Below are 72,089 nucleotides of genomic sequence, written 5' to 3'. Positions count from 1 at the left end.
AGTGATATAGAAGGTACATTTCTGTGGAAGGCCATTTGTCCTGAACCTTGTTATTGTGTAGGTGAGCTCCCCAGCATATTAGGGAGACGTGTCCCAGGGTGGTAAATGTGGTAGTGAGAGGAGCACTCTCGCTTGTACTGCATCAGGTTGGTGCTGATAAAGTCCAGTCACTGTACCAGGGTTTGTATGCCACAACAATGAAGTGAACCTTGGAGACTACCCTGTGTGGAGCAGTCTGTACCTATAATGATCCCTCCCCAAAGATAAGCAGTAGGAAATCTCTTGTATGATGGTTGTATTGAGATATGGAAAGTAGGCACCCTGTAAGTTCAGGGCTAGAAATCCAATCTCTTTGCTCTAGAGCTAGTCCTAACAGCTGTGAAGTAAGGTAAGGTGACAGGTGTGTAGATGGCAGCTGATGCTGTAAGGTATCATTGTTCAGGACCCCGACCAGCTCATCAAAGTGCTTATAAGAGGCAGTTTGAGAGGTCATGACTGGGGTGCAGACTGTTCTCACTTTTGAGCCCTGGGCCTCTTACACTGTGGCTCATAACAGCACAGAGATGGTGAGTATTGAGAAGATTGTGATCTGTGGTGTGGTTGAAAGGTATATCTTCTCTTCTGTTCCACAGTGTAGATTCCTAAGGAGTGTAGTGTGGTCAAGAAGCCTTCAGGATGTGGAGAGAAAATCTGTCTTCTCTGCAAAGAGTTTGGTCCTTCAAATTGGATTGCTCTTTGGGCAATCTAGAGAGGTGTAGATGAAGTGAGCTGTAGCTCACGAAAGCTTATGCTCAAATAAATTTGTTAGTCTCTAAGGTGCCACAGGTACTCCTTTTCTTTTTGCAAATACAGACTAACACGGCTGCTATTCTCAAAAAACAAAAAAACAATCCCACAACCCATCTCAGTACCACTGTGATGGAGACTGGGCGGGCAGCTGTAACAACTACATCCAGTGGTGTCTCTAGGACTGGTCTGGCTATTAACTGACCTTCTCTAAGAATGGTCTGAATCTGTTCTTTTTGTGTTTCCAGTAATGTTCAGAAACATCCTGGGTTTCTCAAGATTAACAAAATTGTTTTGGCCATGACAGTTTGGTAATTTATTACTCTAAACAGTAATGTTGTTGATGAATACACCATCTTGCGAAGCCTGATCATATGGAGTTGACTTGGCATTATATTGCCTGCTTCATGCATTACCACATCCAGTATGATGGAGTTGGATTGCGGATGATGAAAACAAAGTCTGCCTCTTTGGGTAGAGATGTAGGATGTTTTTGTTTACACTCTGTTGCTGGTTGGTGCGATGGAGGCTGGCTCTGCCAGATGATTTTGGTAGGATCTAGAATCAGTTCATTAATTGGGAGGACAGTTCTAGATGAGAAAGTAGTGTGCAGAATTTCCACCAACTGTGATGTGTATCTGCCACCTCCTGTAAGGGAATCTGCAGCTTTTCTGCCACCCCTCTTGTAAGATCCAGAAAGTTCTTAAATCTTCACCTAGTGTGAGGGGTGGGCAACCAGTCCTCATCTGGGAGATATGGAAAAAATGTGCTGATAGAGGTAGCTTCCTCTACAGGTGGTTTTATTTTTTTTTCCCCCTTCCCCCCCCTCTCTTCCTGTTCTGAAAAACCTTTCGCCGTCCTGTTGCCTCCGCTACGCGTACCGGTGCCAGGCTGTAGCAAACCATCTGGTGGACTCTTCCTGAAGACACCGGAGATGTCGTGCCATGTGTGGTATATACCCCAAGAGTTCAATATGGCCTTGGGAGGAGAGGCAGCACAGCGGTTGGCGTGAGGGAATTGGGATGACCCTTGAGGGCCAGGGAATTATCTCCTCCTGGCCAGTGTCAGATTTGTTAGTGGGTAAGGGTGCCACTGACTGGGATACTGGCAGTATACAGCCCAGTGCTAAGAGCAATTCTGGGTGCCAGGATGTGCTCAATACCGGGGTCCTGGTACCAAGTAATGAGGATTGTGGTTCTTCCCCAATCATCGGTCTCAGGGTACCAGAGCTCATGCAGTTCCATGGGTTCATTTGGTACCACAGAGGAGGTCCATGGTACATTGTCAGTACCGATAGTTGGACAGAGCACTCCTAAATGAGTTTTGCCCAGTACAAAAAGTTTATTGGTACCACTTTTTAGAGACAGTATGGTAATTGTCTCTCCCTGGGTACTGAGGCCACAGGCCTCCAAAGTATCAGAGCACCTGTGATACCACGGGCTCATGTGGAACCCCAGAGGAGTGTCTGTACTCGGTATCAATGGTTGGGAAGGTGCGGAACACTTCCTAGATGGGAGTTTTGTTGCATCTGGTACCAAAGGGTTTCTCTATTCTCTTTTAGAGATGGTACGGTAACTGTCCCCTCTCCTTAGGTACCCGTTTCCTCAGAGCATGACTGTGGAAGCTTCTGGTGTCTGGGTGCGGAAGCGGAGCAGACAGCAGGGCTTCTCTGTGTCGCTCTTTTAGAGATGGTACGGTAACTGTGCCCTCTCAGTGCAGTAGTTGCCCAGGCTTGAATAGAGACTGGGAGTGGATGTGTCATAACACAAAGTAAAACTATTTCCCCATGTTGTTTCTCCCTCCCCCCCAACCCCCTGTTCCTCAGATGTTCTTGTCAACTGCTGGAATGGCCCACCTTGATTATCACCACAAAAGGTTCCCCCACCCCACTCTCCTGCTGGTAATAGCTCATCTTAAGTGATCACTCTGGTTACAGGTTTCAGAGTAGCAGCCGTGTTAGTCTGTATTCGCAAAGAAGAAAGGAGGAATTGTGGCACCTTAGAGACTAACAAATTTATTTGAGCATAAGCTTTCGTGAGCTACAGCTCACTTCATCGGATGTGTGTGTGGTAACACCCATTGTTTCGTGTTCTCTGTGTATATAAATCTCCCCACTGTATTTTCCACCGAATGCATCCGATGAAGTGAGCTGTAGCTCACGAAAGCTTATGCTCAAATAAATTTGGTAGTCTCTAAGGTGCCATAAGTACTCCTTTTCTTTTTAAAACAAATACTACTTATGCTAATGCAGATAAGGAAGGGCAACTGCTCATTCCCTGGGAGGCCAAAGGTGGTAGAGAAGGAAGTGGGGGAGGGTTCCCCTGTGCTGTGCTAAATAGCCTTGAGGGAGGGAGAGCACATGCCTGGGCTCAACAGGAAACTGCTACCAAAAATCTCTGATTAGAGGTGCAGGGGCACACAGACACCTAAAGTGGAGCACCCCTAGGGACACTAGTCGAAGAAGAACTGATATTCTGTATATTTCCACTAATAAATGATACCACTTTTCAATAGATAAGAATTCTAGTAACAAAGGGAGACAACCAAAATGTAACCAATTACTTTATTGAGGAATTTAATTATTATTTTTTTAAAAGCTAGTACCCCATAATACAAACCTACTGAGAACAGAATTTTGAAATGGCTGAGTTTGAAAAGGACTGATTGTGTTGTGATGTACATGTTGTAATATGCTATAGGCCATAAGGGCCTAGTATAAATGCTGTGTGCTTGACATGAGTATATTAGGTGTATGCTGGCAGCTGAAGCAAGGATTTAAGGTTATGAGGGTCAAGAATTATCTGTGCAAAACAAACTTTATCATGTCCATAAGAGGAAATGGAATATCTTGGATTATGATGGCCTGCCCGGAACTGCTCTTCTGGAGTTATGAATGAAAGGCTTAGTAAACGGACAAAGAGCTAATGACATGATGGACTGGTCTATAAAAAAGGTTGTTTGCTATCGCTGAAGTTGGAGTCAGACACCAACCCAGAATCATGGAAAAGAAGAGGCATGTAACGTGGGGCTCCCCACGCCTTATGATTGGACTGAATTTCAACTGGCCATCGGGATTTCCTTTGGATCTTTAGATTCTGGTGTAGTATGAAAGGAGTGTGAATGTGGAGTGAGTGGGGTTTGTATTGTAATCAATAAAAACATTTAGAGTATTGTATACCAACACTGGGTCCGGTATCTGCTCCCCCATCCTGTAGGGAAGCCTCTATCAGAGACTAACATTTGGAGGAGAATTGAGATGGGGGAGAGATGTAAGGAGTGCTGGATTGCTAGACGGGGTCTGACCGTGTTGGGGGAGTCTAAAGGGTGACTCTTTATTTGTGGGATTTGTCAGATTAAAAGTATGTGTGGGGAGATACTGCGTGGAGTTTTGGGAACGTGCTACATTAAGTATAAGTGAGTGAGAGCGTGCAGGGAGAAACTGCACGGGGTTATTGAGATAATGTTTAAAAAGAGTAAAGGGGTAGAAGAGGAATCCCAATGGATTAAAGTTAAAGCCCCTTTTATTTTAGAGAAGGAGATTATGCATTTGGGACCTGCCCTTGGATGGAGGGTGCACTGGAAACTGATGTGATGATTGATACATTGGAAAACATGTTTGAGAAGTATGTACAGCTATACACACCTAATGCCAGCAAGAAACAGGCAGCTGTGGATATGGTGGTTGTGGTGGGCTACGAAAAAGGTAGTTGAATACAAGGGGGAGGCGTGTGCAGGGCTACATATCCTGCAAGGAAGTCTTAAAATTTACCAGGAAAGTTTAGAGAAGGAAGTAAGACAAGCACAAGTAATGCAGACTCAGTTGGAACAGATGGGAAAACAAAATAGAGAACTGGAAAAGAAAAGGATGGAATGGGGACACAGACAAGACTCTGCAGCATCAGAGCTGGGAACGGAATGCTGGGGAACAGATTCTGCCAGCATGTAGAGCTGTAAATATGGCACCTTAGAGACTAACAATTTATTAGAGCATAAGCTTTCGTGAGCTACAGCTCACTTCATCGGATGCATTTGGTGGAAAAAACAGAGGAGAGATTTATATACACACACAGAGAACATGAAACAATGGGTTTATCATATACACTGTAAGGAGAGTGATCACTTAAGATAAGCCATCACCAGCAGCAGGGGGGGGAAAGGAGGAAAACCTTTCATGGTGACAAGCAAGGTAGGCTAATTCCAGCAGTTAACAAGAATATCAGAGGAACAGTGGGGGCGGGGTGAGGGAGAAATACCATGGGGAAATAGTTTTACTTTGTGTAATGACTCATCCATTCCCAGTCTCTATTCAAGCCTAAGTTAATTGTATCCAGTTTGCAAATTAATTCCAATTCAGCAGTCTCTCGTTGGAGTCTGTTTTTGAAGCTTTTTTGTTGAAGGATAGCCACTCTTAGGTCTGTGATCGAGTGACCAGAGAGATTGAAGTGTTCTCCAACTGGTTTTTGAATGTTATAATTCTTCACGTCTGATTTGTGTCCATTCATTCTTTTACGTAGAGACTGTCCAGTTTGGCCAATGTACATGGCAGAGGGGCATTGCTGGCACATGATGGCATATATCACATTGGTAGATGTGCAGGTGAACGAGCCTCTGATAGTGTGGCTGATGTGATTAGGCCCTATGATGGTATCCCCTGAATAGATATGTGGACAGAGTTGGCAACGGGCTTTGTTGCAAGGATAGGTTCCTGGGTTAGTGGTTCTGTTGTGTGGTGTGTGGTTGCTGGTGAGTATTTGCTTCAGATTGGGGGGCTGTCTGTAAGCAAGGACTGGTCTGTCTCCCAAGATCTGTGAGAGTGATGGGTCGTCCTTCAGGATAGGTTGTAGATCCTTGATGATGCGTTGGAGAGGTTTTAGTTGGGGGCTGAAGGTGATGCTCAAGAAACTCCCTGAAAAAGCACAAGAACAAATCCGCACAGACACACCCCTGGAGCCCCGACCTGGGGTATTCTATCTGCTACCCAAGATCCATAAACCTGGAAATCCTGGACGCCCCATCATCTCAGGCATTGGCACCCTGACAGCAGGATTGTCTGGCTATGTAGACTCCCTCCTCAGGCCCTTCGTTACCAGCACTCCCAGCTATCTTCGAGACACCACTGACTTCCTGAGGAAACTACAGTCCATTGGTGATCTTCCTAAAAACACCATTCTAGCCACTATGGATGTAGAAGCCCTCTACACCACCATTCCACACAAAGATGGACTACAAGCCGTCAGGAACAGTATCCCCGATACTGTCACGGCTAACCTGGTGGCTGAACTTTGTGACTTTGTCCTGACCCATAACTATTTCACATTTGGTGACAATGTATACCTTCAAATCAGCGGCACTGCGATCGGTACCCGCATGGCCCCACAGTATGCCAACATTTTTATGGCTGACTTAGAACAACGTTTCCTCAGCTCTCGTCCCCTAATGCCCCTACTCTACTTGCGCTACATTGATGACATCTTCATCATCTGGACCCATGGAAAAGAAGCTCTTGAGGAATTCCACCATGATTTCAACAATTTCCATCCCACCATCAACCTCAGCCTGGACCAGTCCACACAAGAGATCCACTTCCTGGACACTACAGTGCTAATAAGCGATGGTCACATAAACACCACCCTATATCGGAAACCTACTGACCGCTATTCCTATCTACAAACCTCTAGCTTTCATCCAGATCATACCACTCGATCCATTGTCTACAGCCAAGCGCTACGATATAACCGCATTTGCTCCAACCCCTCAGACAGAGACAAACACCTACAAGATCTCTCTCATGCATTCCTACAACTACAATACCCACCTGCTGAAGTGAAGAAACAGATTGACAGAGCCAGAAGAGTACTCAGAAGTCACCTACTACAGGACAGGCCCAACAAAGAAAACAACAGAACGCCACTAGCCATCACCTTCAGCCCCCAACTAAAAGCTCTCCAACGCATCATCAAGGATCTACAACCTATCCTGAAGGACGACTCATCACTCTCACAGATCTTGGGAGACAGACCAGTCCTTGCTTACAGACAGCCCCCCAATCTGAAGCAAATACTCACCAGCAACCACACACCACACAACAGAACCACTAACCCAGGAACCTATCCTTGCAACAAAGCCCGTTGCCAACTCTGTCCACATATCTATTCAGGGGATACCATCATAGGGCCTAATCACATCAGCCACACTATCAGAGGCTCGTTCACCTGCGCATCTACCAATGTGATATATGCCATCATGAGCCAGCAATGCCCCTCTGCCATGTACATTGGCCAAACTGGACAGTCTCTACGTAAAAGAATGAATGGACACAAATCAGACGTCAAGAATTATCACATTCAAAAACCAGTTGGAGAACACTTCAATCTCTCTGGTCACTCGATCACAGACCTAAGAGTGGCTATCCTTCAACAAAAAAGCTTCAAAAACAGACTCCAACGAGAGACTGCTGAATTGGAATTAATTTGCAAACTGGATACAATTAACTTAGGCTTGAATAGAGACTGGGAATGGATGAGTCATTACACAAAGTAAAACTATTTCCCCGTGGTATTTCTCCCTCCCACCCCACCCCCCACTGTTCCTCTGATATTCTTGTTAACTGCTGGAATTAGCCTACCTTGCTTGTCACCATGAAAGGTTTTCCTCCTTTCCCCCCCCCCGCTGCTGGTGATGGCTTATCTTAAGTGATCACTCTCCTTACAGTGTGTATGATAAACCCATTGTTTCATGTTCTCTGTGTGTATGTATATAAATCTCTCCTCTGTTTTTTCCACCAAATGCATCCGATGAAGTGAGCTGTAGCTCACGAAAGCTTATGCTCTAATAAAATTGTTAGTCTCTAAGGTGCCACAAGTACTCCTTTTCTTTTTGCGAATACAGACTAACACGGCTGCTACTCTGAAACCTGATTTAAAGTAAGTGAAGAGTTACAAGTAGCTTTTGCAAAAATTAATACTACAAACTTTGTAGGGAAGTAACACTTAGGAGTTGTGAAAATGTTACTTTTTAACAGTTGTGGTTTTATAAAAAGGGAATTCTTAGTTTAATAATAAAACCCAGTTATGTAAATATAAATAGATGTGCAATTCGGTACAGTCACATTGAGTGGAATCGTGGTAGTTAAACAAATTATACAAGGGGGTCAGGTAGAGTGGCTACTGCTACCACTATGTGTTATCCCCAGAAGTCTTTACAACTATTCTGAGGGAAATGGACCCTTTTCCTACAGGAATAGTTTTAATCAAAATCACTAGGGGTGTGTGTGTCTTGTATATATAAAAAATAGGTGTGTGTGTGTGAAGGGTTTTTATTGGAACTTAACTTGACTGCCTTCCATTATACAAAATGGGAAAGTAATCTGGATACAGTATTATGAAAAAACTAATTAGAGCAGTGCAAGGGATATTAGACAAAAAATAATTTGTGTGTAAAATGTTTGTGTAATTATGCAAGGTTTTAAGGACCTAAACCAACACTCATGGTTTGTAAAATTCTGTTTGTAGGTTTAAGATAAATTGGGTTTCTTTATTTTTTTTTAAATAAAAAAATAATGCCACTAAAACTCCATTTGAATCTCGCATCCAAAGTTGCAACATTAACAGACTCTTTAGACAGACATGGCCAGCTAGTGTGATGTGGCTTTGGTATTTAATATTTAACCCTTTGGGTACTTCCATGTGTTTTATAAAGTTTAATATCTTTTTAAATGAGGACCGAAGAATGTGGCCATGGCAGAAGCAGCCACAACTGGGAAAATGGAGAGAGATTCTGGATCCTTTTTTATTATTTTATTAAATATTATTTTATTATTATAAATAGCAGCTAAGTACTGCAGGAGGGGCACAAACAGTTAAAAGAGAGTATACCTCTGAAGCAAAAGCAGGGTGAAATGTACAAAAGAAGCAATGTCAGAAACACCAAGCCTTGAAGTGGCTCTGAGTAATTAGACTGTCACAATGTTAAACCTTGAAATAAATGCTAGTGAGTAACCTTGTAACAATGTATAATGTGTGTGATTTTTGAGGAAAAATTTTAAGCATGCTAAAAATGATAATTGAAAATAATCTCATGTTCAGAGATCTCGTAGTAATACTCTCAGCTATTACCGGTGAATAAACTTAAATCTTGGCACAGCAGAGAAGCCATTACAGACCTGGTCTGCTGTACAAGAAGGGAAACTGAAGTATACCACCTCATGAATTTCACAAATGAACAGTGGGATAATTCACCCTTTTCTTTTTGGGTAGAAGTCATTGAAATCTGGCCTGTCTATAGAACAAATCACAGGAAAGTATAGAGGTTATTCTTCTGTTTTTCTTGCAACCAGCAAGGAGATTTGTAAAAGAGAGATATTTTTAAGCAATAATCTGTCCCCGTGGGGGGGGGAGGAGAGCTAGGAAAAGTTTCTTTTATTTTTCAGACACTCTACAGGCAAGCTGGTGCCAGCAGAGCAACCTAGAAAACAAAAATTGTTGTGTGTTTTGTGCTTATGTCTTGTCATTACCCTTATTTTGATGGATATTGTACAAAAAGGGTTAACACCTATAGCAGCAAAAGTCAATGTATGGTATGATTTGCCTAGAAAGCATGGGCTACTTAAGGTGGGAGTTTAAGGGATATACCACATTCCAGGTGAACACCTTCTATTCCCAGCCTACTGCTATTGGGAACAGAGAATGGAGAGCGGAAATAGGTTCACTGTACGCAGTGACCAAAAAGACAGGAGAGGTAAAGTGGGTACCCCCCGCCCCCGAAAAAAAATGCAAAGGGAAGAAATTATTAATGTCAGCCACTCCATGGCACATTGAGGAATAGAGAATACACTTTTTAAGGTAAAACCAATTGGAATTTGGCCTAAAGTATGGGAAGATTTGTTAAAAATTGCATAAAATGCATGGCAGACAGCAATAGAACATCTAGTGCAGGGCTGTTGTTACATCAGAGAATTTTAGGGCCAGGGAGTAGGATACAAATGGACTATATTGATAAATTGTCGAAAACTTCCAGAGGAAATCAGTATTTGCTGGTGATGGTGGATTTTTTTTCCTGATCGGTGGAGGCGATTCCTACTCGGAACCATACTGCAGAGACAACCGCTAAGAAACTATGGGATATTGTTTTTAGCAGGTATGGAACTTCGAGAGTAATTGATTTGGATAATGGACCACATTTTGTGGGGAAGTAGTGAAAAGCTTATTGGAAGTTTTAGGAATAAAGCAGCAGTTACACATTCCTTATCATCCTCAATCATCAGGATCAGTCAAGAGAATGAATCAAATGATTAAGGAAACTCTATGAAAGGTGGTACAGGAGACTTTTAAAGATTGGGATCCATGGTAGTCTGGGTTGCTCTTCAGTTGGTACCAGCTTTTCCGAAAGACAAGAAGACATGTTTCTACTCCTTTTGGGGTGGCAGATTATTGCTTAAAATATCCCTTCCTTTTACAAATATCCTTTTTGATTGCAGGCAAAATAGAGGAATTACCCCATACTTTTCTGTTTTTTTTGTTCTATAGGCAGGCCAGGTTTCAATGGCTCCTACCTTTTAAGGGTTTAGGGGAAATTATCCCACTGTTCAGTTATAAATTTATGAGGTAGTGTACCTCAGTTTTTCTTCTAATACAGCAGACCAAGTTTGTAATATTTTTTCTGCTGTGCTATGCTTTTAAGTTTATTCACGGGTAATAGTTGAGAAGGATCATTACCATATGACCTTAAAGGTATGGGGTTTTTTTTTTCAAAAATCATACACACTATACATTGTTACAGGGTACTTATTAACATTAAGTTTATCCCAGTGTTTAATATTAACATCAAATGTATTAAAACTATCTTGTTATACCATGCCTTTTATTTAGACAATTTGTTTTTGAGGCCAGTGTGTTCAATGTTCTCTTGAAATCTTTGCCTAGGCTTTTTAATTTAATTATATCCTTGGGGTTTTGGGGAATTAAAAGGTAGGGGTGTCATGCATATAAGCAGACCCCTCTTGTACCTGTCTTCAGATTTCAGCACTGCATACACAAAAAAAGTATATTTTTCTTTATTTAGGGTTCACCTGGCTTTCTTATTCTTAGGTTTGACTTTTTTCCACCTTCCTCTGGAGGGTCATAATTTGAGCCTTTTGGTTTAAGGTAGTTTGTTTGCTGACCAAGTATGTCCTTTATCTGCAGCTCCTTTGTGTTGGCATTTATGGACAGTTCTCTCCTTCCTCTATCAGTTAGGTAATTTGCATTAACCCAGACGCTTTCTGGCCTGCTTTTGGATCCAAAGCTCAGAGACTCTGTCTTAAAGGGGACACAATTAACTTCCACCCGAGTTTTGATTTCTTTTCACTTGTAACTCCTGCTTCCAAAACACAGTGATCTGAAAAAGAAAGCATAACCTATTGTGGCTCCCTTTAGAGCTCTAATAGGATTTTAATTAAGGAGTATGTTTTTGTTTGCATTTCTTTTACCCCTTCTACAATATACACTGCACATGTCCTGGGAAAAATGCACATTCCTTTCATAGTTTAACTTCTATAACACCATATTAGCCATCTCAATTTTTACATAAAGTATAACTGTTTCTTTTGTGCTCACAGAGTTTTCATGTACCTTTATCAAAGTGACAGTCTGATTACTCAGAGCCACGTTAAGGCTCTGTGTTTCTAACATTGCTTTTTTTTTGTTGCACCACACCCCTACTGTTGCTCCAGAGGGTGTATTTTTAAAATTTCTTATTCTTTTACTACAGCTTTTATCTGTTATATTGTCCTCCCCTCCTACCCCCCGCCAAAAGAAAAAAAGGATCCAGAATTTCTCCCCATTCTCCTGGGTTTGACAGCCCTGCTGCAGCCACAACTTTGGTCTTCAAAAGATTTTGAACTTTATAAAGCATTGAGGTAATTTAAGGGTTAAATACCAAAGCCAAACAACACTAGTTACCTGTGTCTGGCAAAAAGTGTCTGTCATTTTTGCAACTTTGAATGAAAGATTCAAATGGATTTTTAGTAGTAGTATTTAAAAAAAAAAAAACAAAACCAATTTATTTTAAACCTACAAAACAGAGTTTTACAAGCCAGGAGTGTTGGTTTAGATCCTAAACACTCCACATATTTACACAATATACTTACACACACACACACAGATAAATACATATTCTTTTGCTTAACATCTCTTTCACTGCTTTAATTTTTACACAGCTGTACATAGATTACATTTGTACACATTTGGGGGCAGTTAAGTTCCAATAGAAACCCCTTATGTTCTTTTAGTGAATTTGACTAAATTATGTAGTCAAATGATTTCAATCAGATTCTCTTTTTGCCTGGCTTATTTTCAAACATTCCTTTGGAAAAGGGCCCATTTTCCCTTCAGAATGGCTGCAAAGAAACCAAGAATTCTTTTTCTATAACACTTTTTTGGTTAACATTTTTATAAGGTTCAACTGCTTAATTCCCTCCAGCCTCTGCAGAGTTAACTTCTTACTCTTTTCCTTAAATCACTTGCTTATTTCCCAAAATGACACCTTCATCAACTTAGATTTTATCATTCCAAGTATTGACCCAGGGATCTGAAATCCCCATGCCTGTACTTATTTACTTCTTTCCTTACTCCTGCCTCAGGGCTCCCAACCGTTTTCCAATCTCTTTATCTGTTGCCTGCCTGCTTGTCTGGGCCCGATCTTGCTTTCCTTGCTGAACCATCCCTTCCCATGGGGCACAAGCTTTGTTACCATTTAGCAAGGAGGGTGGGCTCCTCAACTAGCCCCTACCCCTTCTGGTCCCTTTTCTTTGTTCCCTTTCTCTCTTGTTGCTCTGGGGAGGTCACTCTGCCAGATAGGTAGCAACTCTTTCTGACAGAAGGCACAGGTACTTTGCTATTGTTTACTGTGCTAAACTCTATCAGTTCAGTCCAAAAGACCTTAGGCTGCCTGCATTCTCTCCACCAAATTTGTTACCTGCACACATTAGGGCACCCACCTTTATGCAGTTCCTAGGGCTCAAGGCATAACCCTCTTAATTTAGACACCCCCACACTTTCCCAGTTCCTAGGGCTCCAGGCAAAAGGCACCTAACTTTACCCCTCCGTGGGCTCTGGGCTCTACTCCTCCATGTGCTCTGGGCAAACACCCTTTCCCTGTGAACTCAGAGCAAACACCCTTTCCCCGTGTACTCGGGGCTTAATATTTTGTGGGTTTATGGGGTCTTTTACCAGTGAAAGAGCCCTAGACAGTAATATCCTGCATAACCTCTGTTTATTAACAATCACCAAAACCAGAATTCATATGCTACATACAGTGCTCACCACTCCCAATAAGACAGATGAACTTTTCTTGATGGCCAGTCAGAATCGGGGTCATCTGGGGGACTCCAGTTTCTGCACGGTGTCATTGGCAGAGTGTTAAGGTCAGGCAGCTCTGATCTTTAGGGCTGTGTCCTGGAGTTGGTTCCCTGTCACTGGATGTAATTTCTCCACTCGAGCAGGCAATCAGCCTGAGTTCTGAGCCCAGTAATGGAATGTATCCGTAAATTAACTCGTGAACTGCGACACGGGAACTCGTAGGGAGCAACCCTACTCCGCTGTCTTTTACCTCCTATTGCAGTACTACAAACTGTTTATACCATCCGTCTCCTTCCTCTCTACCATCCTCGCTGGGGCCTCCAAATTCTGTTACCCGGGTTCTTTCAACCCAAAGCTCTTGGTAACTTTACTCTGTGCAAGGTGGTGTCAGGAAATAAATCAGGGAGACATGGCTGTCCGACCAATAGATGGCTGGCACAGGACAACACGAGTGCTTTCACTTAAAGCTGAACTTTACTTAGCCTCAAGCACTTACACATGTTCACAACAGGTTAGTAAAACACCCCTCAACCCTCAATAATTACTGAAGCTGAGTGTGGCCTTCTAGTGGCACCATGACAGGCTTCTGCTGGCCAAGCTTCCATCTGCTGGTGGGGACCCCAAGATGCATCCCTGAAGAGCCCCTTCTGAGAAGTCCAGTTACCTCAAACTTCCCACCTTATTTATACATTAGTAACATAATGACATATCTCTTAAAGAAACTTGCTAAGCAAGCAGTTTTTAAAGATCAAGCAAGAGATTTCCTTATGGTCATAAATTTACCAGATTTTTTTTTTTTTTCAGAGGCCCTTGAAGCCCTGACAATATTCCCGTGGGCGCATCTAGGAAGACTTCCTGTTTTTCTAAAATACATGCATCAGCAATTTCAACATTCTTAGAAGCATTCTTAGCAGGAAGGACACTGGGTCTAGCTTCCCTGTCAGTGGCACCCCAAACCCCCTCCCCTCCTGCGTTGGTTATGCTGAGGCCGCTACATGACAAATTTACGACCTGCTGGCTTGGCTACTTTTAGCAATAAGCAAGAATGGCTCAATATGGCCTGCTAACTTGATTACTATTAGCAATAAGTCATAGTGGTTTTATGCACTTTACTGGTTTGCCAAAATCTCCCCATTCAGGATGAGAAATTACCATTGGTGTTGGCGGCATTTCGAAGTAGTGATCGGATAAGTACAGGGTACCAGCCATACCAAATTCTCTTTGGAAGGCCTATGAGACTGTGGAGCCCTCTACTGTATCCAGGAGAAGGAGAAGTAGAGAAAGTATCAGTTACCCAATGGGTTAAAGAGTTACCGACTGAACTTAAGAAAATGGAATTTAGATTCACAGATGCAATTGAGAAAGCAAGAGAATATGTGAACTCACAGGCCATTCAAGATACGAAATTGTGGAACATAGGAGATAAGGGGATGTATCTGAGGCTGACACCAAAAGATCATGTCTTGGAATCAAAATGGGTTGGACCATTTTCAATTATGAATAAAATTTCCACCACTGCAGTGCAAATTAATCGGGGAAAAAAGCGGAAATGGGTACATACATCTCAAAGTTATGGGGCAAAGTTTGTTTCACAGAAGTAAAAGGGGAATGTCCAACTGCATCGGAGGATATCCCGAACAGATCCTGGATTGGGAATGTGGATACGATGCTATGACTTTTGCAATTGGCTTGCTGCTTATGCTCACTTTGCTTTGCATTATTTGTCTAGGGGAAAGATTGTGTTATGCAAATTACATTTTAGGAAGAAGAATACCAGAGCTCGAGTGAAGACAGAAGAGTTTAGCAAAGGCTTAACAAAAGCGCTTGGGTCTGGTCAGAGGCACTGGACGTTATTCTTACGGAATAACAACCATGACTGCAACACAAGAGGGGTGCAAAAGTGGAACCAGAAAAAGGAAAAGTTTGCAGGGAATGAAAATTGATTTTAAATAAAAGTTCTAACACTGTCAGCAATGATTTGGGAAAAACGGGAAAGTCACTGGCACCCTGAAGGGTGAGGATATGGCTTCTGTTTTTTTGTTTTGTGAGTATCTGAGGAAGTTTAGGGGTACAAGGATATACACATAGGAGCACCTCTAAAATGGAGGTCTGAATTAAAGGGGATAATACTTTCAACTATCTATAGGACACAATGGAGAAAACAGGAACAAACAAAGACAGATAGATGTGAGGGGAAACCTTTTGAGGGGAAATTTGAAATATGGTGAGAAAATGGTAAGAATTTAACATGGGAATATTTAAAACCAGAGGATTTGGAGAAGCAATGGAAGTATTTTTATAGTATAAAAGGGAAGGGCTGGTTTATGTTTAAATGTAGTTATAATGAAAATAACCTGAATATAAGCACCCTGAACTGCACTTTTTGGAGTTTGGGATTTAATGTGACTAACTGGGATGTGAATTATGAAAAAGAATTGGCTAATGTCCATGTGGGATGGAATGAGTCAGTGGCTCTCAAAGTGTGGATATATGATGCTATGGTAAATTCTTCCATAATGGTGAAATTAAGCTGTTGCAAGAAAATCAATAGGGGAATATACTTTTGGGGATATGGTAGGTATTTCGTGTTTCTTAATCAATGTACATAAAATGTTTCTTAATCAATGTACATTTCTTACACCAGTACATAAAACCGCACCAAGAATCATGGCAGATAAACATCCATATAGAAGGGGGGAAGTAATCAAAGCCCCATCTATTCTGGACCAAATGATCTGGCCAGAGGGGTCATAAGTAGATGTGAGTGCACAACATTCAGAGTGTACGCCATATGCCTTGGCTCTGTTATGAGCATGACAACAACAAGGGGGAGATGGAGGTAAAAGAGGAGAATATATTGTGGGTGGCATTGGTGCTGGGGTTGGGGTGTGGAATTCATTTGATATTGAGAAGTTAAGAGGGAAAATGTCTTGGGTGAGATTTTGGGAGCTATACAGACGCATGTAATACAACATTTTGGCACATTATGGGAGCAAGGAATAAGGAATATAGTACTCCAATTAAAACAAATGCAAGCCTTGGAAACATCTTTAAATCCAAGTTCATTGAGTGTGTCAGAAATTAATAACAAGACTGCGGTACCAATATGATGTGTACATATGAAAGCTTATGGGATACAGTATATAGAGATACATTCATTCATAAAACTGGTTTCCCCAATAACTGGCTAATTGAGTTTCACTTTCAATCCAATTGCTGCTTAAATTGCTGAAACTTACACTGTTTCAACATTGTAACTTCTGTTCACTGTTTGCCATTCCTTACACTTGTCCATATTGTAACTCAAACTCCATTTTAAAATGCTCACTTCATTTTGTAAAAGCTTGCTGCAACCTTCATTTTATTGAGAAAGGGGCAATGGCCCTTTGAATGGTTCAAAGACTCCCATATATGGAAACAACGAATTGTAGGATTGGAAAAAAACACCTTGGGTTTAACTCGAATCAAACCACTCCTAAAAGGGGTTTGGAAGGGCAGGATGCTGTTACATAACACTGGAAAAAAGAAAAGAATGGCAATGGCCTGTGTGCTGCCAAAGATTATTAATGGAGAATGATGGCAAATAGAAATAAGTGGAAGACGTGATCCAGGAAGAGGGGGGCTATAGATTGGTGGAATTGATAAAACATTGTGAGGAGTGGGGGCAAAATAAATGGGTGTGCCCACTGCTAACTTGGTCTTTAGAGGGATGTCATCTAAACCATTCAAGTGGACAATGTATAATACAGTATTTAGCCCCTAATAGCACAGGAGTGTTTGATGTAGGCAATGGGTACATTTGTGTCGTGACCACTGAAAAATATATATTTTGGGGGGATATGACAGAACAAGATCCAACTGAGTCATGCAAATGTAATGTAACAGAGGTTGCATAATGATCAAATATTAAAATTAGGAAAAGAAGGGGAAGAACTGACAGTCCACCATTGGTACAATGTCTTTAAGAGAGAGTCTCCCAGTGCCAAGGCCTTCCTGAATGTGGCATTCCATCCTGTCATTAGATTGTTCATGTTAATGATTCTATTAATCTTTGTCATGCTGGTGTTTGTACTGTTAAATAAGAAAATGACAAGGAGTTTTGGAACAGGTAATACATAAAGCTGAGCTGCTTGCAAAATTATAAAAGTGATACAATAATCTATGTTATTAATCATGTATCAAAAGGGTGACTGTTGTGATGCATATGTTGTAATACGCTATACGCCATATGGGCCTAGTATAAATGCTGTATGCTTGACATGAGTATGAGTTGCGTGCTTGCAGTTGAAGCAAGGATTTAAGGTTATGAGCTGTCAAGGATTATCTGTGCAAAACAAACTTAGTCATGTCCATAAGAGGAAGTGGAATGTCTTGGATTATGGTGGCCTGTCTGGAACTGCTCTTCTGGAGTTATGAATAAAAGGCTTAGTAAACAGACAAAGAGCTAATGACGCAACAGACTGGTTTATAAAAAAGATTGTTTGCTCTCGTTGAAGTTGGAGTCAGACATGGAATCATGGAAAAGAGGCGTGTAATGTGGGGCTCCCCATGCCTTGTGATCGGACTGAATTTCGACTGGCCATCGGGATTTCCTTTGCATCTTCAGATTCTGGTGTACTTTAAAGGAATGTGAATGTGGAGGGAGTGGGGTTTGTATTGTAATCAATAAAAACATTTAGAGTATTGTATACCAACACTGGATCCGGTATCTACCTGCTCCCCTATCCCGAAGGGAGGCCTCTATCAGAGCCTAACAATTGTAAAGCGCAACATCTGCGTAAATTGGGACATCATAATGTGAGGGAATTGCCTTATGCGGGACAGATGCATTTAAAGGAAATGTCAGTGCACTATTACCTCATCTTGTCCCATGTGTGTATTCTCAGAGTTCAGAAAGTGGGTATAATGTATAAATGACAGCAACACTTTACATGTCTGTGGTCTGAATAAAGGAAATTCAGCTCTACCCACCACAAGGGGAGAGATGCGTTTGTAAGGTGGTTCAGTGCCAGCTCATATTCCTCCCTGCACAGATAGGGTTGTGTGCAAAATTACTTAGAGGAAGTCCTATTGCGTGTATTAGAAAAGAGGTCAGAGTGATGATCACATTGTTCCCTTTGGGGGAATCTATGAATCAAAGATTCTCCGTGCCCTAATGTGTTCTCTCTCTAACTGGAGCAAAAGCAACCTCCTTGGAGGGAGAGATCCCCAAAGTGACTGCACCTTGGGGGACAAGGTCGGTCAGGTAATATCTTTTATAGGACCAACTTCTGTTGGTGAGACAAGCTTTTGAGCTATACAGAGCTCTTCTTCAGGTCTGGGAAAGGTACTCCCAGCACCACAGCTAAATGCAAATGGAACGGATTGTTTAGCATAGGAAGTTACCACTTATTCTGTAGAACTGATCAATGAAATTGTTTTTAATTGTTCACTTTATTAATATAACTTCATAAGCAAAGTTTTATGAATGAAACAACATTCATTCATAAAACCGGTTATCCCAATAACTGGCTAATTGAGTTTCACTTTCAATCCAATTGCTGCTTAAATCACTGAAACTTACACTGTTTCAACATTCAGAGTAGCAGCCATGTTAGTCTGTAGTCGCAAAAAGAAAAGGAGTACTTGTGGCACCTTAGAGACTAAAAAATTTATTTGAGCATAAGCTTTCATGAGCTACAGTTCACTTCATCGGATGAATTCAGTGGAAAATACCTAGCTCATAAAAGCTTATGCTCAAATACATTTGTTAGTCTCTAAGGTGCCACAAGTACTCCTTTTCTTTTTGTTTCAGCATTGTAACTTCTGATCACTATTTGCCAGTCCTTACACTTGTCCATATTGTAACTCAAACTCCATTTTAACTTGTCCCAAACTCCATTTTAAAATGCTCACTTCATTTTGTAAAAGCTTGCTGCAACCTTCATTTTTGCAAAACCCTGCTGTAATCTTATTAGTTTAGTTTAGATGTGTAAATGAGGTATGTATGGATGACGGAATCAACCTCCAGCCCCAGCCTGTCCTGATGAAATAAAGTGTAAACACCCAAAGGCTGAAGATGCAGACAACAGCCCTGACAAAGTAAGAGGAGTCCACCCTCAAAAGAAAAGAACAAAAGTACTATTGAAGAAACATCAAAGCCAGGTCCTAGGCTGAAAGTCGTGTCTTTCATTGACAGGTGATCAATCACACTGGACCCAAAGGCATCATGACACAGCAAGACCTATAGACTCTGGATTCAAATTAAAGCCTACAAAAGGGATTGGTGAGATGGAAGACTTTGGAGGATAACATTCTGCTGCCAATGTGGAAGGGCATCGGTGCATGCCCAACAGAGACCCAGTTCTTCCTTGTGCCTGGCTTTTCTGGCCAGTTAGCCGCCACTAGGTATGAACCCAAGCCACGAACTCAAGCTAAATTCAGCTAACTATACAGCAGCTGCAGAACCTGTGTGTATGTATGAATGAACATGTGAATGAATGTGAAACTGAATGAAATGTTATAGCTATAACTGACTGCCTACTATGATTCTTTTTGTATTCACAATAAATGTGATATTTTGTCTTATCCCCTTTAATAAGATCCTGCTGGTTTTTATTTTATTGGTATAACAATTCTAAGGAACCATTCATGGAAGAGTGGCCCATTTACACCTCTGCAGTCATAGGACACAAAGAGGGAGTTGGGCATAGGCGCTGACTTTCCCTCTGCCCAGTGGGTGCTTTATTGCTAAGGCAATTGGTTGGTATATTATTCTCAAGCCTCCCCAGGAAAGGGAGCGAAGGGGCTTGGGGGGATAGGGATTCCAAGTGACCCTTCCCTGAATTTTTGTGTAAATCACTTGGTGGTGGCAGCAATACTGTCCAAGGACAAGAAAAGGAATTTGTGCCTTGGGGAAGTTTTAACCTAAGCTGGTAGAATATAAATTTAGGGGGTCCCCACTTCTGTACCACAGAGTTCAGTGTGGGGGGGGAATCCTGCCTCTTCCTACTCCTGCCCCACCCTTACCCACCCGCATTCCACCCCCCTTTTGCTAAGTCCCCCCCGTCCCGCCTCTTCTCCGCCTCCTCCACTGAGTGTACTCCATGCCACATGCCTGCTCCTCCCACTCCACTCCCTCCCAGAAAGTCTTAAGCACTGCCAAACAGCTGTTAGGCGGCAAGTGCTGGGAGGGAGGGGGGGAGCAGGCATGTGGGGGGAGGAGGTAAGGAGGGGGTGGGGTAGCTTGGCTGCTGGTGGGTGAAGAGCACCCACTAATTTTTCCCCGTGGGGGCTCTAGCCCCAGAGCACTCACAGAGTTGGTGCCTATGCAGTTGGGGTTACAGGTTGTTGTACTGAACCATAAATCCAGTGTCCCTATTGTGTCTATAATTGTTAATGTCTAGCAGAATTATGAATTTAAGCTCCCAGGCTCGTCTTTTGAAAGCGTTGTGCAGGTGCTCACTCACAGGTGATGTGGTGTGTTTGTCTTTTATCAATTTCCTGGGTGAGTTTATTCCAGAGCGTAATGATTGGCTGGTTTCAACCACATAGTTCCTATTGGGGAATTTAGTGCACTGGATGAGGTACACCACAGGTTGTGAAAGGCACATGTAGGATCCACTGATCTTGAAAGGCAGGCACGGGGTTGATCGTGGTAGCAGTGGAGATATAGCTGCAGTTTTTACATCTGCATTTGCCTTTCTGGTGAACACAGCAAGCCCCACATGGCTACTAGCTGGGTTAGCTGGTGGCCTTGCCCTCTAGGCTTGGGACTTTTAATATTGGTTCATAGAAGTGTAGGACTGGAAGGCACCTCAGTAGGCCATCTATCCAGTCCCTTGCACTCATGGAAGGGTAGGGTTAAATAGCTAGAAGAGGCCTCATTAGGGGCTGGGACCAGGTCATGGACCAGGCTGAGCAGCAGCTGGCTGTAAGGTGACAATATAACCAGTGTGGAAAAATTGGGGGTGGGGTAATAGGTGCCTATATCAGACTAAACCCACAATATCTAGATTGTCCCTATAAAATCGGGACAGCTGTGAGTGACCCCAGGCTCAGCTGCCTCTGCCCCATGTGCTGTAGCAAGAGGGGTCTGGCTGGAGGCAAGGGGGCCCCAGGGGGGCTGGGCAAGGCACAGGGGAGACCCCCGATCCTCTGGGGCAGGGAGCCGCTCGGCTGCCCCTGCTGCCATCGGGGCTCCTCTAGGAAGGGGGGGGGCACAAAAGGGGTCCCAGGGCTGCTGAGCACCCGGTCCCTGTCCCGCTCCTTTGCCGCCCCGGCCCCGCCCCGCTTCCCCACGCGGGCAGCAGCTGGCAGGAGGCGGCAGCGCCGGGCAGCAGGTTGGTTGCGGGGAGCGGGGACCTGGCCGGGTCCGTCCCCGGGCCGGGACCGCGCGGATGCCGCTGGCCGGGGGGGCTGTGAGCGGGGGCGGAGCCTCTCCCCGCTGCGGGCCGGGGAGCCCGGGGCCCCTGGAGCCGGTTCACGCCGCGCCGCGGGGCAGCCAGCCGGGGGTTACCCTGGATCGCTGCCTCGGGGCACCTGGCTCCGGGGCGCGGGCCGGCGGCTCGCAGGGGCTCGGGGGCTGGGTGCCCGGCCCCGCCGCAGAAGAAGGCGGCCGCCCATACAGGCTGCGGGAGCCGGGAGCAGCCCCGGGGCGCTTCCCCCCCGCCCCGTGCCGCGTGCCTGGCGGCGGTGCCCGGCCTTCGGGCTGCCCCCGTAACCCGCCCTCGCTGGCGGTGGGTGCGCGCGCGGCGGCAGCGCGAGGTGGCGCGGGAGCCCCACGTGCGGGGGCGGCCCCTTATGCAAGCCGCGGTTGAGTAACAGCCTCAGGCGCGCCTCCTCTTGGCGGGAGGCGACGATCAAAGAAAAGCGGCCCGGGAGGAGCCGGGGGAACCGAGCGACAAAGAGGTTCTCGCCCCGTCTGGACGCAAGCCTCTGGCAGGGGAGCTTCCGTTTGAAAGGCACGCACGCTGCGCTTCCCTTTTTCAAGCCTCTCTCCCATCCTAATCGAGAGCAGTAACCCACTTAAAGCAGCCCACGGTTCGTTGCCGACTGCAGTTCGGGTTACCCGAAGGAAGAGAAAGCTGCATGAAACCGTGTTCAAATGGGAGACACTTGATGTATACAAAGAGAGAAGATAATGGGTAAGATTATTTCCCCTAAAAGAAAGGAGGACTTGTGGCACCTTAGAGACTAACAAATTTATTAGAGCATAAGCTTTCGTGAGCTACAGCTCACTTCCCCCTGTCTCTACCTGGTGACCACCCAGTGAAGATATATTACAGGGTAGGGTCTCCTGTTGATTTTACTGCTGGCATGATGCGTTATTCCTGAATGCAGGGTAGTTGTAGGCTGTGTTGGTCCCAGGATATTAGAGAGACATGGTGGGTGAGGCGATATATTTTATGGGACCAACTGCTGGCTCTCTTACCAACACAAGTTGGTCCAATAAAAGATATTACCATCATCTACCTTATCTCACATTATTCTCAAAAAGAAAAGGAGGACTTGTGGCACCTTAGAGACTACAATTTATAGAGCATAAGCTTTCGTGAGCTACAGCTCGCTTCAATCGGATGCATTTACTGTAGCTCACGAAAGCTTATGCTCTAATAAATTTGTTAGTCTCTAAGGTGCCACAAGTCCTCCTTTTCTTTTTGCGAATACAGACTAACACGGCTGCTACTCTGAACCTGTCACATTATTCTGTGACTGCCACCTTACCAGTCCACTTAGCATCACAAAACTGGGGGGATTGGTTCCTGATGGAAATGTTAGGTCATCCAGCGTGTGCTACAAAATCTACATTTGAATATTTTGTATTTAGAAGAGGACTTTTATGTGGGGAGAGGGGAAGCCTAAGTCCTCTTTTGGATGGTATGGGTATGAGAATCGGGTCACAATATTGAGTCCAGTACTTTTTAAATCAGCAACATTTTTCTCTGCAATAACAGAGTGATTGTTTTAATGACTGTTTACTATGCGTGAATTTCTGAGAGAAATTATGCATGTAAGGACCTTTACTCTGCCTTGGCTCTGTGGTCTGGAAGATCATCTGGGAGAACAGTATCCACAAACACTGTACACTCTCTTGAGCATGATCACAGAGCTGTGACTCTAGTTAAAATGTATAGAGATTGAACCGGTGACTCAGTTACGTTCTTCTGACAACTCCAAGAAATTACTTTCTTATTCATATGTTTTTTAGTTGTATGCAAATACTTCTGGTTGGGACTTTCAAGAAATAATGCTGCTTTGTAGTTATCCATTTGGGTTGTTTTGAAGGTTTTTCATCTTACTCACAGAAAATACTTAATGAATATAACTTGGGCCCTAATCTTGCAACTGCATGCCCGTGGCTGGATTCCAATGATGTCAGCAGGTCTTTGTGCCTGAGGGTCCGCCCCCTTCCGATAAAGTTTCAGGATCGGGATCTAAATCTTTAGTAACAGTTAAATGTACAAACACATGTCAGGTGATCCTTTCCTGGAAGGAACGCCTCTGCTTGCAAAGACTTTAATCCAATTATAGAGCAATTCTCTTTTGATCAGAAGTGAGAAAATTAGAGGTGTGAATTCTTAAGTGATGACTAGTGGGATTCAGAATACTTTGCAGTTCATAAAAATTGTTAAAAATACATTTCCCTTTTTCCTGGTACGAAATACAAATGGATTTATTTAAAAGGAACAATGTGATATTTTGCCTGCCTATGTGGTGTTCTTTCACGTTGGAGAACAGGACTCATTCATATTTACAATTTTGATCCATTTGTCTGGTCAGAGGGCATTCAAAACTCTCCTAGAAAGAAAGCCATTAATATGCAAAGTTCATCCTACATGCATTGAAGACTACAGTTCTTTAAAGATTAGATGAGACTAATTCTAGTGTTTTAACTGGATATATCAATATTCAGAGGAATAAAGAGGAAATAAGATGGGGAGCCAGCACTGGGGAATAGGGGGAATGAGAGAAGTGCAGCTTTGCTCTTGTGGGGAATCTGATAGGAGGAGGAACATTTAAGGTTGATCCTGCACCATTGAAATCAATTGGAGTTTTGTGTCTGACCTCGTGAGTGCGGGATTAGGCCCTTAAAGCAGGGGTCCAACTCAGCACACTGAGCAGCAACTTACCTTCACAGTGGTGGATGTTTCTCCTCTCCCTAGTGATCATAAGCAGAGAGGGGACCCTGCCTGAAGTTATTTTGTGCCTGTGTATGGGAGGGATGCCCTGTTTAGAGCTCTCCCACACTGAGAGAAGCTCAGGTGGATTGAAAGAGCAGTTTGGCGAGGAGGGGCAGCATGCAGGGAACTGCACTGGAGATTTGGCCAGAGAACAGCAGGAAACCAGCCTTCTGTTTCTCAAAGTTTCATTTATGGGGGCACCCCCAACAGTAAGACTATCTGGTACTAAGTACAGATAAGACAGCTGGAGGCTAACATATCTGGTATTAAAAATCTACTCAGTCCGTACAAAAAGTTATAAAGAGAAAAAATGGCAGAAAATAACTGGAGATCAGAAATAATCCCATTCTCTGATGTAATGTTCTCTTTCCATCAAAATATTTTAAGTTTTTAAGTGACACCAAGGTGTTATGCTAAGTTAAACATTACTATTTATGTACTGAATTCAGTGAGAAAATGTCGGCTTCATCGTTATAGGAAGTTTCTGAAATTCCACCCAAAAATGTTTGTCTGTACTTTTTAATGCTCAACATACTCTTTCTAGCTCAACATTCTGCAGCAATTCACCCTTTCTCATAGCTAAGCTCGACTGGTCCTGTTCGATACTTGGAAGGGAAACTTATAAGGAGGATTTAAAAAAATAAAAGGCAAGCAGGTATTGCAAGATGTAATGCCGTTGACTCACCGTACATGGTGCTCTTCTGAGCTAATCTCCCATATTGTGCAATGGGGTGCTGCTCAGCTGGAAGTGCCAGCTTCAGTCTGAGATATGAACCAGTGATCATTTAAAGATCCTGTGGCCCTTTCACAAGAATAAGGTGGTTAACCCTAGTGTCCTGCTCTAGTTGTAGTTTTTAGGTATTAGATTCTTCCTAGCTAAATCCCTTTGTTCAATTGAAGAAGTTATTCTTCACTCCCCCCCCCCGCCCACTTTAATAGAAAACAAGTGCTGTGTAGTGTGCCTGGTGCAGAATGGTCCCATTGTTCCATCCCAGAGATGGGTGCATTTCACTAGTGCAATGGTTTTCAACCTTTTTTCATTTGTGGATCCCTAAAAAATTTCTAATGGAGGTGCGACCCCTTTGGAAATCTTAGACAGTCTATGGATCCCCAGGGGTCTGTGGACCACAGCTTGAAAACCATTGTTCTATGGTGAAGACAACCTTTCATGGACCCCTTAGATACACTCTGCAGACCCATGCTTTAAAAACCACTGCACTACTGGGTAGGTGATTCCCTCCAATGTACTGCAAATTTGTAAAGCATGTTGAGAGCCTTCTGGAAGAAAAGTACTATATAAATTTAAATAATGTGTGGAGTGTGCATCAATATAAACTATTGAAATTCAGCTTTGAAGTGTTTTTTGAAAGCCATTATTGAGGTCTTTCTTTTTATCACCCTCTCTAGTGAAGCATGACATCAACAACATTGTTTTTGTGCAGTATAACAGTATTTCTTTATTCAGTCAAGGCAGGTAAGTTAATCAGTGGATCCTTAAGGGTTTGTTCCTAAATTGGTTCTTTCACACACACTACAGTAATTTTCTTTGAGAGTAGCTGTTTCCAAATATATGTACATCTAAAGATAAGCAATCTTAATAATAGTGGGATTTCTGTGCTTAGGGGATGCAAATGTTTCCATTGCATACTGTCTTAATAACAGTAGAAGTCTTTGAAGCAGAGTGTAATATGCAGCATTCTTGCATATTGAATGCCTTATTGAACAATTTTGGGGGCTTAGCTTTGCTGAATGTGTTCACATTATAATGAAACATACACATGGTCACAAATTTGAAGATATCAACTTTGTAACCAGTTAATCACTTTACTTAGTTATGATAACCTACTTTTCGTAATAGATATAGCTCTGAATTGCATCCCTTTTGCTCTGCCCTTAGTCATGAGCTAACAATCCAGATCTGCTGCTGCTGCTTTCTCTCTCTCTTTACATTTCTAATAGATCTGGTCTGAATAAGATGCCACTGGGGACAAACAGTTATTGCAGTCTAGTTCTTCTTTTCATAGAATGTTACTAATGCAAAATGTGCACATTTAGTGAAAATAAGAAATAATATATGAATTGCTAGTGTGATCTCCATATATCCTGGTTATGCCTTGCTTCCTTATCATATATACTAGTACAAATAAATTATTATAATACAATAACCTAAAATGCTTCTTCATTTGATCTAATAGGTGGAACTAGAATTTAGATGTTTGGGGTGGAGAAATATCTGGTTTTCCCTAACTGTGTTTTTTAATATAATATAGTTGAAGTTAAAAAAATATATATGTGAGGTACAGTACAAAAATTTATCTTAAAGATATGCAGTAATACAAGAAATTGTGACTTTATCTCTACAGTTAGAAAAAATAGCTTATTTGTAGTAGCATATCATTTTCACAATAATAGGCCAGATTGGTCCATTGTTATCTGATCATGTAATAGTAGTAATAATATCATAGTGATAAGCTACATAATAGCATATATTGCCTTATATTCTGAAGGTTCCTAAATTGCTTTTCAAGCTAAGGGCCAAATCCTCCTATCCAAAAAGCTTACAGCAGGACACAGTCTAATTAAAAGAAAAACTCCATGAATTTTCGTTCACTGAGTTTCTAACGGATCATTCTGGTGAGGTCACAGGTGCAACTTTCCTTGGTGCCGGTGGGTGCTTATGTCCCCCTCCAGCCTCATCCCACTCCGCCCATTCCCTGCCCCTATTGGACCCTCCCCAAATCCCCATCCGAGCCCCACCTCTTTGGCCGAGCACGCCACGTTCTTCCTCCTCCCCCCTCCCTCCTACCGCTGTTTGGATACCACTTAGGGTTTGGTGGCAGAAAGGAGCCTATTCCAATACCCTTTATGTTCTTTATAGCCAGATCAGGTCAATATTTGCATGTGTTTCATACCCTCCACATTTAAAAGGGGAAGGATTGCTTTGGCTCTATAGGCACAAAAATGACTTCACCCACCACTAAAATACAGCCCTTTGTCACAAGCTGTAGCAACAGTTTAACAGCACACTGTATTACAGAAAAAATGTGAAGTGGAGCATGAGGAAGAAAACCATGTCCAGCTGAAACAAAAGGAATTTTATAGTGATTGAGTTTGAAATATGACCATGAAACCAGAATTGACACCTCTAACTAAAGGTTCATAAGGTAGGATTTTTCAAAAATGCTCACCGCTAGGCTAATTCTGCTCCCCATTGAATCCCAGTGGGAGCAGAATTAGGCCAATACTGAGTGCTTTTAAAAATCATACCCTTCATGCTCATGAGAAGGTGGCTGAGTGGAAATCCCTTGATATGTGTACAATTTATACTTTCATCTTCAAAATTCCATTAACTAGATGCTTTTACATACAGAAAGATGGGAACATACATTATTCTCTTTTGATGGCTTATTGCAGATGAAGAAGCTAAGTTAAGAAACAAAGTAAGAACAAATAAGAAGTCTCTGTTGTGGTGTGTGTGTGTGTGTGTGTGTGTCAAGAAAACAATGATTCACTAACATTCTGCATCTAGATGAAAAACAAAAATGGCAGCCCTGCAGTAGGGATGTGCCGACATTTAAAGTTGAGGCATGCAGAACACAGAATATTTCATTTCAGTTGCCTAGCTTTACCCTCCACACTGTTTGAGTATGATTATGTGGTATCTTCCAGTCTGAAGATGAATAACAGTAGTTCTCTCTCCTGTAATTGAATTAAGGATGAATGTTGAAATTGTAGTAAACTTTGTCAACATAGTTAAGAAACAAAATTCAAAATTTTCTTTCACAATTTTAAGCTCTTCTCTTGTTTTTTCATTTTGTCTTCCTTTAGAGGAATGCAAAGTCCTATGAGGTGGAATGATGTGTTTCTTAAGCAAAATTTTGTACATGAAGGGCAGCCACTTGCTGTCAACTGTTCAGTAGATAAAACACTGAATTTTGAAAACACAGACTACAACTTGACTTGGTACAAAACTGGTAGCCAAACATCTGTGGGCTAAAGACAAACATTCCAGAATTCACCAGCAAAAGAACTTCATTTGGTTTCTCCCTGCAACTTTAGGAAGATTCAGGATCCTATGAATGTGTTATAAGGTAAAGATTTTTTTAAAAAAAAAATTATACGACTGCAGAGTAAGCTGCAAAGTTGTGTGTAAGGTTTTTTGTTTTGCTTCTTTTGCAGAGAGTGCGTGTGATAATCAGTGTATAGTTACATTTCTTCATAAGTACTGCTGTGGAGGGAATTAGTACAATAGAGAGCATGTTCTTAATATTTTTACTCTTTCAAGATGGACCAGATATAGAATGGTTAGACTTACTACAGAAACTACAGACTTCCAACCCCTCCTCTTCCTCCACTAAAAAGAAGCTGCATATCCTGAAGTTGTGAGGCTATACACGTGGATAATATGATAAATAGTTAATTCAGCTATTTAGTTCCATTGCAGGAATTTATCAAGCTGCAGAAAATATATATGAACCTAATAGTTTTCAAGAATATTTATGGTTTATGCTTTAATGAAAAATTTGCCATCGGGGAGGATACTAACAATCGTCACAGGCTAAGGTTGTGTGTCCTCATTTGGATTATTTCAGAGATGAGGAGAATACTTTGCCCCTTCAGTGGTATAAGGTAAAAATAGTACTTTTATGTGGTCATAACTCCTTGATATGTAAACTATAGTCAGTATTTGTTAAATATCAGTCACTGATGTTTATGAATGGCAATGGAAAAACTATAGCATTTTTAAATGTGAGAAGAGCTTTTGCAAAATAAACTGAGAAAAGGTGACAATTACCCTTTATTTAAAAAAAAAAAACACCAAGGAGTCCGGTGGCACCTTAAAGACTGACAGATGTATTGGGCATAAGCTTCATGGGTAAAAAAACCACTTCTTCAGATGCCCCAAATCTTATGCCCAAGTAAATCTGTTAGTCTTTAAGGTGTGACCGGACTCCTTGGTATTTTTGTGGATACAGAGTAACACGGCTACCTGCTGATACTTGACACCTTTAGCTTTTGTTTTCTTTAAAGGCATGTACTGGTTAGAGACCCCCTACCTTTTGGTCTGTGCCTTTTATTTATGAATTATGGATAAAAAATTGAGCTCAAATTTGAGCCACTGAACCACATAGCCAGTAGGTGCCATATTCTTACTTTCTAGGAAGTATAATTGCCTTTAATATAATTTCCTTATGAAAACAAATTTGGTAAACAATGTTCTCATCTTTCATAAAGGAAATGTATCTGCTGCAGGGTTGCTATGCTTCCTCTTACGTTAAGGCTGCTTCACACTTCCCATTATAAAATTATGTTACGCAGTCAAAATGGCAGTGGTTGTTGCAACTCTTTCCCCCATACAGATATTCTTTGGCCTTGCAAAGAAGGTGTGCTGTGCTGAGAGCCAAGTGACCAGGATATTGGGGTAAAAGTTGGGAAACTTGAGTCACAAGTCCATCCAATTTTGGCCTTTATTTATTCAATTTCTGACAGAATTATTGTCACTTATAGTGTCTGGACATATATTTATGCCAGAGAAATAATAACAGACAAAACGGAGTGGGCAAAGGACTCAAGTTACCACATTCTGGGGCACCAGAAGACCTCCTAGAATTCTTGATGGTCATTGTTTCCCTGATCTCTTGGTCTAGTCTTTCAGTCCTATCCTTCAATTTCTAGTCTGGTGGTTCTCCAGTTTGGACCCTGATTCAGTAGGTTTTTTATACATTTCGCATTACAGATTACTTAATATTTATCCAATTGGCTTTTAACAAATCAACCCTTTGGGTTTTAAATGACCCATGCATTGTGCATGCCCAAATTCAGGTGCCCTTGTTTTGCAGTTTTGGTGTCATGTTGTTTTTGTGTCACCTTACCCTGGATCTTCTCTTTAAAAAAAGGCTTCTTCTTGTTACAGGATTGTGTGTTTTTACCCCCAGACTTCCTGCACAACTTGTTACCTTTGTTTTGTTGGCAATAATATAATTTTAAGCAAATCATCAATTCTGTATAAAGGAATTGCCAAAGCCACACTTATTCCAGCAAGGCCTTGATCTAAGTGTTACCTCATTTGTACTTATTCACTACTCATAATTACAAATCATTAAAAACATAGCTATCAAAGCTCTTAATCTTACCATTAATAATTCTTCATTTATATTTCAATGTTATAAGTGAGTATATGTTATTCCCTTCTACCTTTAATCTATTAGAAAGGGTGGGGGAGTTATAGAAAACATGATGATTCTTTAATGTTAGCATTTCTTATTTTCTTAAAACATGGGTTTTTCATTCAAAAAGTCCAGTTTTGTTGGTGAATCATTTTAAGAAAAAAAACTACTTTAAATTTTTTCTGTGAATGCATTTGAGGGGAGTTTCAGTTTTAGGAACTTGATATGTACACCTGTACCCCAATATAATGCGACCTGATATAACACTAATTCAGATATAATGCGGTAAAGCAGCGCTCCGGGGGGTGGGGCTGCGCACTCCGGTGGATCAAAGCAAGTTCAATATAACGCTGGTTCACCTATAACGTAAGATTTTTTGGCTCCCGAGGATAGCGTGTTATCAGGGTAGAGGGTGTAATTGCTTTTAATGGTTCTCCAACAATGAGTTCTCGACTCCTTTTTTCTACACTGGTGTTTGGGGCCCTTTACAAGCCTTATTAGTGAGCAAGGATTCATACCTGCTTGAGAAGTTACACAAGGTCAACTCTGAAAATGCAGGGAACATATTAAAAAACTTATTAAAGCTAATGTTAAAATTATATAATACACAGCTTAATGAAAGTGTGTCTATACATCTGGGTGTAGTTCTTAGATTATCCAAAATACATAAAATTAATAAAAGTCATACATGTACTACAATAATCAGCGATAACCCAATTTAGATTAATAACTCTAAAGATACAGTTTAGATATTAGTATCCAAATATCAGAATATTTGTACATCAGTACATCATTCATGAAAAAGTTATACAGAGAGTTGGTTGTGGAAAGCAAATATAGCAATGAGAGAAGACTGAGAAATTAGGATAGGTTGTCCCTTAGAAAATACAATCCATCAGGGAAGTATTTCAGTTACTTTCCTGACTTCACTGCTCATCGGCACTCCAGCTCATCTCCCCTGGTATTGCCATGTCCTGTGATGTGGTCTAGATAGATGTTCCTCAACCATCCGATGGCATCCGACTATCATGAGTTGCCGCGTCAGCCAAGTGTAATGTTGACCAATTCTCTCAACACTCTCACAATACTGGAGTCCCATGCACCCAGAGCTCCGACAATCAGCTCATGAATTTGAACCTCATAGTCCCTAGCTCTCGAAGTTTTGTCCAGAGTGATGTATTTCGCCAGCTTCTGAGATCGGGTGTCATGGAAGGCCAGGGTCCTGTTTTCAAAGGGACCTGTAGCATCCAGCATGATGATCTTCTTCCGTTCCTTGTTGGTGGTGATGATGTCTGGTTGCAGTTGGCTGTCCATTCTAGGGATGGCAGAGTTTACGGCCACCTCCCTCGGGATGGCTCTGAATAGGCAATTCTGGATGGCACTGTGTCACGGATGCCAGGCTCTGGAATGGGGCTTGCAGCTACACAGGACGTACGGTAGTATCCCGTTGGCATAGCCGCACTTCCTGCATTGCTTGTCCTGATTCCTGTGGCAGATGGCTTAGTTCAGTGGGACGCAGTTGAGCCGGGTCCTGTGGATGAACCTCCAGTTGCCAAATTGGGTGAAACTGCCCCTGGAATGGTTGCTGGCATCCCACTTGCACGTCACTTCAAAGGCCTTGCCCTGGTATGGCTTCCGTTTCAGGTTTTCCATGTACTGGCAGTGGATGGCATCCTTCAGGGTCCTGTCCAGCATGGTTCTAACTCTTGGAGTGATGATTGTGTGCTCTGTATTCTTTACCTGTGGCACTAGAACTCCCAGCTCCTGGCGTTCCTCGCACCATGTCCAGTGCCAGCTGTTATGTTCTCCAGTCATTGCATAGCATTGCAGGTACAAGTCCAAAATGAAGCAGTCTCCCCCTTCTCTTCCAAATTTGCCTTCCAGTGAGTCGCTCAAGTAGGTGGTGACATCTTGGTTGGAAGGGGTCCTGGCTATTCGCCTCCTGATGATGTCATGCATAGCACTTTTCACAAAGTTCCTCACCATGGCATCTGGGCACATCAGAAGGCGTGAGTGATCACTGCAACATTGCACAGATCACCCATTCAAGGGACTTTGGTGCCTCTCTGCCTGTGCGAGATGTACACCAGTTCATTGCTGGCCCTCTGGGGAAGAAACATCCACTTCTTTACTAGTTGCCTGAAGGTGCTGTCCGCCTTGTTAAGAGGTACCTTCACCACTGCAGATCCCCTCAGGACAAATGAAATATGGGGGATCAGGAAGATGTTCAAGGCGTTGAGCTTCTGCCATGGTGTCAGTAGAGAGGAATCAATCCTGGCCACATCTCGTAGGATCTCTGGATGGTATCCTCAGGTGTCTGCTGGATGCAGAAACCCATGACTACATCTCTAATATGGCAGATTCAAATCTTTTCCTTTTTTCCACATTGCCTATTAGAAGGAATGTACTAGATCTGTGTGCTTGGCTGTGCAACCTGTAAAATGGGGCTACTGCTGCATATGTAGCCCACCATTCCCATGTGCTACATGACTTCCTCCAGTGGTTGGTACACAACCTGTTCCTGCTCCTTGCTGTTAGTCCTTTAGCTTAAGTGGTAGAAATCTGTATTGCAGTTTTGAAGGTGCAGAGTTCAAGCTATTTTGACTATTTATGAAGGGGACTGTTACAGTTGTACAAAATATAAATTGTTTCTTAACTAAACAATCCTTTGTTATGACATAATAAAAAATACATTAAAAGAGTGCTGGTAAAGTTGTCTAGCACTCAAAAAACAAGAGATGCCAGAAAGGCTTGTGATCTAATCCTGTCTCTGCCACTGTCTTACTGTCTGACTTTGGCAAATTCCTTTGTCTTCCTTTCTCCATTTCCCGAACTGTTAAATCTGAATAATAATAATTATCCACCTTCCTTGCAGGAGTGTTGTGAGGATGGATTAATGTCTGCACAGTCCAAAGTTCCATTTTAAAAAAAATTTAAGTACTCTGAAAAATCAGGTACAAAGTATGTCAGGGTGGGTGCCCGATCATTGAGGTACCCTAATTAGTGGACATTTCTGCAAATTCTGGCCTCTCCTTGCTTTAATTCTCCCTTTGTAAAATGAGTTATATGAGTAAAATAAGTAAGCCTGTCTGTGGACAGATCTGGAGTTTGTTTGAATCATAACCTCAGAGCCTAGGGAAATGTTTGTCTTTTTTCCAAGACAAACTAGGGAGACTATCCCAGCTTTATGGTCCAGAAAAAGTTTAGGCAAGCCCTGGAGGGGCATGATATTACATTCTATCTGTGATTTAACAGAGCATTGTAATTGTGTTTAGGAGTGTAAGCTGCTTGAAGAGGAAAGGTTTGTCTCTTCCAATGATTACCTTGTGATTAAAAATGCAACTCTACATGACAAAGGAAACTACACATGCAGAACATCATATACTTACAAGGGAAAACAATATAACATTTCACGAGACATTAGTCTAACTGTGACAGGTATATATACCTTTTATTTTTTATGTCATTGTACTTCAAAAATACTACCCAGATTCTCAACTACAGCTAAAGAACAACACTCTGTGTGTGTGTGTCTGTGTGTGTGTGTCTGTGTGTGTGTGTGTGTGAGTGAGAGAGAGAGATGGTGGCTTACACTTCACTTTTGTATTCTTGTGGTCCTGCTGCCATTGTGTTGAGGGTTGATCCCCTTCTGCCAAGATAGAGCAGCCCCAGAGCTGAAAGAGGAGAGAAGAGTAAATTAACCTAAAGTAGCAAACAAAAACATCAAGGGCTTGGCCATTGCATTTTAATATTGATCACAATCTATTCAGAAGTCACTGTTTGCATGTCTTTCATTAAGGCATTCTTTGGGAATAAGAAAAGGAGTACTTGTGGCACCTTAGAGACTAACAAATTTATTAGAGCATAAGCTTTCGTGAGCTACAGCTCACTTCATCGGATGCATTTGAAGTGAGCTGTAGCTCACGAAAGCTTATGCTCTAATAAATTTGTTAGTCTCTAAGGTGCCACAAGTACTCCTTTTCTTTTTGCGAATACAGACTAACACGGCTGCTACTCTGAAACCTGTCTTTGGGAATGTCATCATTGTGGTAGAGTAGCACTTACTATATGCTGCAGCTGCCATTGAATTTCTGAAATAACTTTGTTTTTTCGTTTAGTGAGTCCACTGAACATACCACCAGAAATATTTTACCCAAGAAACAATTCCATTGAAGTAGAAGTTGGTAAGCAAGTTTCCTTACAACAAGATGATGATGTGTGTCCTAAACAGAATTTAGACTCAAGAGGATTTCCAAGTGCTGTTTGCTTTGTCATAGCCTCCTTTACAGCAAAAGTGCCCCTTCTACAACAAAAAACTATTAAGGGTGTGTCTACACAACAGCTGGGCTGATGCTTTCCAGCGTGGGTAGACAGACACAGTAGCTTTGATCAAGCTAGCATGCTAAAAATAGCAGTGTGGCCACAGTGGCATGGACTAGCTGCCTGAGTTTAATTCTGCCCAACCCCCTGGGTACATACTCGGGTGGTTATCCCAAGCTGCTACAGCCATGCTGCTGTTTTTAGATGTCTGTCTATCTGTGCTGGGAATCACCCTCTCAGCTACTGTGTAGACAAACCTTTAGCAGCCAGGAAACTCCATGAGATTCAGCTTAGAGGGTCTCTCATATAGTACCTTCCTGAAGGAGAAGAGGGTGGAACAGACAAGAGGTTTGACCTTCCAAACCCTAGGAAATGTCCAGGGAATTTTTTTGAGAGGCAGAGGAAGTTGTATGGAGTGACATTGCTTTCCCCAGCCTTCTCTTTCACTGTAGCACAACTCCTTCTGTTCTCTTTGGTAGTGGCTGCTCCGGAACGCCTACAGATGTGGAAACCCCTGTGAAACCTTTGGGTGGCTGATGCCATACAGAATGCCTATTCTTTCCTGGATTCAGCTACTTCTGGCCCAGCCAGTCCCCTTCCTAACCTGCAGATCCTGGAACTTGTACATTTAGGTCAGAGGGGTTTCTGTGAAATGGATTGGGAAGGCACGGAGAGTGTAGTGTGGAGCTGCTGTTGCTTTGCCCATCCTCTGCTCCTTCCATGCCTGCAGCTGACTTCCAGTGGATTTTGCATTCTTATATGTATTATTGTAAGGAATTGTATGGCCCTTAACTACAATATAGTTATTTAAATTGCCATTTTGTAATACTGTCTTGTAGGCTCACGTGTCATAGTGGACTGCAATGTCACAGGTGCTGAAGTGTTTCAAGTGTACTGGACAGTCAATGACACATACATTGATATATATTATAAAAGTAGAATTTTTGAAGAGGAAGATTATGAGTAAGTATACTTCCAAATCAGAATGTATTGGATTATCAACTAAAATCTTGTATAATTTCTCTGTTTTGTTTGAATCAGCTATGAAAATTTACTGTTACACGAATAAACACATTTTTGTGATCTAATTTTAGGTAGGGCTGGTAGCACTGCCTTTTACTAAGGTTTCCAACACTTCCAGTTAGAAGACCTTGTTTTCAGTTGCTTATTACTTTGCCAAACTTTAATTGTTTGTGCTGAAATTTTACATGCTGGGTTCTGCCTCAAGCTGATTTTTTTTTTTCTTTTAATTCCAGTCAAAATGGTTCTGACATTTCTGAGAATGAGATTGTGGCAGAATGATTTCTTTTTACCCTATGTTACAAAATTCTGGCAACCTTTCGTCTGAAATGCTCTAGGGCCCATATGCTTTGGAGCAGAGATTTTAAATTTGGCTGGGGTTAGCCTCTGTATCCGGGATGCATATTTTGCCATCCCCATGAAAACCTGCCTAAATTTGGCTAAATTATGAGACTTAGAAACTTCTTCGATTTTTACAGGTAAATTCCCCAAAGATTCCGTCCACATGGAACATGCTTCAGCGAAGGGCTCAGCAGGACTTTCCCTGCACTTGCAGCTCTGGGATGCTGCCCAGTCTGGGTCTGGGCACCTGAATTGAGAGCAGAGAGACTCCCCATCCTGTGCTCCCAATGACTTCCCCCCACCTCATTGGGCCCAGGCAGTGTGAGAGAGGAAGCTGCCTGATTCAAATGCAGGGGGGACTAGAGCCAGACATGTAGGGGGTTAGAGAGGGACAAGGAACATTTGGGAGTCAGAAATTGTGACTGGAGGCTGGCAGGGAGGGGCTGAGGGAAACAGGGACTTGGGGTGGGCAAGGAGGTTAGAACTGGGAGCTGGACAGGTAAATCAGGTAGAATTTGGGGCCCGTAGGTGTGGGGAGGACTGAGATTGTATGAAGAGCTAGGGGAAGATTGGGACTTTCTGAGCAAAGAGACTGAGAGTCAGTGGGGGGAGGAGAGGAGGGGGCAAGGAGGGGAAACAGATCTGATGATGAGTCTGGGTACAGGATCTGAACTGGGACTGGCTGGGAAAAGAGACTAGGACAAGGAGCTGGGTGTCGGGGAGGAATTGAGGGACGAGGTGACTGGTGCCAGGGTTGGGGAGAAAGATGGATCAGATGAGGAGCTGGGATGGGGAACTGGGACTGGCTGGGTAAGGGGACTGGGATTGGGCAGGAGGACTGGGGCTGGGACAGAGTCTTAGGTGCCTCAAATTGGGCACCCCAAATTAGTGGACACTTTTTGACCTCAATCCTTCTGTGCCTCAGTTTGCAAAAAAATCTGCAAAATGGAGCTTCCAACCCCCCCTCATCTCATGGGGGCTTGGTGAAGATAAATGATTTAATGTTTGCGAAGTACTCAGATACTGTAATGAAGAAAAGTCATAGTAATTTCTTTGCGGGATTTTCTAATTCTATCTTCAGAGTGTGGTCTGGATAGTATCTGGTAAATAGGGTTACACATTGAACAACAAGGAGAAAATAAAATATTGAATAGTTGCTCACTAAGTGAGCACCATCCATCCTGTGCACTGAATGATGCATGGTCCTGTGGAAATACAGTAAGTGATCATGTTTCAGAGTAGCAGCCGTGTTAGTCTGTATTCGCAAAAAGAAAAGGAGTACTTGTGGCACCTTAGAGACTAACAAATTTATTAGAGCATAAGCTTTCGTGAGCTACAGCTCACTTCATCGGATGCATTTGGTGGAAAAAACAGAGGGGAGATTGATATACACACACAGAGAACATGAAACAATGGGTTTATCATACACACTGTAAGGAGAGTGATCACTTAAGATAAGCCATCACCAGCAGCGGTGGGGGGGGGGAAGGAAGAAAACCTTTCATGGTGACAAGCAAGGTAGGCTATTTCCAGCAGTTAACAAGAATATCTGAGGAATAGTGGGGGGTGGGGTGGGGGGGAGAAATACTCACCAGCAAACACAACAGAACCACTAACCCAGGAACCTATCCTTGCAACAAAGCCCGTTGCCAACTCTGTCCACATATCTATTCAGGAGACACCGTCATAGGGCCTAATCACATCAGCCACACTATCAGAGGCTCGTTCACCTGCACATCTACCAGTGTGATATATGCCATCATGTGCCAGCAATGCCCCTCTGCCATGTACATTGGTCAAACTGGACAGTCTCTACGTAAAAGAATGAATGGACACAAATCAGACGTCAAGAATTATAACATTCAAAAACCAGTTGGAGAACACTTCAATCTCTCTGGTCACTCGATTACAGACCTAAGAGTAAAAAGAAAAGGAGTACCCGTGGCACCTTAGAGACTAACAAATTTATTAGAGCATAAGCTTTCGTGAGCTACAGCTCACTTCATCGGATGCATTTACTGTAGCTCACGAAAGCTTATGCTCTAATAAATTTGTTAGTCTCTAAGGTGCCACGGGTACTCCTTTTCTTTTTGCGAATACAGACTAACACGGCTGCTACTCTGAGACCTAAGAGTGGCTATCCTTCAACGAAAAAGCTTCAAAAACAGACTCCAAGGAGAGACTGCCGAATTGGAATTAATTTGCAAACTGGATATAATTAACTTAGGCTTGAATAGAGACTGGGAATGGATGAGTCATTACACAAAGTAAAACTATTTCCCCATGGTATTTCTTCCCCCCACCCCACCCCCCACTGTTCCTCTGATATTCTTGTTAACTGCTGGAATTAGCCTACCTTGCTTGTCACCATGAAAGGTTTTCCTCCTTTCCCCCCCCCCTGCTGCTGGTGATGGCTTATCTTAAGTGATCACTCTCCTTACAGAGTGTATGATAAACCCATTGTTTCATGTTCTCTGTGTGTGTATATCAATCTCCCCTCTGTTTTTTCCACCAAATGCATCCGATGAAGTGAGCTGTAGCTCTCTAAAGCTTATGCTCTAATAAATTTGTTAGTCTCTAAAATGCCACAAGTACTCCTTTTCTTTTAGTAAGTGATCATGTAACTAAAGACTGTATCATAATGCAGCCGTAGAGGGGGCCCAGATTAAGGTTGTGCAGTCATAATTCTGGCATTTCCTAACTTTTGACCTTACAATCTCAATAATATTTTTTTAGTTTATGGATTTTATTGTATGTGATAGATAATTAATTCATACATCCCTGATATATAAGCTCTATAACCTTCATTTTTGAATATATTTAAATAATTAGTTGACATTTCAAATGGTAAATAGAATATTTTCAGTAATAAACATTAGTTGGATAAGCAGATAGGTTCTTTAATGTGAAACATGTAATATGAAATTTACAAGATAAATTATATTCCCCATTCTCTCAGTACTAAAAAGTTACAGTTTCTAATGCAACATTTACCCTGCCACACTTTACAAAGCAAAGGTGTGATAAGGTTAGCACCATGGGGGCCTTGGAAAATACCACGGGGAAGAATTTGTGCTGGGCCTCTTAAAAGTGCAGCACAAACCTCACAGCCCAGGAAGGGGAGGGCTAAGCCCTCCTAATTCTGTGCTGCTCCTGGGGCTGAAATGGCAGTTGTGCCTGAACTGTCTGTGGGTGAAGGTACTCCCAGAATTGTATTAGTGTTATGGTCCCACCTCCTCTAGCTCCAGCCCCACCTTTGGCATTTTCCTGCACCAGGCTTGTGGTGAGAGGGACCTTGTGTGGCAGCCTGTAGCTGCCTTATGTGTACTTATGCTGGGGGGCATTCTCCCCCAGCCATCTCTGTGGCCTCTACAGCTGTATCCACAGAGTTCAAAGACATTCAAAGCTCTAATACAATTCTTTCCCTACACTCACGTTTTTGCAAGCTGAAATGTACCCGCAAGTTTAATGTATAAAGCAAATATTTTATACAAGTAGCCTATAGAAACTGTGTATGCTTTTGAGTAAATGGTGCACCAACTGTGTTTATATAAGGATGTCTCCTAATCTCCATCCTGCTCGTCAGAGATAGACGAAGTGTCATGAAGATCCCCTTATAGATTCCAGCTATCCGTCAGTTCTGAAAAGAATCTGATATATGGTCATAGAGCTGAAGATCAGTGACTATTGTCCTATTGTGATTGCTAGCAAAGAAACCACTTCAGTAAGGATTGAGTTGTTTTTATTACTGTGTTTGCTACCTTTTGGATAGAGAAGAAACTTTCTATGATGGACGCCTTCTCACTACGGTGAGGCTCAACATTTCTGAAGTGAATAGCGAGGATTACGAACATCACTTTGTCTGCCATGCTTTGAATTCCTTTGGTCAAGTTGCAACATATATAGCATTAAAACACAGAGGTAACCCATTATTGGATACATTTGACTTGACTTTCCCAGGAAGAGTTGGATACTGTGCTCAGATACCACAATGATGGGAGTCATATCAGTATCTTGATTGATAAACTGTTTTTCCTTATGATTAACTTTAAGATGTGTGAGTTGGGGGTGGGGGCAGGAATGAGAGGGGAAGGTAGGGGTGTGTGTTTGTAGAAATTGGGGGGGAGCATATGAAGCTTTAGGAGATTAGATTAATAAAAGGCTGAATGTACACACTGTGAAGGGAAATTTTAAACAGCAGAGTTTGGAGGGATTTCTACACTAGAGTAAATTATGAGAAGCTTTCAAGGAAAAGAAATGAATAAGCAAGGTTCAAAACTACTGTGCCATATGTTGGATGATCAAAAATTAAGGCATTCAGAAATTTGAGCCTAAATGATTTGCTGATGGCCACACACTGAGTCAGTGACAATGTTTGGAATAGAAATTGAATCTCCTGACTCACTCACTGTCTTACACACCAAGCATCAGAAATCCTCAACCTGGACTACACAAAACAATCAATCATAGTGGATAATTTATGGGTTACTTTTGAAAATTTGTGTATTAATTTCTTTGTGCCAAGCTTTCTTCATCTATCAACTACTGCTAACACTATTTAACTTGGAGATCTGTTATGAGGATTTATTCATACCTGTAAAGAGCATTCACATCCTCCTGTAGCAGGTGTTATAAAAACATAAAATGTTAATTATTTTCCTGTGTATTAGATGCTCTACTTGTTGCTTTGCCCAACCAATAATTAATGTCGTTGCTCTATAGTAATACATATGTATAGTTTCTTTTTATTAAAAAAAATGAGAATATAGAAACATAGCTTTTGAATATTACTACAGTTGTTTGAAAGTTCAAAGTTGGACAAAATCCGCAGTTTCTTCTTTTTTTCTTTTACTGATGCAGTTGCAGATATTCACAAATCACTGACTGGAGGATTCATTGCATTGTTGCTTTTAACAGTTGTTACTTTATTAATCTTCAAGCTTTTCAAGATTGACGTTGTGCTTTGGTATCGTAGTTCTTGCTGTGCTCTTGTAAAGAAAGAAGGTATGTCAGAGCAGCCAGTTTGCTACCTTTTTATATTAATTCTTTTAACTTGCACAAAAGTATTTAGGAAGGTCTTTTGATGATGGGGAAGAAACAACCCCCCTGGTAGAACTTGTTTAGAATTTTTCTAAAGAAATTGGAGCGTGTTTTCAAAGATGCAAGGTGAAAAGATGTCTGAAAACACTGAAATGAGTGAGTAAAATGCATAAAATACTAAGATGATAAACAATTGGAAGTATATGTGGCAATGATGGTTAGGTGGTTCAACCAGAAATCCATGCTTTCCCCAGATCTGTGGATTGCTGTCTACTTTGCTAAAAAATGCACCTTGTTTTGCCGTAAGCTTTATAGCTTACCTGTTGGTGACCAGTAGATGTCACCAGAGCAACATACTGCCATTTGGCAGCAATGGTACTGTCCAAGGTTAAAACTGAAATATTTTTTTTAAAAAGCTTTGTATAGGAGAGGCAATACGAGATTTTGCCTGGAATGTTTCTATTGAAAATCAGACTCTCAGACTTTTCTCAAAGTGAGAACATTGTCTACCAGTTCCTCTTTTTATCCATCACCTTCCTTTTAAAAGCTGAAAGCTATGAGAGGCAGGTGCCAAAGGGGGAAAAAGTGCCACCACTGCCCCATTCCTTGATTTCATTTGACAAAAATATCCAGTTTTTCAATGAAAAAACAAATTTGGGGTTTTGGTAAAACAATTTTTTTTTTACTCAAAATAATTTTGAAAAGCATTTGAACATTTTTTGTTTTGTTTATGAAAAAATTTTAATTTTTTTTGAATGGGAAATTTCTATCAAATCTAAACCCCAAAATGTTCTCAAATTTTCTGCTGACAAATATTTGGCATTTCCCACCAGCTCAGGTGTTCAGCCTATGGCAGCATGGCTCTTTGGCATGCCACACTGTCAGGCAGGAGGAGGGCTGGAGAGCATTCTGGAGGAGGTAGGTATGCTTTGTGGATGTCTACCTAGGACCTGTTGGGCTTGGACTTCTTTCCCTGCAGATCGTAGGGTGCTGTGCCCAATCCACATGGTGGCAAACCCCTCATCTATGAGAAGAGAATGAGTTAGATCTATGGCTGGTCATCCATCCTTCATTTTAGAGCATTTCATCCCCTTTTCTGTTGTTTGCCAGAGGATTTTAAATGCTAAACAATTAAAAATTGTAATAAAGGTAGGGTTTTTTTAAAGGAATCTCTTGCTTTTTCTTTATAGCTTCAGATGGGAAGATCTATGATGCATATGTCATGTATCCAAAAGCCAGTGGGGTGAGATGTGTCTACACCCTGAACAATTTTGTTCTGAGAATACTGCCTGAGGTCTTAGAGAAACAGTGTGGATATAATCTTTTTATACTTGGAAGGGATGATTTACTAGGGGAAGGTATGTTAAAAATAGCAAAATTAATGTTACCCTGTCTGTGTTTCTTTTTGACATGTTGTTCTAAGATTTGTTGTGTATGCTGGTGATGAAAAAAACAATGTGAGACTGACTAATTTTTGTAAACTTAGTTTAGCTGAATTGACTATACCATTGCTGATTTTTAAGGATGAGGGACTTGGAGCAACTATTCCTTAAGAAGAATTCCCTTTTCTGAGACAGAAATTCAAGATGGCCATTATTTAATTTTAAAAAAATCAAGTGAGAATAACAAGGATACCAATCATATTGATGATGATAATAATAATCTAATTTTTATGTAGAGCTTTCCATCAGTAGATTTCAAAGAGCTTTGCAAAGCAGGTAAGAACCCCCCATTTTACAGATGGGGAAACTGTGAGGCACAGAGTGGTGAAGTGACTTGCCTAAGGTCAGCCAGCAGGCCAATGGGGAAACTGGAAGTAGAGCCCAGGTCTTCTGAGTCCCAGTCCAGTGCTCTATCCACCAGGGAACACTGCCTCCCACCGTGCCATTAGTGGGTTTTGTGGTGTGGACGTCTGTTCAATGAGACCTAGACTACAAACTCATTTCACACAGGTCACTGACCAGCTCTCAGGTAGAAACCACTTTTGATCGCTGCTGAAGTGAACTGGATTTGCGCTAACAATCTCTTTGTTAAAAGGTTCTATACTCTACTAATCTTCTGAGCGAGCTACTGCCCCATAAATATGTACTTTTAAAATAATGAGAGATGTTTTGCATAAGTTGAAACTTTTCTATGGCTACTTTGATCATTCTTGCATTACTTACAGCGGTGGTCAATGTTATTGATGAAACCATCAAACAAAGCAGAAGACTGATGATAATTTTAGAATCAGAGGCATCGAGTTACAATGTATTAGAAGATACCTTTGAACAGCAACTGGCTGTGTACAATGCTCTTATCCGCGATGAAATAAAAATTATTCTGATTGAACTAGATAAAATACAGGACTACACGAACATGCCAGAATCCATCAAATACATTAAACAAAAGCATGGGGCCATCAGGTGGAAAGGGGACTTCACAGAGAAATCTCACTCAGCGAATACAAAGTTCTGGAAAAATGTGAGATACCGAATGCCACCCAGACAAACAGTGTCTTCTTTGGATCCAAAAACTTTCAGATATTCTGCAGCAACTGAAAGATGATGATTTTGTATTTTAATGGCACAGACCAGCTCACTTTAAAATATTTACTATTTGTCTTCAGAAGCTTTTACTGTGTATTACCAACTGATCACCCCACTCACTTAAATGCTTTCAAGATTAAAAAGACCCCCTATAACATGAATTTTGTTGTTGATTAAAAAATTCAGTTACCACTATGCCATTGTGCAGCTATTGGGAGGTATCTGAATCGTTGTCTCAGTATCTTGGATATTTAAAGCTGACATGTAGCAAATGCAGTGGCACATAATTTTTGCAATTTCTTTAAAGAAACGTTATTGCAGAGAAGTTTTTTTTTAAAGTTGAGATTAAATAACAAATACAATTAAATGAACATTCATTATGTCTAGATTTTTATACTGTGGTTTTGTTGATTTTTTTTGCTGAAAATAATTTGATCTGATCAAGGTACTTGCAAACTCAAGTCATACCTTTTTCCACATTTCACACGCCTCCCTTTTATTTTCGTCTCTTTTCTTCTTGCTCTTTAAAGACATTTTGTTTTTCTAGAGCTTCTTTCATCTGAGACTTTTGAAATGGTTTGAACTTATTAATTATTATTTACAATTATTAATTAATACTTGCGGCATCTACAGTTGTTATTTATTCGTATTGCAATAGTATCTCAGGGCCCTAATCATGGATCAAGGCCCCATTGTGTTAGGTGTTGTACATAGCTACCGTGAGTTAGGTAGCCATTATTTACCCAAGCAAGTGAATCAGTAAGCCTGTGCCATACCAGGGAATAGAACCCAGGTGTCCTGCTTCCTTATCCTGTGCTGTAGTCCTAAGAAATCCTCCCCCCTGCCCTCCCATTTTAGTTCTTCATAAAGGAGTAAAGGAGGAGGGAGAGGAGAGCTGGTGGTGAGCAGACTATATAGTGTGGAGCATACTTAGTTGAAGGTGAAAAATCTTCTGCACACAGAACTCAGTTTTATTCCTATCCTTAATATTTTCATAAAATCTTGTAAGATATATAAAGTACATTAAGCTTATTTCCGAATGCTTTCTCCAGCACAGTTGTGCCCACAGGTTTTATCATGGGTCTTCAGACAGCATGGAGGCACAATTCTGACCTTTTCTGAGGGCTCAGAGACAACCCACCTGCTGAAGAGCCTGCCATTTTAGTTTTTTTTCTCGATAGCTTCTGGCAGGGTGGACAGGCCTCTGTGATGGAGTGCTTTAAGGGATTGTTGAATCCAAAGCAAAAACTAAATTATAAACTTCTGGTACAGCAGGCCTTTAATTTGGCTGGAGCTTGTGCTGAATTTTTTTTGAGTGGCTTCTGGGGCTGAGTCACCTTATTCTGGGCTTCCCTTTCTCCCTGAGGCACTGCTGCAGGCCATGTTCGTGCTTGACCCTGGCAAGGCAGCGAAAGAAGCTTAAAGGGAAACCTGCTCCTCTTGTAACTTTTCCAAGGTATAGCACATGGGGTAGTGAGTGCTGCTGGTTTTGTGGGCCAAGAGCACAGAATCAGCTTCTTTTTTTATGGTGTGTTTTTTATTTTGTAAGTAGTAAATAAAAAGCAAAGATGACTATCATATTGTGTGATCTGTGTGGCAGACCTCTCAAATACAGCAAAAAGCCTATAATAATATTGTTGTGACTGAGGTGTGCCACACAGTGTATGTGTCGTGCAGTTGAAAAGCCAGGCTGTGACAACCTTTCACTTCACTGAGAGTCAGGTCCAGATGTGTAGGTGATGACAATGCTAACACATAGGAGTGGAAAGATGGGGGATATGAATAAATGTAACTATAATTTCTTGCTCATATAGAAGATTCTATGCTGTTGGGGCTTTGTTCTAACTGAACCTTATTTCTTACATAATACAAACCTTTGTACTTTGAAGTCTGTACATGTCATGTCCACTGAAGAATGAATAAGAAGCTCATTCAGATTTGCACAAATGTTGCACTTGGTAGACAGAAAAATGTCTTTACAAAATTTATCCTTCCCTGCTCATTCTGTTGTTCCCACTTTCTGTTTGTTTTTCTGAGTAAAAATTTAACTTCCTCTTTACTACAATAACCTGCATAATAAGCTCTGTGGTCCACTGATCAGCAACATGTCTCTTCCCTGCTTTAAAAAGGGAATCTCTCTCTCTCTAAAATGACAACACATTTCAGCTGTAGAGCTAGACGCTGAATGGCCTAAATAAACAGGATAAATGGTATTTCAGCTCATTTGTCTTATGGTAGCAAAAATAAAGGTTTACATTAGGAACATACACTTAAAGGAGCCAGCTTTCCTTTGCTTCACCGCCTTTTTGAGATGATCCAAAATAGCAAGAGTCTCATCACCGTAAAACCTGAACGTCTTTCAGTAATGCATTAAGCAATATGACTGTCTGTCACATGTTGGTTGTTCTCTCATTCTTTCCCCATGGGGAAAAGTATGTTCAGTGGAGTTGTTTTTGTTCAGTGTTTTTCACTGTGTATGCTGCTATGATACATTTTTGTTGGAGAAGCCAAGGTCAAAGGAATGTACCTTGAACTCAGACCATAAGGCAGTAAGGTTTATGATGGTCCATTGCTCCTGGGAAAATAATTTCACATGCTTGGACCAGCCTCTGAGAAAGTTCTGTTTCCTGTACAGATGAGCTTTAACCTTGTTGTAGAGAGCTCCATTGTGCCTGAGGAATGAAGTTTTCAACATTGTCTTCATTCTGGAGCTTTAGGAGATCTTTTAGATGTCATGGAGTGTCTGACATCCAGAATCTGTGGGAAACCAGTGTAGAGAGTGGAGGACAGGTTTGATGTGTTCACGGTAGCTTGTGTTACTGAGCAGAAGCCAATCCCTTTCCTCCCACTCCCTCTGGGATGATACAAACACCACGTGTTATAAATGGGGATATGGGAGTTAATCAGTTATAAAGGTCTAGTCCTTGGATATATGCTCTCAGGGGGATCCATAAACTCCCTTGGAGTCTGGCTGTTATTGAAGCCACAGTTTTGTAATGAATCAAAGCACTGTTCAATGCTATCAGTATCTCTTACTCATTAAATCAATCAACTGCACATCCTTAAAAGTTCAATGGCCTTTCCATGGTTAGAGGACATTATTTAAACTTTTGTTCAATGCTTGTCATGTTCAGTCTTGCCACCAGAAAGTCTGGAGGGCTCCTGGCATAGTCCCTTGATCGTTTCTTACAAGAAGCTTGAAGTTAGCTCACAAGTGATCATTTTGCTTCTTTAGGCCTGAATCTTCTTGTCTTAAGAATGATGGTTGTGAGGGACACCCTTTGTCATCAGGCTTCAGATACTTTGGTGAATTGGGTCAGCAGTGGACAAGAAGGGCTTGGTGCATGTAGGAGGGTTGGAGGTGTAAAACTACCCTTTACACTCTCTTGATCCTGATGCCACCCTGTGGTAGACCAGTCCTCGGGCTGTTTTAACTTTGACTAATCAGCACCCTCCCTGTTGAATATACTTGTTCGAAAGCTGCATAATCTTCCCAGTGCCTCAATTGGCTGCGGCCTTTCTCCTAGGCAGTCCCATGCACATGCAGACCTGGATAGGCTTGTCAGGTGGTTTATTACTGATCTTCTAGATCCTGGTTAATTTGCATAGGAAACAACTTTTAGACTGGCAATTTCTTTACATGAGTTTAGCACCCTGTAAAATTAAGGTATTGATTTTTGCCCACTTTTTTTCATCATGCCAAAAATTTCTAGAGTTGGTCACAAAGGGTGAAGAAAATTTGTTTTTGAAATCTTGAAAAAATTTAAGCAGCTCTATAGTTGATCGGAAAATGAGGGGAAAATATGTTGAAATGCTACTAACTTTTTTTCATTTTGCATTTCCATCTATGTCACAATTCAAAATATTTCAACAAGTTCTACGAGTTTTTTTTTCTATGGAATATAAGCATACATTGGTTTGTACTGCCTTTTTTGCTGTGGAATTCCTGTGATATTTTTAACTTTCTCCTTTTGGAAGTGGCTTCAGAAATATGATGAAATTCTGGAGTTAAACTTAGTATGTAGGCTTGGCAAAATTCAATTTATTAAAAATAATTTCAGTGGATATCAGTGCTTATTTTTAAGCATTTTTATCAATTTAAATGTTCACAGTTGTGGGAAATTATGGAGGGTCAAATAATTAATGACAATAGACGTCAAGATTCAAAAAGTTAAAACTTTAAAACACAAATTGTCACCATTACATGTCAAAATATACAAGGGAATATTCTTAAATCAAACTCTAAGTTCTGAAGCAGCATTTTTCTTGCTCGGCTATTTATAAATTTTGATTATTATCAATCAAAATATTTTTTGTCGATTTGTGTGTATATGGCAAAAATCAAGGTTTATTGACATTTATTGATTAAAACAGAATCCTTCCAAGCCTATTAATATGTTCCTACAAAACTTCTCCACTTCTAAAATTTGGGAATAATTTCAATAGAGATGTTAAATTAAAGATGAACTATTCCTACTGAACTGGTAAATCAACCAAATTTAGGATGAGATACACCAGCATTATTAATATAAAAGAGAAATTGCAGGTTTTAAACCCTTTCTAAAGTCTTTACATGTAGAAATAGATGTGGGGGGAGAGTTAAATTATTATGGTTAAATCTCAGCTAATCATCTGAGGGTAGAATGACAAAAGGAAAGTATTCAGAGTAGCAGCTGTGTTAGTCTGTATCGGCAAAAAGGAAAGGAGGACTTGTGGCACCTTAGAGACTAACAAATTTATTAGAGCATAAGCTTTCATGAGCTACAGTTCACTTCATCGGATGCATTTTCCACTGAATGCATCTGATGAAGTGGGCTGTAGCGCACGAAAGCTTATGCTCAAATAAATTTGTTAGTCTCTAAGGTGCCACAAGTACTCCTTTTCTTAAAGGGAAAGTAGTTTACTCTTCTTGTTGGGGGAGCTTATTTTGAAGCAGAATTCATTTTTTTTTTCTTCTTCCTCAGGAATTTTTGGTAACAGTCTTAACTTATATTTCCGGCATCTTGTTTCCTGGCATTACGTTAATCTGGTTTTGCTTGAAAACCACAGAAAGATGATCTTTGCACAGTATAGTGAAAGCAATACATACAAAAATCTACATCAGAGATTCAATTAGCTAATCTGCACATCTGTCTTTAGAGAGGAAAATAATTTAACTAGCTAGAATATTGTTTCTGGAAGTATGCTAGGGTCTGAAGGAAAAAAAAACTTTGCCCATGCAGATAGCAACATTGATTCTTTGTTAATCATAAAACTGATGGCAATTTACACTTAATATTTATTTAAGCCTGCAATGGAAACACATGGGACTGTTTGAAGGCAGGTTAACTAAATGGAAGGGCTTTTTGTTCTTCACAGGGTAATCAACATTTGGAATTCTCTGCCTTAGAAGGGAAATCCAGATCCCTAGAATTCCATGGGAAAAATGGACAATTACCTGGACATCCATAACATCTCAGGTCGAAATGGAATAAGATTCCTAATTGTGGAATTTTGTTTGTGTGCACATAGACAGGATTAAATTGATCACTGAATTTGGGATGATGGGGAGGGAATTCTCTCAAAGGCATATTAGCAAGGATGTTGCTTGTTAATTTTTACATATCTTTGGTTACATGGGATAATCCCACCTACTGATAAATATTCAGTGCTCCAATTTTCTGTGACTGCTGGAAAGTGGGCATAGTTGACTTCAGACCTTCCCTCTTTGTTTCTATTACATGTAGCACATTAGCATTTTTTCTGATGCATATAAGAAAATTATCTATTAGGTAATTCAAATTGGGCATCCAAAGTTACTGGGACACTTCTAGGAATTTAGGCCTTGGGCACCAGAACTATACAGAACTGGTATTAACTGTCCCTGCTTTTGTTTTGTCCTTGTGCACTTGGTGAGGAGTGTGGGAAGAATATACCTTTTATGGGCTTCACCATGTATCCTGCATTCCAGGCTTTCTCCTTTCTTACCATCCTGTTTGTTCTGAGATCTGTTTGATTGGATATTTTTAACATCACTTCAGTTCTCTAAATTGTGTTCTCCATCCTGCTGCCTGAATGTGGTTGGCTCTATTTACCGGATTTTTCATTCATACTTTTTTTCCCCATTCTCCTTCCCACACACTCTGGCTTAGTGTCAATTAACATCCTGTCAATGGCTATGGTGTGGCCTGTTGCCTGAACATATTTTGTAAGATAACACTTTTAATGTAGGGATTGTATTGATTTGATTACATTAATTCGCCCAGGCCTAAATGGTACATATAAGGCACAGCCTGGCACTAGGGGTGGTGTGGACCAAGCTGTGCTGCCCCAGGGGGAGCTCCTCAGTGCAGGATGAATGCACCATTGATTTACTCCATCACAAGAGGCAGCACGTTTCCCCTTACTCTGCAGGCCATGCAGAAAGAGGTTGAAGATCTGACTCCACCTACCTCCCACCCTTTCAGTGTAATGTAGGTCCCAGAGCACAGGTATTGTAATTCTGACAGGGCTCTGTGCAGGGTACACAAAAGAGGAGACACATTGCACAGTCCCCATTCCTGCACACCAGGGTAAGTGCCTGTCAGATTTTGTCCCACAGGAACCACATTAGATACATATTATACATACAGTGATAAATCAACACAATGCCAGTAACACACACCCCTCCCTCCCCCCCAGGCTTTTCCTCTTCTTTCCACACTCTTTATTCATCTGCTGCCAACATATACATTGATATGCATGAGATATGTCAAAAATGACAAAGATGGAAAAAAAATTGCACAACCCAAAAAATCTGTGGAAAAAAGTGACAAACTAAACTATATTTTTAGAGCAAATACCATTTAAAATTAAAAACAGTAAATTATTTGGGTGGTACAATGCCACCATCTAGTGATGATTTTAACTATGCAGCAGATGAACTATGGCTCTTAAAAATTTAGAAGTGATAGTCTCTGTTTAGTTCTGGTTAAAAGCAGGTTCCATTACCTGTAATGCAAACCCCAAAAGTTCAAAAACCATGAGTCAGACATGTATGTGAATAAATCACAAAATTTTAAAAAACAGTCTCATTCTGGCTTAATCTTTTGAGCATTTCTCTAATTTTTGATCTTTGGCTGCTCATCTCCAATGTATGTGCGAGAATTAGTATTGCCTAGAAAATCACCACTACAAAGTGCATTGCTGCAGTCTCCCCAACCAAACTGCACACCTATTCATTCTAAATGGTAAACCAGCCCACAAAACAAAGTGCAGAATGAAACAAGCCAAGCAGGAACTTTGGTCTCTCCTCAGAGACAGCAAAGTCCACAATGAGTAACTCAACTTTGATGAACTGACAATAGCCATGAAAACCCTGAAATGTGGGAAAGCAACTGGCCTCAATGGTATAGCTAATAAATTATTACTACATTTTGGGACAAAAGCACAGAAGTGGCTGCTTGACTTCTTCAATTTTTGTATGGACACAATGCAAATATCCAGGCTGTGGAGACGTCCCAAAGTGGTTACACTACTCAAATCACATAAAGACCTTACCTCGGCAAAGAGTTACCATCCAATATCCTTACTCTGCTCAACCTATAAGCTATAAGAGCAGATGATAATGGACAGAATAGCACCAATAGTGGAAAGGCAGCTGACTGATGATCAACGTGGTTTCTACCCAGGACATTCATGTTGTGGCAAAGTTGCAAACATAACTCAAATATGTCAATATTGAGTTAAATACTGAAACTTGCAACATTATAAGGTCTGTGTTTGTTGATCTGTCGGCTGCTTACGATACTGTGAACCATCATGCATTTCTATTGAAATTGGCAATAATCTTGAGAAATGGCGAGATGGCCCAGGTCATCTCCTTGCTTGAGAATCAACATTTCTTTGTCAAGATAGACAGTCAAGAAAGCTGATGATGTACTCAGTGGGATGGATTGCCCCAAGATTCAATGCTGCTATCCTTGTTATTTAATGGCTACACAAATGATCAACCAGAATTTCCCATCATGCAAAGATTAATTTATTCAGATGATATTTGTATTTGTACCCAATCAGAAAGATTTGAGAATACTGAACATGTTTTAACTGGCTCCCTGAACATACTTGGAAAATACTACTGTGCATGGTTCCTGAAAGCCAACCCTGGCAAAGCACAAGTTTGTACCTTCCAATTGAAACACCATCAGGCCAAGTGAAAACCAGATATTGTGGGATGGTACAATCCTTGAGCACTATGAACATCTGGTCTACCTTGGGGTCACAGTAGAGTGAACACTAACATTCAAAGAACATGTTAAGAAGTTGAAAAAGAATGTGAACTCCAGAAATGAGCCAAAACAGAATGGGGAGCTGACCCCAAAATACTCTGAGCAACCAGTCTCACCTTGTGTTACTCAGCTACAGAGTGCCGTGCCCCATTATGGTGATGCTCAAGCTACACACACAAAATTGATAGTAAACTCATTCAACCCTGTAAAGTCATCACAGTGGCTTTGAATCTGACTCCCACACTGTCACTGTACTGCCTTGTTGAGGATTGGATCACGTCTCAGTGAGGTGGGATACTCCCTCTCCCTCCTCCCCTGTCCAAAAACTTCTCTGGCTCCTCAGGGGTGGAAAAAGAGAGAGCAGGAGAGTTCTGTTTGCCTGCAGCAGCTCTGTTTGTCACTTCTTCCCAGAGAGGTTGTTGTATCAACCAGGCAAGGTACTAACAAGCTTCAACAGGACTTTATTTTCAAAGTGGAAACCTCTTTACCAAGCTGCTGCTGCACCCTCTGTAGCTTTCTCCCAGCCTCTCAACTCCTCCCCCCTCCTTCCTGTTTCCTGTCCTTTCAGACTCCCAACAGCCAGTGCTCCCAATTCTAATAACTACAAGCAACATCTAACACCAAAAGTAGGGAAAGGAAACCAATCTGAGAAGATTTTAACCTCGGCAGTCAGAAAATCACATGAAGGCTGGAACTTCTGGCATCACTCCAGCAGGAGCCAAAATAATAACATGTTGAGCATTGCAAGCTGTATATTTAGCTTTCTCTAACTTTGGCATGAAAATTATTAATCTTACTCTGAAGACTAAGTTTAAAGTTTCTGTATAATTGGAGTAAACGGGTTGAGCTGATTATGAGTTACCTACAGGTCATTACAATATTGCTGTGATTGAAAATGCTGACTTGTTTCTGAAGTCTTTGTGTGCCATTACTCAAAAATGGCTTGTTACTACCATCCCTTAAAGCTTTCAACAGTTAGAGCTAGAAAATACATACATTGGGTATATTTGAAGACAGTTTAGCATTAATGGTTTCAGGGCTTGATCCAGTACCTGGTGAAGTCAATAAGAGTCTTTCCATTGGTTTCAATGGACTTTGGATTATGCCTTTAGTTTGTGTGAAATCAGTTTGCAATTTAGCGAAAACGCGAGCACTTGTACATCTGATGCATCTAATGGAGGTTGTTCCCTGAGTTCAGGTGGTAGAGACCTGAGGTTTATGGTGTTAGAGGGTTTAGGTTTTAGTCTTGGCTTTTCAAGTTTGTGTGGTTTCTTTATAATTATATTGATGTAGCCTGATGTGTGTAGAAAATTACCTAATGGTGAAAAGCAAAGAGAAAACTGGACAAGCTGCTTTTGAGTTACAAGTAATTAAAAGTTACTCTGAATAGGGAGGCACTCATAGTAGCTCCATTGGTAAGGTTGCAACCAGTGTTCTGTTACAAGCCCTGTCCTCACTCCCCTCATAGCTTTGCTCAGTAAAAGTATTTTTATTATTATTTTCAGGGCATTTTAAAGCATTGTTGGAATGTTTGAAGGCAGTTGATCAAACCACTTCTTAAGCTATGCATACTTAAAAATTACACTTTTTAGACAATCCCTTTGTCTAATGTTTAGGTCCCTCCAGCAAAATGCAGCATGGCTGTAAAATTTCCAACTTTACATACATTGACATACTGTTACAATCAAATAATTGAAAAAAAACCCTATTATAATTAAGAAAAAATGTTGTACAAAACTTGGGTTGGTGCTATTTTTCAAGGACCACATGGCCTAAGAGATAGGTTACAGCAAGCATTTGCAGGATCCAACCCTAAGGGGGCAATAGGTAGTTACATAGTTTAAAATCATCTACATAGTCTTCACAGAGCGTGTGCAGCAGCAAAATACAAGTGTAACTTTGTCATGTATATCAGTCTAACCACAGAAGTATAGCGTCTATAGGCGTGTTTCATTCGCTTCCAGCTTCTCATTTTAAAAGCCTCTTATCGAGCCCCTTTCTGTTTCAGCAATGAGGTCATGTAATGGATCACTATGATCCTCACACAAGACCTACTGACATGAAACTTTCCTTGGTTCAGATGCAAAAGGGACACTGTGATGGGGCGCCTGCCCCACACTGGGCTCTCAGTGATTAATAGAGCCCTAGGAAGGCTGCACAAGAGGCAGCCAATCAGAGAAAGGCTGAAGGGAGCAGTCAATCAGGGCCAAGCAGGCCCATATGAAAAGGGAGCTGCAGGACAGAGGAGGGCAGTTCTCTGCTGGGAGCCCAGGGAGGAAGGACTCTATCTCTGGAGGGCTGAGAAAACTGTCAGCCCCCTGGACAGAGCAGTGCTGCTAGCAGGGACTGGGGGAGTGAGAGACAGCTGTTGGGGTTTGCAGGTGGAGGCCTGAGGCCAGGGCAAAGAGGATGCTGGGGCCATGAGGAAATGGCCAGGCAATTTGCTGCAGTAGCCACTAAGGGAAGTGGCTGAATAGTGGGTTGCAGGTCCCCCGGAAGGGGGAAGCACAGTGTGTGGCATGGCCGGAGGGCTGTGTTGCTGAAGAGGATGTTGCGGTTCTTGGAGAGAGGTGGGTCCTAGAGCAGGAATGATGGCGGTGAGGCACCACCCAAAGAGGGTGCACTAACATGCAGAACTAATTCCCAAGACAGCCAGCAGGAGGCGCCACAGTGGTGAGCACACCATGTTAGACACTTTTTTTTCCAAACTTCTGCGTATCATAATAGAATGCTTCAGTTTTATTGTTAGCCGAAAAAAGGTGTTTGATTTTCTTATGCTGTATACATTTAAACCTTTTGTAGAGCACGTTTCTCAGAGTAAAAACAATATGGGTGTGATTTTTTTTCAAGGGTATAGGCCAATAATCATAGAGAATGCATGGCTTAATTCTCTGACCTGCTTTGAAAAATCTCAGCTTGAGTATTGTAACTGGGTATAAAACATATTCATGCAGAAGCTAATAAAGTCTTTTGCCGAGCTTGTGGAAAATTTTATTGTAAGATAATGTGGCTTCAGGCATTCTTCAGATCAAAGTATTTTTTTAAAATGTGAACTCCCTGATCAAAACCTGTTATAGCAATTCCGTTCCTTAAAAATGGAACGTTAATTTAAAGAACACAGACCCCACCATTAGCATTTAACATGAAATCCTGGCTCCATGAAAGTCAATAGACATTTTGCATTCACTTCAATGGGGCCAGGATTTCACTCAATATGTCTAAACCATGCTGTTTCATTAATGCTTTACTACTTTTGCCCCTGCAACAAAAGAATGGCTCTGCAAAGTTTGCCTCTCCTTGTGTCTTTCAGTTATTTTACAAAGTTTTGAAGGTGCATATACAGGTAAGTTCAAAAGAAAGATGCTTGAAAAAAAAATCTGCATGTTTACTCTAATGTGCAGAAGAAGTTACTACAAAGTCATTTGTTCTTGGTGATTCTCAGTTCTAGCCACATCCATGCATGGCTAGAATTGAGATGCTAGTCTAGCTCAATAGCTGTCGGAGCCTTCAAAGCTACACAGTGCAGAGCTCATGTGTATAGGAATGTAATAATGCAGAGTTCTTGGTAAAATTTGTTACATAATGAGACTAGCCACATCCTCCACAGGAAAGAAGTGTATAAAAGCACTTTCCTCCAGTAACAGTGGGTATTCATAAGCTGAAAAGCATTTCTAGCAAGTTCAGCTTTTCTCTGGAAGAAAACTGCAATGTTAGCATTATTCTGTGGTTCTTATTTAATTAAAAATTGGCACTATAATCAAGCCCCTAAAAGTGCGTGTGTGTGTGTTCTATCTGGGACAATGTTCAATGCAATATATGTGTGGTGAGATCCCAAGCTGATATAAATTGACTGAAAGTGGAATTATACCATTTACACAAGTTCAGGATCTAGCCCATCCATCTTCTATTGACTGTTCTGGCTTTCTGCGGAAGTAGTGAGACACTTTCGTAGGCTGCAGCTGAAACTCATTTGATTATTTGCAGCACCTCTCCTGTCCCTGTAAGGCCAAACTAGGTTGGATTGATTTTGTATGTTTGGTGCTGAGTTAAGACCTAACCTTTTGTTACTATTTTCTCCCACAATAATAAACAGGACGTATCGCTTCAGATGCATTAGAATCTACATTTTACCTACTTTACCCATGTATTACAGCTAGGGTTCTATGAGGCCCAAAATAAATCGAGTCACTAATTTAGTTATTTGAAGTTCATAAAACTAAACTCTTAACTAGTGTCTTTGAAGGTAATAAAACAAAACATCCTGAATTAATCTCTTTGAAATCTTTTCTATTTGAAGTGAGTCCTAGTAAGCCCTGATGTGACTGTCTTGTGTGATATTTGAATGAATGTAACTAAGCAGTTGGGAAGGGCTAAGTCTGTAAGTACCTACATGAGGTACAAATATTTGATAATAGATGATTCAGTCTAGCAGCTAATGGTCTACCAAGATCCAACAGCAGAAAATTGAAGCTAGATAAATTCAAACAGGAAATAAGGTATAAATTTTTAACCGTGACGGTAACTAACCGTTAGAGCAAATTACGAAGGGTTGTGGTGGATTCTGTCACTGGCAATTTTTATATCAAGATTGGATGATTTTCTAAAAGATATGCTCTATTTCAAGCAGAAATTAGTTTAGGGAAGTTCTGTGGCCTGTGTTATGCAGCAGGTCAGACTAGATGATCACAATGGTTCTTTCTGGTTTTCTAATCTATTAAATCCTTCTACAGGATGAGGCATATGCAGGAAAGCTTGGATTGCATGAGAGTCCAGCCCTCAGGGGAGTTCGGTTGCTCAGTGGATTAAATCAACAACTGTAAAATAAACTTTAGCTTCTTTCTTAAGGAGCAAACCTAAATCAACCCAGCACCCACTCACAGAATAAAAGCCCTAATCTTATTGGAGGTAAGAGATTAGACACTGATTAATCAGGGTGATGGTTACCTAGTTTTAGTGTACAGGATGCCCTCAGAGCCCAAGTATAACCTTTGATGAATGGGAGAAGCAAAGGGAGAAGGAATTATTTATAGAGATTGTATAAGCATAGAGGAATGAGGGTCTAAATCAGAACTGGCTGCCCTAATTCTCCAGTTGAGAAATCTGGTCTCTCGTGTAGAAGGGACTAGGGTGAAATGGAGGGACAAATGCCCTTAGATGGGATCTATCTTCCGATAGAGTTGAGGGAAGGCAGTCATTCCTATGCCCCAAGGTAGTCACTCTAGGAGATGAATATGGTTGAGACATTGTCTGTGATAGGGGATTTAATCATTAGAAGTATTGGTAGCTGGCTATGTAGAGACCATGGGAGCTATAATGTCCAGCTTAGCTCCTGAGGCCCCAAATTCAATCTAACAACTTTCAATATCATTGTCTACATTTTCTTTAATAACCTTCCCTTTGCTCCTCAAATCCATCACTACCACCAATTTTTCTTTTTGAAAAGAAAAAATAATTCAGTTATGACAGAGCTTTTAAAGCTTTTCAAAGTTGTGGTTCCTCTCCTCTGGCTTCTCTTTGCAAGAGAGCTGCAATTCTCATCCATTAGTTGTTTAGATACATTTTGTTTGTCCAAGAGATCCAGAAATGACATTGAAAATTCTACAGGAAATAGAGATTATTCTCCTATCATATGGACAGACTATACAATGAATAACTCTATTCCAGAGGTGGCCAACCTGTGGCTCCGGAGCCATATGCGGCTCTTCAGAAGTTAATATGCGGCTCCTTTTATAGACACCGACTCCGGGGCTGGAGCTACTTTCCAATGTGCCGAGGGTGATCCCTGCTCAACCCCCGGCCCTGCCCCCTCTCCACCCCTTCCTGCTCCCTCTCCTGGAGACTGCCATGCCCTCACTCCCCCCCTCTACCCCTCTCCCCCGCAAGTCTCCTGCATGCCATGAAACAGCTGATTGGGAGGTGCAGGGAAGGCACTGATCGGCAGGGCTGCCGGTGGGTGGGAGGCACTGGGAGCAGGGCGGGGAAGGGGAGAGGTGGGGAAGGGGGGGCTGCTGATGTATTACTGTGGCTTTTTGGCAATGTACATTGGTACATTCTGGCTCCTTCTCAGGCTCAGGTTGGCCACCCCTCCTCGATTCAAAATCTCTGAGTGATCCTATAGAAAGAGACCTGGAGACTAACTCCCTAATGTTCCGTTATTATGGATGCTACCAAACAGAAACTAAGTGCTATTTTAGATCCCAGGCAGCCCAGATATGGGTCAGAGCCAGAGTGACACAATGAGAGAGAAGTTCATGAGAGGCTCAAGTTTGAACACACACACCCCTTTCTCTGCATAAGGGTCTGCTGCAGAAGTTCAGATTTAATAGAGTTTGCCAAGTTTCTACCTGCATTTCCTTCCATGCAGCTTTATTAGTTGTATTTTTTTTATGAAGCTCACTAACTGTGCAGTATAGCTTCTCTCTTTCCCCGAGCAACCTGCTCTGGTTCAACATGAGCTTTCCTCAGAGAGCAACATCTTTCTTTTAAGGCAGTGGTTCCCAAACTTGTTCCACCACTTGTGCAGGGAAAGCCCATGGCGGGCCGGGCTAGTTTGTTTACCTGCTGTGTCCGCAGGTTCGGCCAATCGTGGCTCCCAGTGGCCATGGTTTGCTGCTCCAGGTCAATGGGAGCTGCTGGAAGTGGTGCGGGCCGAGGGACATACTGGCCACTGCTTCTAGCAGCCCCCATTGGCCTGGAGCAGTGAACTGCGGACACTGAGAGCCGTGATCAGCCAAACCTGCGGACGTGGCCAGTAAACAAACTAGCCCGGCCCGCCAGGGGCTTTCCCTGCACAAACGGTGGAACAAGTTTGGGAACCACTGTTTTAAGGAATTGAGCCTAAATAGGCTCAGCTGCATTTAATTAGCTCTCTGTTGGCAGAACCTCTGAATTGTGGCTGACAATTAACCCCTGAATCTCCAGGTCATTGGCTAACTCAGTATGGCTTCCTCCCAGCAGGCTGCAGTGGAATGAATGCCGCAGGCCTTTGAGTAGCCTTTCAGGGGGTGCCAAAGCCCCTGCACAAATATGAAATAATAGACAATGTAGAAGTCATTTGGTGTTAGGAAACAACTTTAGCTTCTCAGTTCATCCACCTGTGCAAAGTCAAAGGAGTGGGTCAGCATCAGGAACTTACATTAGAGTAGAAAAGAAAAATAAAACATTTTCTGGCACATGCGGTTACCAACATTTCCTGTAGCTAGCTAGGAGTGGTATGGAAAGCGAACAGAAGGGAGTGCAGGTGGGTTGCTGATTGATAAAAGGGAGGTTAGAGTGGAATGTTCAAGCATGCAATCTACATTTTTTTTGTTTTGTTTTTTTTGCATACCATCTCTTCCCCCTCACATTCCATCCCAGGCTCAGACAAGGTGAATGTATTTGTATAATTTATTGCAAGAATAAATGGTTCCTTCTCGGAGGCTTCTCTGCCAGAGATGTGCCCACAGTTTTGGCATTGCTTTATTCTGAAAAACATACTCATGTAACTTTCACTCCGTGCATCTGAAGAAGTGAGATTTTTACCCTTGAAAACTTATGCTCAAATAAATCTGTTAGTCTTTAAGGTGCCACCGGACTCCTTGTTGTTTTTGTGGATACAGACTAACATGGCTACCCCCGATACTTGATACTCAAAGTTGAGATTGTACATCAATGATTTCCAGTCATTGCTTAGTTGGAGCCCTCCCTTGTGATGGGCTGGAGGAAGGCTTTTCTTCTGTAGCCTGCTGTGGAAGATTTATCACAGTCTTTCCTCGTTCTGTCTCATTTCCTAATTCTCCTGTTTGACTGTATTCTTTTTGTTCTACTACTTTTTCTTTTGCTCTTTTTGGCTTGCTTGCACCCAGAACTGAAAACTAAATAAAATATTTAAAGAAAAGGGTAAATCCTGCCCTTTTTCAGTTTTTCCTTAGAACGCATTCTTGTTGCCTCTCCAGTTTCGCATAATTTTTCCAGATGACCCAAACTGAACAGAATATGTTGGATCACTGCAAAAATTCCACTGTCTAGCTTTGTATTCTGACCTTCCCTTTTGCACTTTAAAAAGAGTATGCAGTATAATAGATATTTTTAATACATATGTCCTTTGATGGAAGTTACTATTTTACATATAACTACTTTAAAACTACATTTTTTCATCTTCTGGCACAGGAAGGGACAGAACAAAAAAAAATGTTTGTACCAGTGCTGCAGAGAGAGATTAGATTATTTTAAAGGGTTTTATTACAGTCAGTAGAATTGTAATTCTGTGAATTTGATGAAATCTATGGTTATCCAAAGGTCAAATATGATACCTGAGGTTTGACTTCAGCAAAAAGTTATCTTGGTAGAAAAAATAGTGCTGAATCTGTTAAGTCAGCAGAGAGGATAGGCTCTGTGAGTAAAAATTAATGTTTTAAAAAAAAATAAAATACAGGCCCCTGTCCCTAGATGCTTTCATTTATAAGAACTTTTAGTTATCCACATTAATTTCATTTAAATAACCTAGTTTGTACTAGAGAGATGGTGCATCATTGATTCCAGAACTACCCTTATGAGATCCCTCCCTTTAATACACTGAAGACTGGAAATAGTCCTGGCCCTACCAAACCTTTTTTTAAGGCATCAGCTGGGCTAGATCCTAAGCTCTCTTGGAAACCACTACCAAACTTGCCATCTTGGGTGCCAAAACTAGGCTCTTAAATCCATATTAAGATACCTAAATGACTCAGATGTCTGAAAATTAGGCCACTTAGTTAGGTGCCTAAATATGGCTTTAATATGGAGGCACCCAGATTGAAAACTGTGGTTTCCATCTGCAGCCACTTCATATGAGTCTCAGTAGGAATACTGACAGGTTTCAGAATAGCAGCCGTGTTAGTCTGTATTCGCAAAAAGAAAAGGAGGACTTGTGGCACCTTAGAGACTAACAAATTTATTTGAGCATAAGCTTTCCTGAGCTACAGCTCACTTCATTGGATGCATTCAGTGGAAAAACAGTGGGGAGATTTATATACACACACAGAGAACATGAAACAATGGGTGTTACCATACACACTGTAAGGAGAGTGATCACTTAAGATGACCTATTACCAGCAGGAAGGCGGGGGTGGGGGGGAAGGAAGAAAACTTTTTGTGGTGATAATCAAGGTGGGCCATTTCCAGCAGTTGACAAGAATGTCTGAGGAACAGTGGGGGGTCGGGACGGGGTGAAATAACATGGGGAAATAGTTTTACTTTGTGTAATGACCCATCCACTCCCGGTCTCTATTCAAGCCTAAATTAATTGTATCCAGTTTGCAAATTAATTCCAATTCAGCAGTCTCTAGTTGGAGTCTGCTTTTGAAGTTTTTTTGTTGAAGAATAGCCACTCTTAGGTCTGTAATCGTGTGACTGGAGAGACTGAAGTGTTCTCTGACTGGTTTTTGAATGTTGTTATTCTTTAATTCGTCTGATTTGTGTCCATTTATTCTTTTATGTAGAGACTGTCCAGTTTGACCAATGTACATGGCAGAGGGGCATTGCTGGCACATGATGGCCTATATCACATTGGTAGATGCACAGGTGAACAAGCCTCTGATAGGGTGGCTGATATGATTAGGCCCTATGATGGTGTCCCCTGAATAGATATGTGGACAGAGTTGGCAACGGGGCTTTGTTGCAAGGATAGGTTCCTGGGTTAGTGGTTCTGTTGTGTGGTGTGTGGTTGCTGGTGAGTATTTGCTTCAGGTTGGGGGGCTGTCTGTAAGCAAGGACTGGCCTGTCTCCCAAGATCTGTGAGAGTGATGGGTCGTCCTTCAGGATAGGTTGTAGATCCTTGATGATGCGTTGGAGAGGTTTTAGTTGGGGGCTGAAGGTGATGGCTAGTGGCGTTCTGTTATTTACTTTGTTGGGCCTGTCCTGTAGTAGGTAACTTCTGGGTACTCTTCTGGCTCTGTCAAGCTGCAATTTGCAAACGGGTACAATTAACTTAGGCTTGAATAGAGACTGGGAGTGGATGGGTCATTACACAAAATAAAACTGTTTCCCCATGTTATTTCCCCCCACCCCCCACTGTTCCTCAGACGTTCTTGTCAACTGCTGGAAATGGCCCACTTTGATTTTCACCACAAAAGGTTTTCCTCCTCCCCCCCCCCCTTGCTGGTAATAGCTCATCTTAAGTGATCACTCTCCTTACAGTGTGTATGATAAAACCCATTGTTTCATGTTCTCTGTGTGTGTATATAAATCTCCCCACTGTATTTTCCACTGAATGCATCCGATCAAGTGAGCTATAGCTCACGAAAGCTTATGCTCAAATAAATTTGTTAGTCTCTAAGATGCCACAAATACTCCTTTTCTTTTAGTAGGTATACTAAAAGCGGTGGAGACCAGCATGACAAAGGAACTGCAACTGTGGAACTTCTTACTGGTGTATTTAGGTTCTCGTGCCTCTCCCATTGCCATGGTATCTGAGCGCATTTGGTGGAAGACCTAGCCATTTAAAAACAACTATAGTTGAAATAAGGAGTGGTTCAGAGTAGGGTTTTTTATGGACTCTGCAATACAATTTTTAAAGTTTATATTTGGCAACTAGATACTGTACTGATAGAGTCCCTAAAGATGCACTCACACATAGTAATTTGTGTAAATTATGCTTCCTCCTACCTTCAGGTTTGGTACTAGTATCAATTTCCCCAGATCTAACAGAGGTAAATCCCCCTGCCCCCAACTGTCAATGGGAGACTTGATCCCTCTTGTTGATAATCCTATATGTGTCCATGGCAGAATAAACTTGGTCATATCTGATTTTTCTAACCACTATACGGTCTAAAATGCGAACAATGTCCATAAACTACTCAAACAGAAAAGCTGGCCAGATTCATGCTGCTAATAGAACCCAGAGTGCAGGTTTAATAGTGAGTACACCTGGAAGAGGTGGTGGGGTACAGCAATGTAAGCTCATAAAACCCTGGCCCCACTGGTACAGGACAGAGAGACCCCATTCCCTGCTTCACAATGCCCTGGCCTAGTTGCCACCATCTCTCTCTTTTCCCAAGGTTTTCTGTCTGTGTTCTATTTTCTTTTTCTTTTCTCCTTTTTTTTTTTTTTTTTTGTTATGCCTTTTTCTCCCTTGTTCCCTGTTTTTCCTTCTGGCTTGGCCCACTCAGAAGAACTGTGTCTACACTGGACTTTTTCTTAAACTCTCCTACCATTACACCAGCACTGGTGCCACTCTTAACAATTGGAGCACTAGTGTAGACAGAGAGATGATGTTCTTATCACCACATCAACTAGACCGAGGCATGGTCCATACTATAGAGTTAGGTCAATGTAAGTTGCCTTTCATTGACCTAGTTGCATAGGTGTGGGAACTAGGGGTGCTGGGGGTGCTGCAGCACTTTTGGGGTCCTGGCTGCCACCCCGCACCCAAGGCTCTGAGGTCACCTCATGCCCCAAGCTTTGCTCCCGGCTTTGTGGACAGGGGTAAGGGGGCTGGCTTTCAGCTCCCCCACTATTAAAAATGTGTCAGCACCACTGCCTAGTTGTGCATATGTCTACACTTAACTTTGTCTGCAATTGATGTAAGCGTCCCATTATGACAACGCAGTTGTGACATTACACTCCATATTCTTTATGAAAATATGCTTATGATATGGATATGACATAACTGAGATGTACTTTATGCAAGATGGCTTATGTAAGATATCATTGGAAAGGTTATGATTTATTGAATGTGATTATCCAATTTGTATGCCCGTATCATTTCTGTATCTGAAGTTAGGAATATTGACTATGTATCTGTATTTGAAATGGGTTACTTTGGGTGTCACCCCCAATTAGCCCTTCAGGTACAACAATGAGAAAGCCAGACAGTGCTAATGGCCCATTAACAAAGACAATGGACTGTAAAAGAGCTTAGTCTTCCTGTGGTCGCTCCAGGGAGCAATGGCTGCCACAGCCCTGCAGAGACCAGTCCCCTGGTACTGGATACTCCTCCCCCCCTTTTGGAATGCCAGTGTTTTTCCCCTGGAAAACAAAGGGTTCCCACCATACACAGGAGCTATATAAGGCAGGGGAGTGACATCATCATGGTTCTCCTCTGCCTCCCCACCCAAAGAGACACTGAAAAACACCTGGAAGCAAGAACTGAATTAGAGGGAGAAGGAGTGAGCCCAAGCTGGAAGGGCATTTAGTTTATGAGTTACAATACCTGAGGTCTCAAGTTGGAGAGCAGTGCAGCTGCTTTTCAGGACGTTTTGTAATCTGCCTGCAACAAATTTAGGGTGATGATTTACTATTTGTAACCAATTTCTTTAATGAAACAAGCTTAGTTTGCATGTTTTGTTTTATTTGCTTAGTAATCTGCTTTGGGTCTGCTGTGACAGGTGGCCAGAAAGTGTTAAACATCCTGCAAAATAAATGACTCACATTCAACCCAATCTACCAATGTGATATGTGCCATCATGTGCCAGCAATGCCCCTCTGCCATGTATATAGGCCAGACTAGACAGTCTCTACATAAAAGAACAAATGGACACAAATCAGATGTCAAGAATTATAACATTCAAAAACCAGTCAGAGAACACTTCAATCTCCCTGGTCACTCGATTGAAGACCTAAAAGTCACAATATTACAACAAAAAAACTTCAAAAACAGACTCCAACAAGAGACTGTTGAATTGGAATTAATTTGCAAACTGGACACCATTAAATTAAGCTTAAATAAACACTGGGAGTGGATGGGTCATTACACAAAGTAAAACTATTTCCCCATGCTTATTTCTCCCCCCCACCCCACTGTTACTCAGACCTTCTTGTCAACTGTTGGAAATGGGCCATCCTGATTATGACTACAAAAGTTTTATTTTTTTTCTCTTGCTGATAATAGCTCACCTTAATTGATCACTCTCATTATAGTGTGTATGGCAACACCCATTTTTTCATGTTCTCTGTGTGTGTGTGTGTGTGTGTGTGTGTGTGTGTGTGGATATATATATATAGATATATAGATATATATATGTATATATAGATATAGATGTGTGTAGATATATATATATATCTTCCTACTGTATTTTCTACTGCATGCATCCGATGAAGTGGGTTTTAGCCCACGAAAGCTTATGCTCAAATAAATTTGTTAGTCTCTAAGGTGCCACAAGTACTCCTCATTCTTTTTGCTGATACAGACTAACATGGCTGCTACTCTGAAACCATTCAACCCTTAAAGACGTGGGGAGATAATGTTTGTGGTTTTGTGTATTTACATATATATGGGTAGTGATCAACAGTCCCTGTCTATGCTGTATTCTGATAATTCAGAGATCAAAAGAACATCCTAGCATTTAAATGAATTGTAAGCATGGGATAGCTCTGTATTCATCTCTCTTTGAATGTATAACAAATCATCTGTGAATGGTGGAGGAACAAGCAAATTGCCTTATGTTAATTTGATAACTAAGTACTGGTGATTGACCTCCTTCAAAGTCATCCTAATTACTTTTTGTTCCCCGAGGGACTCCAACTTGTCAAAGACATGAAATTGTATAAAAGATCCTTAGGTCCTGATCCTATTCCTCTCAGATCTGCTTGATGCTTCATCAGGGGAAGCTTAAACCACCAGATTGGGATGCCAGTGCCAGCTGGTCAACCCTGAATATGATATTGGACATTGGACTATAACCTATGAACTATTTCTGAAAGGACACTTTGCAACTACAAAGCTCACGATCTCATGATATATCTGAACCTCAAGAATAGAACTCACATCTGTGTGTATATTGATCTTTTAACCATACTCTCTCTATCTTGTGTTTTTAATAAATTTCAGTTTAGTTAACAAGAATTGGCTGTATGTGTCTATTTGGGTAAGATCTGGAATATTTATTAATCTGGGAGGTAATGTGTCCAATCCTTTGGGCTGGTAGAACCTTTTATTTTATATGATGAAATAAGATTTATAGAAATCTTCATCATATTTGACTTGGACACCTGGATGGAGGCCTGAGGCTGGGTACTTTAAGGGAACTATGTTGTTGACTTCTGAATAACCAGTGAGGTAATTAAGAAGCTGTTTTATGCTGGCTTGGTAAATCTAAGTATTGAATTATCCACCAGCTTTGGGGTTTGTCTGGCCCATTGTCTTTGCAGTTCACCCTAATTAAGTGACCTCAGCTGGCCCCCACTGGGACCCCAGTCACACCCTTTCCTCCACATTGAGGGAGGAGGCGGATTTCATAATATACCTTTGGGTCTGCATTCTAGGGGAGATGGACACCTGAGTGCTGGGGCACTTTAATTGACTTAAATTGAGTCTTCTCAGAGCTGATCTCAGTGGCTGTGGTGTTCTGCAGTTGGGTGTGGCCCTGCCTCTGTGTGTGCTGGAGGAGGCTTAATAGCTTGGCTCAGTAAGATGAGTAAAAAGGGTACCGAGGCTGGCAGAAAAGGTGGGTTTAGTGGTATCTCAGCACATTAGGTGGCATCTTAAAGGGAGCAACCAGTCACAACAGTAACATCACCTTCCCGAATGATGTTGCACTATGGCCAATTAACTGAGGTCAACAAAGTGCAAGAGTAACACTGTGTTACCAATGTCAACCCCACCAGTTCTCCAGCAGCTGTCCAACAATGCCTGATGCTGACCGTTCTGGTCACAATTGTGAACTCTACTGCTCAGGGGTCACGGAGATTGGAAGCCCCCTCTGGAAACCCTGTGAATTTTTGAAATGCCCTTTCCTGGTTATCCATCTTTGTGAGCACACCTAGCAGCTCTCAGTTGTGAGCAACTGCTCAGATGATTGTATTAACTACACACTCCAGACTGCTCCGGCTTGGAGAAGACAGAAGATATTAAATCTCTGGGCCTGTGAGGAGAAGAGGCTATGCAGGCACAGCTATAGACCAGTTGTAGAAATGTGGAGATCTGTGAGCAGATTGCACAAGAGATGCAGGAGAAGGGGTATGACAAGGATCAGTAGCAATGCCATGTGAAAATGAAGAAAGTTTGGCAGGCATATGAGAAGGCCAGGGAGGGCAACAATCAGTCTGGTGCCAAGCCGCAGACCTGCTGCTTTTACAAAGAACTGCAAGCCATATTTGCTGGAGAGCCACCACTCCACAGACCACTATGGATACCTCCAAGGAGCTCAAGACAGGTTCCTGCCATGAACAGCGAGTAGGAGGAAGAAGAGGTGGATGGCGGACATGTAATTGCGGGGGAGTACAGCAATGCCAAGAGCCAGGAACTGTCTGAGATTCCACCACTATCCAGTCAGTCCCAGCAGTTGAGCATGAACAAGCCCGATGCAGGGGAAGGGACTTCAGATAAGTGTGTAAATGTATTTCCCATTTCAATGATGTACAGATGGTGCCCCCAATTTAACAAAAGCCATAGACTTTTCATTAATTTACTTGTACTATAAGAGGTAGTGGTACAACAAAGAGAAGTAGAATTGTTATCTGGTTTTCATTCCCCTTTAGAATTAGGGATGGGGTCTGTGCCAAGTAATTTGTTTATATACACAGAGGTGTCCCTTAAATCCTCCCGAGAGATCTCAATGAAATGCTCATGGAAGTACTCTGCAGTCCTCTCCCAAATGTTTCTAGGGATGGCAGTCTTATTTCTTCCTCTGTGGTAGGACACTTTCCCATGTCAGTCCATAACTTTGGTAGGCACCACTGCAGTAAACGGGATGGTGGCATACGGGCCCAGGTGGCTTCAGGATGCTAGCAGCTGTACTTTCAGTGTCTTTGTTATCCTCCAGAGTGAGATATCAGCTAAAATCACCACTGCCAGTGCCATGACTTAGACTCACAGTTTCATGCAACCGAGCAAGTCCCTCCTTATTTCCTTCCCCACTGGCAGGCCATACTCACCCCTTGCTCCCAGTCACCCTCATGCTACTTGTTTCTGTCCCACTAGGCATTGCCAAAACTTTCCAAAAGACAGTGCACTGGATGGTGGCAAGATGCACATTGTGATACTTACCTATAGTGCACCATACTGGGCATTGACTCCTGGGGAATACCTGCAGCACCGACACAAGTAGTCAGGTATGCACACACACAAGTGCTATACCAACTGCAGCAGCTTTATGCTGATGTAACTTGTGTTGGCCCAAGTTTGTAGTATAGCCATGCCCTACTCTGAGCAGAGTTAGATGACCCAGAGATTAAAAATTCCAGAGGCCAGTCTACAGTCACGCTCCTGGTGATATCCACGGATGGCTTCCTGGATGCGAGCCATATATGCTCTTTCAGATTAGCAGACTATTATGGGAATAGGGAAGCAAACTCCTGGCAAGACCTGAAGCTCTCTATATGAGTGCTTCCATTGCAGAGCCCAGTGCTTTACCTGCAATCACAGAGATGTTGTTAAGTAACATTGGCAGGTAATAATAGTTGTGTGTTTTGGTTTCTTGAAGAGTGTCAAAGGGATGGGGGAGAGGACCACTAACAGATCCCTTTCTGTTCTATTCTTTGATATTTCTTATGCTTCTTTGAAGCCAAAGACAGCAAGGCTAAAAACTAATAGGAAAAAAAATAAGTTGTTTGGTAGATTATATAGTATCAGCTATTCTGGGAACCAACAGTATTTGGTTCATGTTTGCTTTGTAGTCATGAAACCAAACAGAGATTACACTCCAAATTCCTCATATTATTTGAACCAATAGTTCAAGGGAAAGTGAGAAGAATGGCAGGTCAAATTGTGGATTACAACTAGATTAAAGCAGTCTTTGGATATATTACCAGGCAGGTAAAATACTCGAAATCTGAGACTGAATAAATAACTTTTAAGAGTTACAGAAAAGCCTTATGTTCACAAGAAACTATTAAGAAATGATCATTGATCTTTATAAATGTGACCTTCAAATGTCTTACCAGTTTTGCCATGTCCCTTTCCACACTCCCACTCCCCTCTTCCTTTAAGAACCGCTATTTCCTCCCTGATGCTGGACTCAGATTTTTGTCAATGTCAACAGAAAAATGGTATTTAAAATGTTATTCCCACCCACAGAAAAAAAAAATGAAAAATGAAACCTAGAGTTCAGGTTGCACAAGTGTGTTTCTTTTCAGTGCCAACGCTAAAATTAACAGACAATCACCAATTAAGGCAACTTTAACAGCCAGATGGCTCTCAGCAGAGCTTGACAACAAACTCCAACACAAAACCAGCTATGGTGCAGCATGGACTCAGTTCCTCACAGGCCCTCTCAAAACTACAACCTGGATTAAGATGGATTAAGATGTTTCCCAGAGAGACAGGTGTAAAGTCTGTAATGTGTTAGTTGTACATGAAGAAGTGGAAAACTGGAGTTAAGACTGGGTGTTTGAAAATCACCACTAATAAAAATAACTGAAGAAAGAGACAAGATGGGTGAGGTAATATCTTTTATTGGACCAACTTCTGATGGTGGAAGGGACAAACTTTTGAGCTTCGCAGAGCTATTCTTCAGGGGTGGAGAAGGTAAGGTTATCTAACCAGAGTGTCTAAACTAAATACAAGGTGGACAGATTGTTAGGCATTCACACATGCTGCAGGAGGCCATTTCAAATATAGGGGTCAGTTAAAGGTTAGCAGGCAGTCAGGTGTGTTACAAATTGTTGTAATGAGCTATAAAATCTCTTACTCTGTTAAATCCATGATTCATAGTATCCAGCAGTGTCATGAATGTAAGTTCCCAGGCTCACAGTTGGAATGTGATGTGCAGGATTAAGTGGGGCGAGGAGCAGGAGTGCAGGAAGCTCACTAGAAGGGGTGGGGTGGGGGTGGGGCCTGGAACCACCAGTACCCAGACCATGGCCCTGCCCCCCCACTTTGCCCCTCCCCCGAGGCCCTGCTTGTGCACCAACCTGAGGCCCTGCCCCCACTTTGCCTCTTCCCCCCCAAAGCCCTGCCTGTTACTTGCTCCCCTCTTCCCTTTCCCCCTCCCCCCATCACTTGCCCTTAAGGCAGGTAAAGAGTTATGGGACCATGGCCTCCTGGTCCCCCCTTGTTCTGGCATCCCTGGTGAGGAATCAACCAGGACTCAGCTGCTTAGTCCTGTTTGCAAGCCACTGTTATCTTCTGCATCCTCCGTATCTCATAATTTATTTGTATTGTGGGGGTATCTAGAGGCCCCAGCCCAACTGTACAAATATATAACAAAAAGATGGTGCCTGTCCCAGAGAGTTTATAAATTAAATACCTTCCTTGACCCCGTGCACAGATCATAGACTCATCTTTTAAGGCCAGAAAGAACCATTAGGGTCCTTTAGTCTGACCTCCTGCGTAACACAGACCATAGGCTTATGATTTCTGCGTGGGCCAGAGCATGTCTGTTAGAAAGTCATCCAGTCTTGTTAAGCCTCCAGAGAGTTAGGGAAGTGGATTGGACTGAAGAACTTATGGATCTAAAGGTAGAGGAGGCCTGGGGTTACTTTAAATCAAAGCTGCAGAAGCTATCGGAAGCCTGTATCCCAAGAAAGGGAAACAAATTCATAGGAAGGAGTTGTAGACCAAGCTGGATGAGCAAGCTGGACCAAGCATCTTAGAGAGGTGATTAAGAAGAAGCAGAAAGCATACAGGGAGTGGAAGATGGGAGGGATCAGCAAGGAAAGCTACCTTATTGAGGTCAGAACATGTAGGGATAAAGTGAGACAGGCTAAAAGTCAAGTAGAGTTGGACCTTGCAAAGGGAATTAAAACCAATAGTAAAAGGTTCTATAGCCATATAAATAAGAAGAAAACTAAGAAGGAAGAAGTGGGGCCGCTTAACACTGAGGATGGAGTGGAGATTAAAGATAATCTACGCATGGCCCAATATCTAAACAAATACTTTGCCTCAGTCTTTAATAAGGCTAAAGAGGATCTTAGGGATAATGGTAGCATGACAAATGGGAATGAGGATATGGGGGTAGATATTACCATATCTGAGGTAGAAGTGAAACTCAAACAGCTTAATGGGACTAAATCGGAGGGCCCAGATAATCTTCATCCAAGAATATTAAAGGAATTGGCACCTGAAATTGCAAGCCCATTAGCAAGAATTTTTAATGAATCTGTAAACTCAGGAGTAGTACCGAATGATTGGAGAATTGCTAATATAGTTCCTATTTTTAAGAAAGGAAAAAAAAGTGATCCGGGTAACTACAGGCCAGTTAGTTTGACATCTGTAAGTATGCAAGGCCCTGGAAAAAATTTTGAAGGAGAAATTAATTAAGGACTAACTAATGATACATGGGACAAAATACAACATGGTTTTACAAAAGATAGATCGTGCCAAACCCACCTAATCTCCTTTTTTGAAAAAGTAACAGATTTTTTAGCTAAAGGAAATGCAGTGGATCTAATTTACCTAGATTTCAGTAAGGCATTTGATACCGTGCCACATGGGGAATTATTAGTTAAATTGGAGAAGATGGGGATCAATATGAATATCAAAAGGTGGATAAGGAATTGATTAAAGGGGAGACTGCAACGGGTCCTACTGAAAGGCGAACTGTCAGGTGGAGGGAGCTTACCAGTGGAGTTCCTCAGGGATTGGTTTTGGGACCAATCTTATTTAATCTTTTTATTACTGACCTTGGCACAAAAAGTGGGAGTGTGCTAATAAAGTTTGCAGATGATACAAAACTGGGAGGTATTGCCAATTCGGAGAAGGATCGGGATATTATACAGGAGGATCTGGATGACCTTGTAAACTGGAGTAATAGTAATAGGATAAAATTTAATAGTGAGAAGTGTAAGGTTATGCATTTAGGGATTAATAACAAGAATTTTAGTTATAAGTTGGGGACGCATCAATTAGAAGTAACAGAAGAGGAGAAGGACCTTGGAGTATGGGTTGATCATAGGATGACTATGAGCCGCCAATGTGATATGGATGTGAAAAAAGCTAATGCAGTTTTGGGATGCATCAGGAGAGGCATTTCCAGTAGGGATAAGGAGGTTTTAGTACCATTATACAAGGCACTGGTGAGACCTCACCTAGAATACTGTGTGCAGTTCTGGTCTCCCATGTTCAAAAAGGATGAATTCAAACTGGAGCAGGTACAGAGAAGGGCTACTAGGATGATCCGAGGAATGGAAAACTTGTCTTATGAAAGGAGACTTAAGGAGCTTGGCTTGTTTAGCCTAACTAAAAGAAGGTTGAGGGGAGATATGATTGCTCTCTATAAATATATCAGAGGGATAAATACAGGAGAGG

The 72,089-nt window shown here is 41.7% G+C and overlaps 1 protein-coding gene across 1 annotated transcript; it reads left to right on the top strand.

Annotated features, from left to right (window-relative positions):
- Positions 1 to 22,024: 22,024 nt before the first annotated feature.
- LOC119860217 (interleukin-1 receptor type 1-like) lies at positions 22,025 to 44,086 on the top strand. Its single transcript, XM_038413628.2, is given in 15 exon segments — positions 22,025 to 22,246; positions 25,691 to 25,757; positions 28,112 to 28,274; positions 28,276 to 28,341; positions 28,343 to 28,374; positions 28,728 to 28,741; positions 28,744 to 28,827; positions 28,830 to 28,912; positions 33,726 to 33,888; positions 34,569 to 34,634; positions 35,610 to 35,733; positions 39,905 to 40,053; positions 40,993 to 41,136; positions 42,363 to 42,530; positions 43,340 to 44,086. Coding segments are annotated over 15 exon segments (1,707 nt in total). The 5' UTR covers positions 22,025 to 22,242; the 3' UTR covers positions 43,720 to 44,086.
- The last annotated feature ends 28,003 nt before the right edge of the window (positions 44,087 to 72,089 follow it).

This window comes from Dermochelys coriacea, chromosome 1 (assembly GCF_009764565.3).
Source record: "Dermochelys coriacea isolate rDerCor1 chromosome 1, rDerCor1.pri.v4, whole genome shotgun sequence".
Lineage (NCBI taxonomy): Eukaryota > Metazoa > Chordata > Testudines > Dermochelyidae > Dermochelys > Dermochelys coriacea.
This window is presented reverse-complemented; position numbering and strand designations above follow the sequence as displayed.